Here is a 72,089-nt window from a genome sequence, read left to right on the forward strand (position 1 = left end):
TGCAAGTGCTCCCTATTGTAAATTGTTTTATTGAATTAGTGACTCCATGATTGGCTTATTTGATTTACTTGTCAGACCCTAGTACAGTGCACTATGTGTGCTCAGGGCCTGTAAATCAAATGCTGCTGGTGGGCTTGCAGCACTGGTTGTGCCACCCACAGAAGCAGCTTCTAAAATGTGGCTCAGGCCTGCCATTGCAGAGCCTGTGTGCAGGCTGGGGCTGCCATGTCGACTTTGCAAGTGCGCACACTTGCCAGTCCCTAAACCTTCCATTTTCTACACATTAGTCACCCCCAAGGTAGGCCCAAGGGCAGGGTGCATTGGATGTAAAAGGTAGGACATGCCCTGATGTGTGTGGCATGTCCTGATAGTGAATTACAGCCAATTTCGTTTTTCACTATTGCAAGGCTGTCTGTTCCCATAGGCTAGAATGGGCAGTTTGATTATAGCATCTTATAATCATAACTGACACAGGGAACAAGAAAGGTAAATACAGTTTAGTATGTCTGAACTCAGAATGTTAAAATACATCTTTTAGTGTGGGCGATTTTTATATTCTGTGTTTGAAAATACCACTTTTAGAAAGTAGGTATTTTCTTGCCTAACCATCCAGCAAGCCTATGCTAGATTTTTTTATTCCATGTCTGGTTTGTGAGTGACAGGGGGCTGGAGAAGGCTTTGGCTCCAGCAGTCTGATGGGTCAGGGCTGTGCTGAATAGGACCTGCATTGAATAGAGTGTAGGAGGAGGAGATTTCCTTTCACTGACCTGAGCACTCATAGAATAGAGGGTGGGGGGAGGAGTTTTCCTTTCAGCTACCTGGGCCAGGTCTGCTCTCAAAAAATGCTGTCTCCATCTCCTGCCAGGAAGCTGCACAGAACTGGTTGTGGCTGGTCACAGGCACCCTCTGCCTTCAGAGGACAAAGGATTTACTGGTATAAATATTGGGGCCCAGAACTTTAGATCACTTCTCGGAATCAAGACGAATCTTTGGCAAGGAGAAGAACCAAGAAAGCTGAAGGAGGAGACTGCCCCTGTGCTGTACCATTTCTGGGGTTGGCCTGCAGTGGTTACTTTATTTGCTAAGGAAAGGGGAAGAGGACTTTTGTGAACTTTTCATAATCTTGGGGAGGTGTGTGACACCATTCAGGCCATTACGGGCAAGCCCCTTGAATGTTCCCCACTAGTGATGCTGTTGGGTTATGTGGAGCAGCCCCTGCCTGAGGTCCGCCGTTTGACTGCAATGCTGCTGGTCCTTGCACGGCATCGGTTAGCTATACACTGAGGAGCCCCTAGTTGCCCAAGTGTTAGGACATGAATTCCTGGAGCCTTTCACGAACTGACTTAGGATGAGAGATACCTCTCTGGACGACGATACACCAACATTGCCATCTGCCAACCCTTCAGAAGTTGCTCAATAGGGGCCGGACACTTAACAATGGTTGGCCCCTTGGGATTGGACCGTGGGAAGCCATATTGCTGAATAGCTGCCTTAAATTTTGTTACACATTTATTAAGTTGAAATAACCTGCACTTGGCTCATTTTCTAACCCTGTGTGGAGTATTTGTATGGTGTTACCATGATGTTACTGTGTGTGTGTCTGTGTGTGTGTGTGTTGCACAAACAATACACTCATTGCCTCTTTAGATAAACCTAACTGCACTGTGCCAAGCTAGGGTGAACACAGGTTATTTTCTAGTGAGCATCTAGCTCACCCGTACTACAGTGGTGGTCCCTACTTGGACAAGGTGTATACATCTGCCAACTAGAGGCATATTTACAAGAGAATTGCAGAGCCTGGCGTTAAGCAAAAATTGCTAACGCTGCGCTCCACCATTCTGAAAATGCAGGGATGAGCTGTATTTACAAGAATGTGGCACCCCTGCTTTTCCCCTAGAGCTGATGCTAAATTTAGCTGCCTAATGCCAACGCAGGTACCCTTGCACCATAGTGCAAGGGTGCCGGCGTTGCAGGGAATGATTGTTCATGTGCAAGAAGGTGCCTCTTCCTGGTGTCACTTCCGGCACATAAACAATCAGTAATGGCGATTTCTAACTTTTATGTGTGCTGCGCAGCACACAGAGCAGTTGCAACTCAGCATTTTTTAATGATTGTTTATGTACAGGAAGGGATACACCTTCCTGCACATGAACAATCACTTGTGATGATTTTCTGTTTCTATGTGTGCTGCACAATGCAGAGCACATAGAAACAGCAAAACCTAGGAGATATTAATAATTTCTCCTTGTTTCGCAAGGTTTAGACCAGGTTTATTTGGTCTTATATTTGGTGCTGCCTCCTATTTACGCCACCCTTGTAAATTGGGAGCAGCCTAAAAAAGCAATGGGTGTTACGGTGGAACGCTCACCGCAACACCCATTGCCCGCCCCTTTCACGCTAAGTGCTGCGTGAGTGGGGGCCTTATTCACAAGGCGGCGTTAAGTGGCTCAAAGTCACCTTGTAAGTAAGACGAGGGCTTATCGCCACCGGAACCTCACAAAAAGTTATGTTACGTGGCGATAAGCTCTTGTAAATATGCCCCCCCATTTCTAACAAATTACATCTGCAGTAATTGCAGATTAAAAAAAATAATAATAATGCCCCCACACATACACAGGCATGTCGTCTCCTACCTCATTCCTACAACCTGAATCAACATGCCACTGCACATCAGAGCTGCCTCCTCAGTTCTTGAATTCTGCAAGAACCTGAAGACTTGGCACCTTACCGAGCCTGGACCATACAACTAACTCCTGCCTCAGCACCAGGATTTAAAAAAAAAATTATTTTGCAGATTTTAATATAGCGCGAACTTGACCCAAATCGGGTATCAGAGCGCTTTACATAGCACCAGTGGAGATGATGTAATTTGCCCAGAATCACAGGATGTTCAGCATCATTGCCGAGACTCGAACCCAAGACCCCAGATTCGATGTCAACCGCCCTAGCCAGTTAGGCCAACTCCTCTCCCAAGTGTGCGGATCGCTACACAAACACACACAACATAACAATGTCTTGACAGAGCAGTTAATTGATTTCTTCCCAGAAGCTCACGCCTAAGTGTGGAGGGTTTCTGGTTGTATATAAACCACAGTTAATTTTAAGGCGCTGCAGCTGTCAAATTAGCACTGATCATAACTTCCCGCATATTCAATCACATCCAAATATTACTGAGCATTCGCAGCTGTGGAATGTTCCTTGTTACAGGTGACTGGGAACGCTGCGACTGAACACTTCACTCTTTTGAAATGGAGATTTATGCGTTGGCTGAAAATGAGATGGCAGCTACCCCGAGCTGCAGCGCCATTCCAAACCTGTGCTTCGGGTTTATCTACTGACATCTCAATTTACCAATGAAATAAAAGTTCAACTCGGCGTACCTCCGTCCTGCTTGTTCGTGTGTGAGCTATCCGCCGCTGAAGTACTTTCCTGGATCACAAAATCAATGCTGTCGATGTTGTGAAGATGTCTAAACTATTTCTCCCTGAAGTTATTGATGTGGCGCTGCTACACCCAAAGAGAGTATTTTAACATTTTGTTGCAGTATAAAACATTCATAAATTCAATGCTCTGTACAGATGTACCCAGATAAAGCCCTTTATTCGGTAGATGTTCGAGTCGCGAATACTAATTGCAGGCTTGGGGGCTCCGAAGCTCCCATTTTTTTTTTTTTGCTTCCTAATTTATTTTTAATTAAATATAATCAGGCGCCCTGTTCCAGGTTCAGGCAAATTAAGAGCATAGTTTGACAGGCGCATGCTCAGGAACGCATTTGCCATGTTGCATGTTTTGCAGGGCTTGCCTGCTAAACATGCCCCGGTTAGGTCTGAAGGACCATTCCCCTCCATGACGTAGGGCACCCTAACTCTAGAGTTAATCCCTTTTCTGGCCGAGGCTGTGTGTCAATCCGCGAAGGCAAGGCCTACCTCCCAACCCGAGGAGGGATTTCACTCCGCCCTGTGAGGAGTTGGGAAAGAGAGTGCAGCTAATGCAGGAGAAGTGACCACTGTGCATGTCACAGGCGTCGTCATTAGGGAAGCCAAGTAGCCACTGATGTAATGAAACTTGAGTGTCCCCCCCTACAATGTAAGTGGAGAGGCCCCCTCGAGACTAAATCGGGACCTCTCTGGCCAGAGTTCTGTGCTGAGGGGGGCCCCTGGAGCTTGAGGGGGTGGCACACTGCGGGGGCTTCAGGGGAACAACCTTCACTACGCAGGGCAGATTTACAAGCCCCTTGCGCCTTATTTACGCCGCCGTTGCGTCACTTTTGTGACGCAGCGGCAGCGCAAATCCTGCGCCATGGTGCAGGGTACTTACAACGTGACGCATCCGGGAGATGCGTCACGTTATAAAGCCCTGCGCCACATGTAGGTGTTCCTGCACAGGGGGGGCGTACCGGCGCAGGAACGCCTCCTAAAAGTGGCTGAGTGAAATCTACAAGATTTCACTCAGTCACTTTTAGGCCCATGCTGCGTCAAAACCCTGCGCCTGCCTGAAGCAGGCGTAAGGATTGACGCAGCATTAACAAGATAGGGCCCCCCAGAGCATTGCTGGAGCTGCGTCATGCTTGCGATGCAACTCCAGCAATGCGCCACTTTTAAGGCACAGATGGGTCACGCATCTGTGCCGTTTTTGCCCCATGGTGCACCGCATTGTAAATGCGGCGCATCCATGGTGGCGGAGCTGTGGCACACAATAACTGGCGCATCCCTGCTGATATGCAGGGATGCGCCAGTTATTGTAAATATGCCCCGCGGTTTTTATACTGTAATACAACCACAACGCGGTCGTTACAACAACTGCGTTGTGACCACGCAAAACCATTACAACGCAAGTCATTACAATGACTTGCGCTAGATGGTGCTCTAGACTAAGGAATAGTATGATTTACTATTCCAACACCTTCCCTAGTGTTGCACACACTTATGTTGGAATAGTAAGTAAATCATACCATTCCTAAGTCCAGCACGCCATCTAGCACAAGTCATTGTAACGACTTGCGTTGTATTGGAACTGCATGGTCACAACATGGTCGTTGTAACAACCGCTTTGTGATTGTATTGCGGTGTAAAAACCGCGTTGTAAAAGTATATATTCGTGATGCATGCACAATGTATCTGATCATCAGCTCATTCCTGCCTTAGCGTGTTGGAGTTTATAATGTATTACTCAATTGTGAATATGCCCTCCACGAACCGCTCCTTCGGTGAGTTATGTACTAGCAATATTTATTGTGTATTGTAGTAATCAGATAGATTGCAACCCTTAATTTTTTGGGGAAGTCATAGAGTATTCTTGTGGAAATTCCCTGATACTTTTGAACATTTTGCATGGCTTGGGCCTGGTGCGGGGCTTGCAAAGAGACATCTGTGCAGTGACTGGTGCTCTAAACGGGCGCGTTATTGTCATACATGACAAAATGCAGTGTTCGAGGTTCCCAAGCTATCCCCAGAAAGTGCTAATATCTTATGTTTTTCTGGAAACTGAGCTCAGGCAGCATTAGGCTAAGTAGAAAATGTATGAGGAATGTTTTATAAGTAGTTGAGGGAGGACAGTGGCGTAAATCTACATTAACATAATTTCCTTTTTGTTATCTATCACTATATTAAACAGAGCCAATACAATTTAATCTAAAATAAATTAGAGTTACATTTAAAACCAAATGCACGTTGTCTCTGTCTGACTTGTTCAAGGCGCACATGAAATGTTTTGAATTAAGGCAGTTTTTGGAAAAGAGGCAATGTAATGATTGGGGAAAGGTTCTGAATCAACAGATTTAGGGGCTCATTTATGAGCCCCTGCGTCACTTTTGCGCCACCGGTGCGTCACTTTTTGTGACGCACCAGTGGCGTAAAACATGCGCCATGATGCGCCATATTTACAAAGTGACGCATCTACCTAGATGCGTCACTTTGTAAACCCCTGTGCTACATTATACCTGCGTCAGGTATAATGTATGCAGGGTGGGCGTTCCCACGTAAGTAAGCATCGTAGAAGTGACGCAGTGAAATCTACGAGATTTCACTGCGCCACTTCTAGGGCAAATGCGTCAATATCTTGCGCCTGCCTCACAGCAGGCGTAAGACTGATGCAGGCCCTTTCACATGGGGCTTGCCCCATGTGAAAGGACACATTCCTGGAGTTGCGTCACTTTTGTGACACACTCCAGCAATGCGTCACTTTGGCGCCTACAGATACGTCAGAAATACTGACGTATCTGTGACTCCTTGCGAGATGATGCGTCATACTGTAAATATGACGCATCATTGGAGTCGCAGGGAGGGCGCAGTGAAAAGTGACGCATCACTGTTTTCACGCAGTGATGCGTCACTTTTCATAAATGAGGCCCTTAGTCGTTAAAGGGAGAGAAGTGTCTAGGCAGGGCCTGGACCTTCTGTCTTCCCTTGAGTGGCCTATCCAAGAAGGTTATTGACAGTCAGGTGCCGCCCTTCCACAAAGCCTTGACTGCATTACAGAAGAAAGATACAATTGTGTCATGGAACCACCTGAAACTGGCTCCTGAGCAGTGTCGGATTTGTAAGGCAGGTTCTCAGGCAATGACAGAGGGGCCGGTATCCGAGATCCAGCTGTGGGCTGGGTTTTTGAGACAGCCTGTAGGTGATTTGGGCGATGTCTGTGTTGCTCGGATGCCACCAGCGGCCCAGTGGCTGCCTGAGTGGCCTTTCTGGAGGAAGATGGGCGTCCATTACCTCCCTTTCATCAATGGGCAGAGGTGTCACTCACTCAGATTCAGAAGATTCAGAAAATCTTTATTTTGGTTCCTTTAAATCATAAAAGATGCAAATAATACATACAACTCCTAATTCAAGTAGTGCATCAATGCCATACAGCTAATTGTGAATTAAAAACAAAAATGTAAAGGAAAGAGGCTTATAATAACCTATCGCCCTATGATTAAGAACATAAATACGATTTTAAATATGTTAAAAAGGCATGAAGAATTAAAAATGACGTTAACACAAATTAGCAAACCATAGTACATCGTCCGTTTGTTTGTTCTTCCATATATGAGATAAAAAGAAAAGAGACACAATTTAATAGTAATTTCTAATTAATAAATTATTGCAGTTAAAACTCCCTTATTCCCTTCGACATGCACAAACTAAATTAATTAATAATTTCTCTAGAGTGCTTGTTAATGAATTTAGTTTGTGCATGTTGAATGGAATAAGGGAGTCACTCACTCGTTTTCAGGTGTTTCTCACCAGTGTAAACTAATCAGTGGATTTTTTTTTACCACCCCCCCTTTTTTTTTTTTTTTAAATAAAATTTTGCCGAAGCAGTGTTTTGCGGAAAGGCAATATGCAAATGTCGGCCACATTTTTTAGCGTGCCCTAAGCCGATTTTTAATCCCAATCCAACCCTGTTCCTGAGTTGTAAACAGTGGACTCAAATCCCATCCCCTGTCTGCATACTCTCTTTAAAAGTAAGACACAAACTTTTCCAGATCTAAGCTGCTTCACTGACTAATGATGGGAGTACTCTGCAGCGTTCTTGAAGAGCTCCTGTGATCCAAGGCTGTTATAACTGATAGCTAGTCTTTCAAAGGTAAGTGGACATTGCAAGAAAGTTGCACATCTTGCTCAAGAAGTAGTGGCTCTGCCTGAGACCTGGAAACCTGCCTGTGTGATGATAAGAGAGGAGGAGCGTCAATGTCTGAACCTTAAATAAAATTAATTGGCGGGAACTTTCTTTGAGAGCATCGGTTATTCAGCTGAATTACATGGGTGCTCCAGGATCTCCAGAAAGATGTCTCACAAAAAACCCTCAAAGCACAGCTATTTATACTCTTGTCTAGCAATGGCTATTTAATCAGCTGTTTATTTCCCAGGCATAGCAGGCAGATAGGCATTCATTATTTGGGTAACATCTTCCTCCTGGTACATTGCTAACATTTTGTTAAACAGTGTGTTCTTTCCACTACAGCTGTAGCCTTGAGAGTTACTTGCAAATGTCGGAATCAGAACATCATTTCTTACTTCCTTATCTTTTAGAGCCATCCGGAAATGAGATCTGCATAATACCCTAATTCTTATTCACTGAAGCTCGTGCATATGTTAGTGAAATAGGAATGTATTCATGTGAGTCGAATAAGAGAGAGTTGGTTTAGTTTTTGCATTTGTGGGCCATGTGCCCACAGGAGAGAGCTCTATCGCCCTGGAACTATTGCCCAAAGGGGAGAAACCCCGCCATTGAGTAGCGTTGGGGTAGCCCAGAAGAAGTGATTTTAATAAGGGCATGGGTCTGGAGGCAACCTGTGTGAGCCCGAGAGTCTCCTGACTTCCCAAGTCGAATGAAGACAACGTTCATCTTTGATGAGTCACTAGAGCGCTCAGTGCTGTGACTTCCGTGGAAGAAGAGGGAGAATCTGTGCTGACTCTGCATTTGCCACGCACTGAAACCTCAATCCAATGACCCCACCATGAGAACTTGAGCCACATTGCCAGAGTGCCTTTGCTGAGCCAATAGAGCCTTGGACGGCTGACGTGGACAGAACGTCAGGCTGCTAAGTCATCACGTACTGAACGCGAGCACATCTGTTTACTTTGTGTGGATAACAGTTACACACCTGTGACCAACAGCAAGTTCAAATCAACACCTGAGAGACCTTGACTATGAGATTGGTAAACAGAGATTTTTGACCGGAGTTCGAGTGATAGCTGCAAACCATATCAGAAGTGCTACACCTGCACTATTTCTAAAACTTTCCGTTCTTCTGCGTAGTGCATGCAGTAGACCGCCTAGTGCTACTTGGGTGTGATTAAAATATTTTTCTAAAAGAAAAGCACTGGGCTGGGCCGTCACATATTTATTGTGTTACTGTCAGGTTCGGAGTCTCTACCGTCCTCAATATACCATCAAGACACTTTCAACTGCTCATCCTCGCTACCCTGAGGGTCAAGTGTGTTAGGGGGGTACTTTACACAATATGCAGTGCACTAATCGGATGGGCCCCTGGGCATGGGTAGAAAATGGCCACAACCACCACAGTTAAGAGTGAATAACCCCAGCAAAACTCATTTTGTTACAATTGTGCACTTGGTCTCTTAATGTGAGACTGTAAGCGGGAGGGGGCCTCACTGGTGTACCGAAGAGTGTAAAAAACACCCTAGAAATGCTGAGCATTTTGTGTTCTATGAAGGGATCTTTTAAGCAGGAGTTATTAGGATCCAAGAAATCTTCCAGTGACCACCAAGAAAACAGTCTACAGCTCTCTTCCTTGCAAATGGAAGGCGAAGATGCCTTGTAGAGATACCAATAGCTCAGCTTGAGGTTCATGATGATACGAGCTCTGGAACACGCTGGGCAGGCTTCAGGTTATGCAGAGGAACCTCGATATGGGGGACACTGGATTATACCCTATCCGATAGAGAAGTGTGGTCTACAAGCACAAACTAGAAAGACAATTAATAAACATACCCCTATCAGTGTACTTTAGGAGCAAGTGATCTAAGATAACTCTGAATCTGGTAGGACACATTTAATCTAGCGGTGCTTCCAATAGTACTCAGCTCCAATAGGACAGTTTAGCCTTCTGCTTGACAAAGGGTAATTACCAGCCCTATTCAAAAAGATTTGCTACAATAATGGGTCACTTACTGTAGTACTTCTGGGTTAGTCCTGAATTTAACAGTAAAACTCTGTGACTCCTGGCTTCCAACTGGAATTCTAGGTGAATTCTGAGAGTACTACAAGAGTAAGACGTAGCACAATCTTGTCAATCTGCCCTTATATTCACTTGTGTTTGTGAATTCTTAACAATTGTATTTCTAAATCCTGTGAGTGATTATTTCCTAGTTCATTTGTGCAATATTACTTGTAAAACCATTTTCTAATACAATGCATTTGCAAATATTTCAGTGCTAGCTAATGACAATAAATGTATGCTTTATCAGTTTTGTGCGCACAGGCTTGGAGGAGACAAGAAAGGCAAAATCAGAAACTCACATATGGAACACATACTAATATTGATGGTTACAAGTGAATAAAAGGATGTTGTTTGCTGAAGGGTTTTGAGTGATACGGAATAAACAATGAGAGTGAATTGTGAGTTGTCCATGATGTCACTCAGAACCTGAGGTGAAAACATCCCAGTTGGTCAGTTTTACAAATCTAAAATTACATATCTTTAAATATCTTTATTTCGACTACAAAGAGTCATAAAAGAAAGAACACAGAAATAAAGCATAAAATTACAGATATACAACATATAATAGAAATAGATCCTCAATACACATTATAGCCGGAAAATGAATGATTATCAAATTAACAGAACACAGAAGATGGCCTTGGGACCAATCGTCCAACATACATGGGAACATATAAAACAAAATGATCTCATTGTTACAAAGACTTTCTTCTGGTTTTCCACATTGCATCTAAAAATTTACTGACAGCAAAAACGGTTAGTGGTGATAAGTCTGTTTTTAGTATTCGATAAGCCTCCAAATGTTTCCTAAAGCCCCATTTTTTACATAGGGGAACAATCCACTTTTTCCTAGAGGCTGTATACAAAGGACAAAAGAAGATTACATGGAGATCATTTTCAGGCTGGTCAGTGCAAAGGGGACAATTAACAGTGGATGGTGGGTGCCATCTGCTCGTAAGAGCTCGAATTGGAAGCGAGTTGTATCTCCAATGGAGATATAATTTTCTAAGGGTAGTAGGATAAATATCATTCAGCACTATCTCAAACTTATAGTAATCTTTGATTAAGAGAAATGAACTTGTCATAGAACCCAGTTTATCAGAGACCAGCCAAACCGACAGGTTACTCTCATAATACATTCTAACCAAATCTTTACGGGATATAGTTTTGGATGCATCTTCTGGAGAGCTCCACAGAGAAGGGCAACCCAACCTATCAAACTCTTCCTTTATATATTTTAACCAGGGAAGTTTTTGTATAGTTTGATATTTCAATAAATCCAAAAGTTCTAATCTATAGATATTGAGTTCAGGGGTTGCCCAGAGACGCCGCCAAAAGGCTAGGGGCTTTAGGCCTGGTTCCTCTTTTATGGATCTTATTCCTAAATCTAGCCTAAGGGGGAGAAGGGGAGTACTACTAGGAAGGGATAAAAGTTGCCGAAGAAATTTATTTTCAATGGCCACAATTGCTTGAGGGCAGTTGTGACCCCACAATTCGGCCCCGTAGGTTACTGCCCCTCTGGCCTGCATTTTATAGATCTCTAGAGGCGGACCAATAGGTTTTGTAAAGGAATTGATCCAAAGTTTGATAATCCCCCCAGTTTTCTGCGTTAATTTTAGTTGGGATTTAGTCCGGTGTTGTGTCCAAAGAAAGTTTTCATTTATGGTCACTCCCAAGTACTCAAACATCTGTACTCTCTCCAAACTAACACCGCCGATGGTCGGGTTGGGGCGGGATTTTTTAGGGGGATTCAGAATCATGAACTTTGTTTTGGCCGTGTTGATTTCCAGCCCCCTGTCTTGGCAGAAAGAGACGAAACCATCCAAAACTCGCTAGATACCCATAGGGGACTTAGCAAGTAGCAAAGTATCGTCAGCGAACATAATCGCCGAGATCCCCACACCAGCAAGCTTTGGCGCGTCTCTGTTAGAAACCGCACTTAGGTGAGAGATGACTCCATTTACATAAAGACAGAAGAGGGTTGGTGCCAGGACACAACCCTGGTGAACCCCCCTGTTAACAGTGAAGCTAGATGATAAGCTACCCTCTCTCCCACATCTGACCTTAGCAAAATTATCAGTGTGGAGTCGTATAATAATGTCCAGAAGGGGAGGTGGAATTCCTAAATCACGGAGGACAGCCCATAACTTGGTACATGGCACTAGATCAAATGCTGATCGCAGATCTACAAAAACAGTGTATAGAGATCCGCCCTCAACCACGACCGTCTTCCAAAACAGCATATTAAACCTAAAGATCTGGTCGGTAGTAGATACACTTTTCCTAAAACCAGCCTGGTAATGGCTCAAAATCTCACACTCATCGATCCAATCCAAAAGGCGATCTAGAATCAGCCTGGCGAAGAGTTTTTGGGCTACATCGATAAGGCTAATAGGGCGATAATTGGCTGGGAGAAGAGGCGATCCCTTCTTAAAAATGGGGACCACCTCCGCACCCAGCCAAGTATGAGGAATCTTCATGCCCATAGCAATTCCATTGAATATGGTTAAAAGATAGGGTGCCCAGACTCTCGGTTCATGTTTATACAGATCACCGGGCACCCTATCAAGACCAGGGGCCTTTCCCGCAGGAAGTGCCAAAATGGCAGCCTGCACTTCCAGAAGAGTAAAGCCGATTGAATCATGCACAGAAACGTCACTTAGCAGCAAATCATCCAAGGGAGGTGCGGTACTGAGAGAGTGACTCTTATAAAAAAGACTAAAATGATCCTCCCAGACTTCTGGAGCAATATTCGGAATGATTGCAGAGTCCATGACGGCCGAACCAGTAGTCACGATCTGCCAAAATCTACAAGAGTCCCGATCCGCCAGGGCAGTTGTTAGAGTGGCCCAGTTCTCACTGCCCCACTCGAGCTTAGCATGGTGAGTTAAATAACGGTAGGCACGTCGTTTATACTTAATAAGGTCTCTACTATCGTTTGCCTTTAGTGCAATCATTAGTTCAGTCTTTGCCAGTCTACAGGCCCTATTATACCATGGATGCTTCCTAGGTAACCATTTCTTCGGGGGAGCTAAGGGATTCAAAATATTTGATAAGCTTGTATAAAGTGCATTATTAAGTGCAGCGATTTTTCTGTTGGTATCTGAGTTAGATTCATAATCAATGAGGTCAGCCAGTTCATCCAGAATTAGGCTAACACTCGCATAAACCCTAGATATATCCTCAGGGTTACTAACTAGTTTGGGCCATTTCACCCTGCGTCTGTTGTTAGAAAGGGCAAGAGTATTTGTTCTGTCCAAGTGCAACATAGGTTCAGTTGGACCCAAACCTGGTAATGCGAACTCCAAGATCAAAGGATTGTGGTCACTTTCACCCCTAGAGAGCACCACAAAGTCCTGGACTCGCTTCCATTCCTTACATTGGACAAAGATGTAATCAAGCTGTGCCTCTCTACCAGATGTATTAAAAGTAGGCTTCGGAGGGTTATCAGATTTAAATCGCCCGTTACATGCTCTAATAGAATGAGCCAGCGATAAGGAGGTGATTTGAAGAGCCAATGGGGTCCAAGATCTTACAGTAGGACCAACCACATGTGGAATTTCCCAAAAGTCATCCTCCTCCTGATTTATAGCGTCTAATAAACCCTCAAGAGGTTCAAAGTGGGAATTAAAGTCTCCACCCACCACTAAAAGGATATCCTCAGGTAATTCCGACAATACCATAGATAGCACTTCAACGGCCCTTGATTCTGCCGATAAACTGATCGGTCTAGAGTAAATATTAATCAGGGCCAATTGTGTCTTGGCCTGCCAATTCAATATTATGCCCTGGACATCGTCAGACCCTGTATCCAGGACAGTAGCAGTACAGCCCAAATGAGTTGCAACCCAGATTGAAAGACCACCGGAGGGTCGGCCCTTGCCACCCCATGTAGCCGGAAGAGAAAAGGAAGCAAACCCCACTCGATGATAGTCGACCCTGGCCCATGTTTCCTGGAAATAACATATGTCATGCAGGTCTATAAAAGAGCCCCATACTGGACAATTAAGCTTATTATGGAGGCCCGCAATATTCCAGGAAATAATTTTTAATGAAGAACGGGCAGGGGGTAAGTCGGGGGGGTCAGCACATATGATATCATTATCTGAAGTAACAATCGGGTCAGTATAAATGATGTCATGAGTCGAAACTGCCGCAATCTGTACTTGGGCAGGGGATTCGCAGTTATCGCCATTAGATGGGATTTCAACTCGCCGTCAATCCACCTCTTCTAGAGGACTGAACCTATTATAGCAGGGGAAGTCATACACTACAGGCTGGTTAAACCAGGAATTAGTGTACTTTCGAGTGCGAGAGGTTGAACCCACCCTTATCCAATCATCCACAATCTTAGTGTGTTCATGGTTATTAGATGGAGGATAGAAAGAGGAAAGTGCGAGGGGTTGAATAGATGACTCTCCCTGTTTCCCCTTCCAAGCAAGAATATATGACACAATCTTAGGATTTCTAAAATACACCACAACACAATCACCCTTATATTGCTTAGTGGTGTTGCCCAACCATTTAATTCTCCTAACCATCAAAATACCAGCAGTTACAAATGGTGGGAGTGGCCTATGGGTATTTAGCCAACTAGTGACTTTATTTTTTAGGGAGTCATAAGTTTCTGAGTCAGGATTAGTGCACTTAGGGACTCCAACCAAGACTATTACATAGGGAGCCGCCTCAGGAGGTAAGTTCACTACATCTTTCCAGCGTAACTTCCCCAAGTCATTTTTGTCGGTTTCCCCATTAGCACTAAGGGTATTCGGTTCAGGAACATTATCCATGGGCCTTAATTGGTCAGATGGATAATTCTGTGTTACTTGAAGCATATCAGCAGTGGGGTGAGGTGAATTCAAAGATCGTGAAATGTCATCTATGACAGTTACTTCCCCTGCTCCTGTAGGTTTAAAAGGGGCACCTGAATTGACAGTGGACAAAGGCAGAGGATCCGGGGGTTGCAGTTGTTGTGCATTAACAGTTTTGGAACTTAAGCTACCATTGTTCATTAAACAATTAGTGATAATCCCTGTAGCTTTTTCTATTCCTTTTAATGTATCATTAATAGAATCAAATCTAGCCATTAAAGGATCGAAAAAGGTCTTCAGCGCATTTACTAAAATGCTGATTGAAGAATCTAGCTCTCGGGCTGATCCCTCAACAGTGATAGGGGGGGAAGGGTAATAAGGTGTTTGTTCACTGATTGGAGTGGGTGTTCGAGTAAAGGTTTCAGTAAGGCCAGACGGTGCTATAGATGGAACCTCAGACGGTGATTCACAAATAACATCTGTTTTTGCCTTTTTCCCACCCTTCATCTTTCTTACACATTTCCTTTTAGGTACCGCCCCCTCCCGTGGACCATGAGCTGCTCTCGAAATGATTTCCCCCCCCCCGGTTTACAACAGCATCTAATGGAAGTACAGTAGAGCTCTCGGGAATAAATTGGAGGGAATCACACCGAGAAGCTGTACTAGTTCTTAAGTCCTGAAGAACTGAATCGATCATTTGATCGATACTATTCATTAGAGCAGTATGAGAGTTGTTCAAGATCTCCGGAGATCTGGCAGATGCGAGTAAACCAAGGGAAGATCTTCTAGTGTTTTCAATACCTTCCGAGAGTCGCTGTTCTAATATGTACAGCTCATTATTGACCACCAAATTAGCCCTAATTAGAAAGTTATCCAATGTACCTGGGAGCATCGGGGTTGATGGCAATGTTTTCTTTCGTGTAGCCATTAGTTAGCTCTGTAAGCACTAAGAGCCAAAGGGGGGGGGGGCCCGGTCCGGTCTTGTCCGTGCTTGAACGGGCTTAAACGGGCCCGCCCTTTGCCCGGGCTTCGCCCCGGTCTGCGCCCCGCACGCGTCCCGCTCACGCGTAGATGGGTCGTGTCTAATATAGGAAGAAGAGGAGGAGCCGGGAAGAGGAACCAGGTGCGGTGTCAAAAAATCAAGCAAGGCACACTGGTCCTCGCAGTCCCGGGAACGATGGGAGCCCCAGAAGTTGTTCAGCGCCGTTGAATCTTGTCAGCCAGCAGCTCCGTGGAAGGTAGGAGTTTAAATGAAGGTTTTTTAAAAGTGAAGTGATTTCCTCGCCTGCGAGCGGCTCTCGCGAAGCGGGGGCCGCGAGGCTTGCAGTAGTGCTGAGAGGAGGGGCCGGGAAGAGGAACCAGGTGCGGTGGCAAAAAATCAAGCAAGGCACACTGGTCCTCGCAGTCCCGGGAACGATGGGAGCCCCAGAAGTTGTTCAGCGCCGTTGAATCTTGTCAGCCAGCAGCTCCGTGGAAGGTAGGAGTTTAAATGAAGGTTTTTTAAAAGTGAAGTGATTTCCTCGCCTGCGAGCGGCTCCCGCGAAGCGGGGGCCGCGAGGCTTGAAGTAGTGCTGAGAGGAGTGGCCGGGAAGAGGAACCAGGTGCGGTGGCAAAAAATCAAGCAAGGCACACTGGTCCTCGCAGTCCCGGGAACGATGGGAGCCCTAGAAGTTGTTCAGCGCCGTTGAATCTTGTCAGCCAGCAGCTCCGTGGAAGGTAGGAGTTTAAAGGAAGGTTTTTTTAAAGTGAAGTGATTTCCTCGCCTGCGAGCGGCTCCCGCGAAGCGGGGGCCGCGAGGCTTGAAGTAGTGCTGAGAGGAGGGGCCGGGAAGAGCAACCAGGTGCGGTGGCAAAAAATCAAGCAAGGCACACTGGTCCTCACAGTCCCGGGAACGATGGGAGCCCCAGAAGTTGTTCAGCGCCGTTGAATCTTGTCAGCCAGCAGCTCCGTGGAAGGTAGGAGTTTAAATGAAGGTTTTTTAAAAGTGAAGTGATTTCCTCGCCTGCGAGCGGCTCCCGCGAAGCGGGGGCCGCAAGACTTGAAGTAGTGCTGAGAGGAGGGGCCGGGAAGAGGAACCAGGTGCAGTGGCAAAAAATCAAGCAAGGCACACTGGTCCTCGCAGTCCCGGAAACGATGGGAGCCCCAGAAGTTGTTCAGCGCCGTTGAATCTTGTCAGCCAGCAGCTCCGTGGAAGGTAGGAGTTTAAATGAAGGTTTTTTAAAAGTGAAGTGATTTCCTCGCCTGCGAGCGGCTCCCGCGAAGCGGGGGCCGCGATGCTTGAAGTAGTGCTGAGAGGAGGGGCCGGGAAGAGGAACCAGGTGCGGTGGCAAAAAATCAAGCAAGGCACACTGGTCCTCGCAGTCCCGGGAATGATGGGAGCCCCAGAAGTTGTTCAGCGCCGTTGAATCTTGTCAGCCAACTGAAGTACTGGCTCCATGGAAGGTAGGAGTTTAAATGAAGGTTTTTTAAAAGTGAAGTGATTTCCTCACCTGCGAGCGGCACCCATATCATATTTGCCCCACCAAATATCCTATTCCTACTTTCAGTAGCTGCACTGGGGTGGTATTCGGAAGATGGCCTTACTTTTCCTACCCCACTGTCCTGTAATATGCTACATTTTCTGCTACCCTCCCCTTCCACTCTCTGTCCATCCATTTACGCACACAAAATTAAGAAAATATTCCTTGTATTCTGCCACCCGCCCTCATCACCTTCATCATTAACCCTCTTTTTCTACTACTAAATATAAAAAACATCATTCCTACACTCCTCCTTTCTGCTTTTCCACCCTGAACATAAATCCCTCTCCCAAACTGGAAAATTCCTGGCCCCATACCACTCACCTAAAGTGACCCCTCTCCTTAACTTAGGCCATGATACCCACTCTCACACGAGCAAAGAGACAGCAACATGCTGACAGCGGCTCGTGAGAGAGCCGCTAGTCAAGGTTTCATGCTTTTCTCAGGCCTGCCAACTCACATGGTGTGACCGTGTGTCACGCGATTTCAGATCTCTGCACGCGGTCACCCAGTGAGAAGTCAGAATCACACGGCACTCGGTGGCAGGGAAGAGGAGCTGAAAAACACTGAAGAGTTTGGATTTCCAGATCATCACTTGAGGCTGTAAACAGCTGATGCCCATTAAGAGGTGTGATAACACCCCAGGACATCAACCTTTTTTTTTGTTTTTTGGACGGGGGGAAGGAGGTCAATGGGGCAAGGCACAGCGCAAATAGGACTCAAAGGCAGTTCAGCAAAAAGCCCCCGCAATCTTCAAGGCCACGCCACATTATCACACTACGGGTGAAATGGGTGTAGCAGGCATCGGGCGTTTGCCCAGGAGGCTGGAAGGGTGAGGGCCAATTTTGTTACTGGGGGACGGTTTTGCAGTGATGCTGAAATATTGGCCCCCAGTAACAAAAGAAACAGTGCTGGGGTCAGGTTTTGTTAAGCAGCAGTGCTCCTTGCTTGCTTCCGCTACTGACCCCCTCCCCCCCAACCGTGGGTGTTGGTTTGAATAAATTGCCAGGGCTGCTTCGGCTTCCCAGTCTGGCCATGCCCGCACTGACACAGCATTTTGCACAGATGGTGACCCATTTGTTGTCTCCTATATCCCTAGGGTCTGTGGACACCTAGGAGAGGTGTACGAAGGCATTGAGCCCGCTAACCACCATTCCAAAACCTCCCACGTAGCTCCAAAAACCCAGGCAAGATGGCGGAACACAATAGGAGTAGTTCAACTAGTGGAGTACAACACTGCAAAACAACTTTCAATGCCAACTGTTGTGTTCAAATCCAATGATTTGCATTAATGGCGCTCATTCAGAGCCAGTAGTGGCTCCTCGAGGGAGTGCTGTGGGGCGGTGAGGTGGGGCGTGGGAGGGGCAGGGTGGGAGGTAGTAAACTCTGGAATACAGCTGACTGGAGGTAAGTAAGTAAATAAATAAATAAAATGAATCACAGTGCGCTCACTGCATCACCATTTGACGTTGCCGCGCCCTGCAGCACTCTCCTCGAAGAGCCGCTACTGGTCAGAGCCACATATAACAAAATATTTGACACTCAACATTTGCTCCTTTGAGGGCAAGGCGGTAAGAAGTGTAGAGTGTGACAAAACATTTTTTCTACATATATTCAATCAATCAAGCATTTGTATAGCGCGCTACTCACCCGGAGGGTCTCAAGGCGCTTGGGGGAGGGGGGTCCGCTAGTGCTCGAACAGCCAGGTCTTGAGTTGCTTCCTGAAGGAGAGGTGGTCTTGGGTCAGGCGGAGGAGGATGGGGAGGGAGTTCCACGTCTTGGCAGCCAGGTAGGAGAAGGATCTTCCTCCTGTTGTGGCTCTTCGGATGCGGGGGACGGCGGCGAGGGCGTGGCTGGTTGATCGGAGCTGGCGGGTGGGAGTGTAGAAGGTCAAGCGGTCGTTGAGGTATCTTGGGCCTTGGTTGTGGAGAGCTTTGTGTGCGTGGGTGAGGAGTCGGAACGTGATTCTCTTGCTGACGGGGAGCCAGTGCAGGTTTCTCAGGTGTACGGAGATGTGGCTGTGTCGTGGAATGTCCAGGATGAGGCGTGCTGAGGCGTTCTGGATGCGCTGGAGTTGTTTCTGGAATTTGGCTGTGGTTCCGGCGTAGAGGGAGTTGCCGTAGTCCAGTCGGCTGGTGACGAGGGCCTGGGTGACCGTCTTCCTGGTTTCGGTGGGGATCCACCGGAAGATCTTACGTAGCATGCGTAGGCTGTTGAAGCATGATGCGGAGACGGCGTTGACTTGTCTGGTCATGGAGAGGGAGGAGTCCAGGACGAAGCCCAGGTTGCGTGCGTGGTCTGTTGGTTTGGGTGCGCTGCCAAGGGCAGGGGGCCACCAGGAGTCGTCCCAGGCGGAGGGTGATGATCCCAGGATGAGGACTTCCGTCTTGTCTGAGTTCAGTTTTAGGCGGCTGTTCGCCATCCACTCGGCTACGTCTTTCATCCCTTCGTGTAGGTTGGTTCTGGCGGTGGCGGGGTCGTTGGTGAGGGAGAGGATCAGCTGGGCGTCGTCGGCATAGGAGATGATGTTGAGGTTGTGTTGGCGTGCGATGGCTGCGAGGGGGCTCATGTAGACGTTGAAGAGTGTGGGGCTGAGTGATGATCCTTGTGGTACACCGCAGATGACTTCGGTGGCCTCGAATCTGAACGGGGGTAGGCGGACTCTCTGTGTTCTTCCGGCGAGGAAGGAGATGATCCATTCCAGTGCCTTCTCCTGGATACCGATGTTGTTGAGGCGCTGCACTAGGGTGCGGTGGCAGACCGTATCGAACGCCGCAGAGAGGTCCAGGAGGATGAGGGCCGCTGTTTCCCCGTTGTCGAGCAAAGCTCAGATGTCGTCGGTGGCTGCGATGAGGGCGGTCTCGGTGCTGTGGTTGGCCCGGAAACCGGACTGCGAGTGGTCGAGGGATCCGTTCGTCTTGAGGAAGGGGGCTAGTTGTCTGTTGACGGTCTTCTCGATGACTTTGGCCGGGAAAGGAAGGAGCGAGATGGGGCGGTAGTTTTTGAGGTCGGTGGGGTCCGCTGATGGTTTCTTCAGTAGGGCGCTGAGTTCTGCGTGCTTCCAGCTCTCTGGGAAGGTGGCGGTGTCGAAGGAGGCGTTGATGATGTCCCGCAGGTGGGGTGCGATGACGGAGTCGGCCTTGTTGAAGACGTGGTGAGGGCAGGGGTCGGTTGGAGATCCTGAGTGGATGGAGTTCATCGTGCGGATGGTGTCTTCAGTGTTGACCGGGGTCCAGGCGCGGAGGGTGGTGGTGGGGGGCGTTGTTCCGGTCGTAGGGTGCGTTGGCTGTGTGCTGAAGCTGTTGTGTATGTCTGCGATCTTGCTGTGGAAGAACGAGGCGAGCGAGTTGCAGAGGTCTTGCGAGGGCGTGATGTCGTTGTTTCCGGCGCTGGGGTTCGAGAGCTCTTTGACGATGTTGAAGAGTTCCTTGCTGTTGCGGGCGTTTTTGTCCAGTCGTTCCTTGAATGTGGATTTCTTGGTGGCGTGGATCAGCTGGTGATGTCTTCGAGTGGCGAGCTTGAGGGTGGACATGTTGTCTGTAGTTGGGTCTCTGCGCCAGGCTTTCTCGAGGGCCCGGCAGTTCTTCTTGGAGCTCTTGAGTTCGTCGGTAAACCAAGATGCTTTATTGGTGCCGGGTCTGGCGGGGGGGGGGGTCTTCAGTGGAGCGAGGTCGTCTGCGCAGTTGCTGATCCATCTCGTGAGGTTGTTGGCGGCCAGGTTGGGGTTCGCTGATCTGGCGGGGGGGTTCTGGCTCAGGGATGTGGTGAGCTGGTCGGCAGTGATCTTGTTCCAGCTTCTGCGGGGGACCAGTTGCGGGTGGTGGTGATTCGTGGTCCTTCTGAAGCTGAAGTGGACGCAGCTGTGGTCTGTCCAGTGGAGTCCGGTGGCGTGGCTGAAGGTGATGTCCTTGCTGGAGGTGAAGACGGGGTCAAGCGTGTGGCCGGCGTAGTGGGTGGGGGTGGTCACCAGTTGCTTGAGTCCGAGGTTGGCGAGGTTGTCCAGCAGGGTGGTGGTGTTGCGGTCGTTGTTGTTCTCCAGGTGGAAGTTGAGGTCCCCGAGGAGGATGTAGTCAGCGGAGGGGAGGGCGTGCGGGCTGATGAAGTTGGCGATGTCTTCGCTGAACTGTGTGCAAGGTCCCGGGGGTCTGTAGATGAGGGTGCCTCTGAGGGTGGTCTTGGGGTCGGTGTGGATCTGGAAGTGCAGGTGTTCGGCGGCTGTGAGGGTGTCTTCGGAGTTGGTCGTGACGCGGATGGTGTTCTTGTGGACGATGGCGATGCCTCCTCCATTCTGGTTGGCGCGGTCCCTGCGGGTGATCTTGTATCCGTCCGGGATGGCGATGGTGATGTCGGGTGCTGAGGAGGCGTTCATCCAGGTTTCCGTGAGGAAGGCGACGTCTGGGGATGTGGTGTCGAGCAGGTTCCAGAGTTCCACTGCGTGCCTGTGAACGGAGCGGGTGTTGAGCAGGATGCACTTCAGGTGCTTCAGGTGGTTGCTGTTGGTGCTAGGCTTGGCGGGTGCGGTACGGGTCCGGATGCAGGAGAACTTGCAGGATTGGCAGGTGAAGGGTCCGTGGGTGCGTCTTGGGGTGGCTCTGCAGCAGCCGGGGCTCCGGCCGGTGTTGAGTGCGATGAGAGTGTCGGTAAAGGTAAAGGTACCCCCACCGCTCATCAACAGCAATTATTTTGATAACTGCAAGATAAAGGTCATCTTTTAAATAGCCTTGATAGTTTTATTTTCTCAATCTTTTACAATTTCATAGTACGTCACACAAAGTTTCTTACCTCTTTTACCATGTCTAATTTGAACTACAACAGTTGCTAGTCTTCAATATTGCTCATTCAATACTCATCACGTGTATTGTGTATTTTGTTTTCATTGGCATAATTGCGTCACTTTTCCCATGTTAAAAGTGACGCAAATGTGGTGCAAGGGGCTTGTAAATCTGCCGCGAGATCTCTTGGAAAGACGCGTAAATATCTAGTTTGTGTCAAATGCTGGATTTATGTCATACATCATTAGATTACTTCAAAGCGGTTATGTCATTCCAAGCTGCTGAAGCGATATTAGAACTGAAGAAGATGCAAGAGGCTCGACCGCAGCAAATTGGCACAAACGATATATTCAATAAATCGTTCCTCCTCAGCAGTTTCAAAAGAATATTAAACTGGCTGGATTGCTTATTTTATGGCTTACAATTTTGACATTGATTATTTCTTGTACACGGTATATATTATATGTGCACTGCATTTTCCAAAATTATGTATTTCATATTTTTAAGTAATAAAAAAACATAATACTAAAGTACAAAATTTAGGCTGAAAATGGATTGGCTAATCAAAAACTGCAGGAGGGATCCAGGGCTTCTCAATATTTCTCTGCCAGGACAACGTCTACAGTTTCTGGTAATTCCCCTGGTTTTGTTTACATCCAAAAAGTCTGAGGTCTTACAATTGGCTCAGCCCAATTGAAATGTCTTTTCTTAGACTGAACAATAAGTGGATGCAAAATAATTTTATACAAATCTGTACTGCCTTCCTTTTCATTCTGTTTTGAGTCTGCTGAAGGCAACATGCTGTGTAGGAGTTTGATATGTGAAGTTTATGACAATTGGAATGCAACGGCCAGTTTGGTAACTGCAGCCCCTACCTCAAGCTGTCCACAGGAAGCAGACACTGTTTAATGTGAGGTTCTTAAGTAACTATTGCAATATGCAAGAATAACAACTAGAGAAAGACAATGCGTTTCTTCATTTTCAGCAGTCCAAAGAATTCTTTAAAGAGATTCCCTTTGGTTAGCTCAATGGAATGACCAACTGCAAAGGTAGGTGTGTATTCTTGTCAATTTCCAGTAACAAGTCCAAAAACTGAGTAGTCTCTTGGTGCCCATAAAAACAGTTAATCCTTCATTTCTCAGTGATTATCCTGCTACAGACTTCAGAAAAATGCAAGCCAGACTCTCTCATCCTTTCATATACACACACACATACATACCTGCAGCAAGTAATGAAGCAACTGCTTTTGGAACTAGTGACAGGTAGATTACATACAGAACTTTGTAACTGATGTAATATGCCTGGAAGGTACCTTAAAACAATTACAATCACCTGTGTGCAGCTTACACTCAGGCTTAGCTGCAGTAGTGGCGGTCCCTGTGTTAACTGCCTGCGACGGGGGCATGTAAGAGTGGGGGCGTACTGGCGGTAGCCAGCCTGCGATGGCCGCCGGTAAGAGCATGGGTGGGAGGGCACCACCCCCAAAACTTGTGCCGCCTGAGGAGGTCTGCCCCCCCTTTCTATGCCGCTGCTCTGCTGCAGGTATCTTGAAATGCTGCATTGTGTACATAAGATTGTAATTGTAACTAGGCCTGTGTGAAATTCGCCTAGTTTCCTTTAAGAACATTTTGTGAATTTCCCCCAAAATTATGTGAAATTATGTTCTATCATCTAAAATGGCAGCTCGACACATTGAGTTGTGTAAGGCCACATTTTGTATTAACAAAAAGCCTAAAATCACTGATGATGTGAACAACAGACATTTGCATTGTTCGCATGCTTCCACAATAGAATTTTTATAGAACAAAATCTCAATTGCATGACGTTGTATAAAGGTGTTCCCAGTCATTTTGCGTAAAAAGTGTGAAGCAAAGTGCAGGAAATATGCAAGATTATACAAGGGTAAACAACATTTTGCCCAGGCCTAATTGTAACCTGTGAGCTGTAGAATATCTAAAAATTCTCAAGTTGTTCAAGATCAAGCACGCATGGTACGTTGAATCTAGTTTTCTAATTGCTGTATCAATTGTTAGCCTAAAATTTTAATATGAACAGGCATATAGCTTCAGGGGGTGTGTTTGGGGTGTTACACCCCGCTGATACATATATAATTTAATAAATAGTTGGGTGCAGGAGCTTTCAGTCAGGTATGGTAAGATGTCTCTTCAATTTCACATGGGATTTTGAAATACTCACTCAAACAAAAACACACACTCTCGTGTCTGTTTTGAAGGTCTTAAAATAGTTAGTTTAAAAAATAGTATGTTCTAACTTCCCCTCTCAATTCACACTCCTTTCTTTTTCCACTTACCCATATGCCCCCCTCATGTGCTGCTTCCCATATAATGAGTATCATTAACATCTAATACCTTAACTCTGGGAGTTTGTGTTACATACAGATGTCATGCTTCCCCCAAGCCTTCAATGTACACATTGTCTCTGTTTCCATGTCAATTAAACTTCCTCTTTGCCTATATGTTGTTGTTTTGGTTCTTAGTTCAAATATGAACTTGATTGTGCTTTTTTATTGTTATCTAGCAATTGTAGTATGCCTGATGTAGAAACCAGAGATGGGTGGTTCACGTTTGGAGTGGATTTTGTCCAAGTCTGCTGGACACCAGGCACTCAACTTCCATTGGTTAAAAGGTGATGGAGCATAATCAGGGTCTTGAGAACACCGGTCTTGCCATAAAATCAGGGTCTTGAGAACACCACACTCGTTGTGTGTCTTAGCCCAGGCTGCTTCAGCCTCCAGGTTGCACACAGATCTTTAGCTGATGTGTTCTTAGCTGGGATGAAGATTGGCCCTCAGTGACAGCTTCTTTCAAAGTATTTTGCAGTCCATTCAGAGATTGAAGTGTTTAAAGAATGTATGGGAACTGTGATTCTGACCTTAAGGGGATTGGATCAGGGAGTTTGGAGCAGACCCGCGACGTGGCTAAAAAGAACAAAATATTCAGTGACTAGTTTGTTGGTCTTTCACCTTCAGGTAAATGCACATAAAATGTACTGCACACACCTGAATGAAAAAAAAAGGGTAAGTTAAAATAATAGGTTGTAAATGCATTATTTTATGCTATGAAAGCTCAAATTGTTAATATGATCAAATCAGATGTCTGTGTGTGCAACCAGACAGTCACAGAACTGAAACCTGATTGATGCACTGGGGAATAGTGAAGAGTGTATAGTGCTATGAGACCCCAGGCTCCGACTGAAAGCACTGTAAATATGCAAGTCATTTGTATTACACATAGGGGAATATCAACAAGGTCTTTATCTCTGCTTTTTTGGCTTTAAAAGCCAAAAAAGCAGAGATAAAACTAGCGCCCTATCAACAACAGGGTGCTAACACGCAAATGTGCATGTTAGCACCCTTTTACTCTACGCTTCCCCTTGCATCTCTAATGAGATGCAAAGGGGGCATTCCAGAGTAAAATAATAGGAGAAATGTCGCTAAGCGACATTTCTCCTATTATCAATATTCACGCTAACCCTGTTAGAGACAAAAAAAGCAGCGCTAACCGCGGTTAACGCTGCTTTTTTACGTCTGCTAATTTTCAGACTTAGCCATGATATCCTATGGAAGGAGGATATCATGGCTAAGTTTGCCTGTCCCTATCAACAAGGTAACGTGTGATTATCGCTGGGTTTCCAGCGAAAATCTCCGTTAGCCTGTTAGCGTGTAGATTTTTATCGCTATTGAGATAAGCGTTGCTAATAGCACGCTATCTCAGCGATAAAAATTCACGCTAGCCGGCGATAATTATCCTAGCGCTAAGTGCGCTTAGAGATAATTATCGCCGGTTGTTGTTGATATGCCCCATAGTAAGTAGAAGTTGCCGCAAAATGTGCAGAGTGATTAAGGGCTTTGTTTACTGTTTGGCAGTTGGGACACTCCGTCATACATGGGGTGCATTTCCCATCCACTGTGTTACAAGTGCACTTTAGCCTACGGCACTTGAAATGTGAAAGACAGGACATTCATTATGTTTTGATGGATTATCCTGTCTACCAGACTCTAAAAAAGGCCCTTAATTTTCAAGACAAAACTAGTGCATACTAAATGTATATAGTTTTAGTAACACAAAATAAGACTGAAGTAAACCTTTTTTAAATAAGTTTTGCATTAGCAAGACACAGTCTAGAACTCAGCTGATAAGATTCTTACATTACCTCCCAATAGGTCCTGGTCACTTAGGTAATCAAAAAGCTATTCACAGGTAGAGGAGGCTTTGTATTTTTTTTCATTGCTTTTAGAGTCTCATGGCGTTAGGCTCTCTCGCCTTAATCAGCCCACATGCAAGGTGCCCATAAAGACATTGGCCCCAATAGGGAACTATTTAGAGCAGAATTTCCATGTGAGTCTGCACAAATATAAGGGGCCCGTTCATCTGCACCTGGATTTACTAGGTGTGGGAACTACCAACCTGATTTTACCAGTCAGAAAAGCGAGCAGATAAAATCAGTGCAGAAGAAGGCTACATTGTAGCTTGGACACCTTCTACAAACCCTGCCTAAACCTCAGGCAAGGCAAAGGGGGAGCATTACAAGCAAGATTTCATCAGAATGTAACAATGAGACACCGTAATATGGTATTGTATTGTCAGGTGTATAGCACTTTCCTAGCCCTTAAGAGACCCAAAGTGCAGAAACATTGATTTGGTTTTTTCCCCTTAATGCTTCAAACCCATTCATAATAACAGACACTATTTATACTTAAACTGAATGAGGTTTTATTTTCTATCATCAGGTTTCATCAATGATTCTAACTAGTGCCCCAGCCCTCCAAAAGCCTGTCTGCATTCCTTATCCTAGACATTTGTAGCCGTAATCAAAGTGTACTGTGAGTGCCCCAGGTTCTGTTGAATTGTAAAGGTAATATGGCTTTTTCCTTCCACAGAGTCTGTTTTGGAGTTGGTTGAGTGCAGTCTCGAGCTTTGTAACTGTCAGAATGCCTAAGTTTGCACCTACCAAGGGTTGCTCCCTTAATCTCTGTGCACTTTCTTATTGCCGTATTCTATGTGGTTTGAACTGTATATACACAGACCACTCCATAGACTGCAGGTTTTGGCTTGTGCAAACGCATCTGCCCTCACACATCTCTCCTACATCCCTGAGTAAGTGCAACTATATGTGTATTCATGATAGTTCAGCAGTCTCAGTCATATGCACGCAACAAACCACTTCTACACAGCCCAGTCTGCAGTTGCATACTTTTGTCCTTCCATTAGAATCTTGTCATGTTCCACTGCTACTCCTCCGGTCCTGAGTGATGCACAAAGGGTTCCACCTCCAGATGTCCCCGACTCTGGATTTAAACCAACTCAGAGAACTAGGGCTATCAGGTGAGGGAAAGGAATTAGGAAGTGAACAGCGGGGAGAGGGATACCTGTAACAAAAGATTACATAAATAACGATAGTTAACCAATAACACAAAACACAGCGCTACTCTCGTTAGGTCTCACTAGACGCGCTTAATACATGTGTCTCTGTAAACCATAGCACAACACAGCGCTACTCTCATTAGGTCTCACTATATGTGTATAATAAGTGTGTTTCAACACACACAGAACAAACACCAAATCTCCTCAAGAATGCCCTTTTTCCTGGAAGGATTCTGAGAGCCATGTACCATCATTCAAACACCACACCTCCATACATTTCCTCCCCTGGTCATGCCCCAAAATGATAATAGATTATTGCTGATTCTTTCAGCTACTCCCAAGGTGTATTTCCACAATGATTACGGCAGTCCCGAATGAGCCACACTAGCAGCTACTCCCTGCCTTTACTCGTAACCTCTCCAAGTCAATTACCAAAGAATACTGCACGAACTCGGTCGTGTCCCAATGTCTCCAGCAGGATTGCTGCCACACGTCTTGCACAGGATTGGCTCCCCCTATATTGTTCGTACCTGTTGGGCTGTTGAGCTGCACACCCCTTTTGTTATCGTAGGGAAATCGCCTGTCTTACTGAGGCGTGCCAATTCCCCCCGGGTCCTGGAAGTGCATCAAAATATCCAGAAGTTGCGACGGCGCTTACCGCAGCGCCCCGCTGTGGTCTCCCTCCTTGCGGGAACCACGAAGGTAGCTTTGCGTACGCCGAACGTACCTCGGACGGCTTCGTTGATGACGTTGGGGATTGACGCGATGGCGCTTCTCTCAGCGCTCTGCTGCGGTCTCCCGAGTCTTGGGAACCGCCAAGGACTTCTCCTGTTGACCGGTGACTTCCGACCACTGCGTTGTCTCCTCGCTATCGGAACGAAAATGGCAGGATAACGCGCGCCTCTCGGCTCGCGACCCCGTGATTTAAGGCATCAGCCACGCCTTCCTACCGCCAGGTGTTCTGGGCGTTGTAGTCCCGGGTCTTGGCACCTTGCAGGTAGGCGCCCATGCTCAGCGCCTGACAAATCTAATGCTTATGCAACTTTATCTCTCACTTATTTTCTCTTCAAATTCACACATAGGCAAAGCAATGAAACGTTTTAAGACAGTAATTCTGGTCCTTATGAACGACATCCAAAAACTAGAAGTGGGTAAGCCTTTAAAGTCTGTAGCCAGGTGCTTGACTCTACATCAGCTCTAGGTCCACATAGAGTCTCCACCCCAATCCAAGCCAAACTTCCATGTGGCTTCTACATGTCATGCAGACTGTAGTATCATGCACCAAGACTGAAAGATAAAGCATTAATCTTTGATGTAAAACAAGAGAACAAGTTCGCCACCTAGTGGCTCAATTGCACAATGTGAAACTAGAAAACCTAGGATCAATCCCAGCTTCCCTCCTTGAGAACAGTGTATGATACTAGATGATTATTTTCTTTCACTGAGCCCCCTATTTTATTATGACATGGCACACTTTCAAATACTTGAGTTTAGGATGCATGCTGTATAAAAGCCTATTGTGTTTGGTTTAATGGACTATAATGTTGCTCCATCTATATTAAGTGTCTATGGCACATATAGTAGAGCAGCAGAGCAGCAGAGCATCCAACTCCTACTCAGGGGAGATGGAGTAAGTTAGTAATCCCAATTCGCTGATACACAACAAGAACACTCAATAAATAATTCCCCAGTCAGGGTTTATTCTTTGAAAATTACACACACACTAAATACTACACATTCATTTCCAATTACTTACATTAGGTAGGTGGAAAAACCTTTGGTGACACTCTGAAATCATATTTATCCCATAGAAAGTCATGAAACCTAAAATTCACAATATCCCCCCCCCGTTACCAGATAGAACATCACAATATCATCGAATCGTATCATAGTATGTCACTTTAAGTGAACTAAGCCTATTGGTTTTTGTCAGGGGGGTCATCACTCCCATATAAAAGGCAAGCCTATTGGCTTCCTCAAGGGATCACCACATTTTGGGCCCAATTCATTAAGGTAAGCTTAGCTCTGAAGTCTAAGTTTAAAACTAATGTCTAAGGGCCCAATTCACAAAGGTATATTCAGGTTACTGAGTGCAGAGTTGCGAGAAGTAGTTGCTCTAAATGCTGACGTGCTGACGTGCATGCTGATGCATCAGAATTAGGAGGCCTGGGCTCGTAATGGGTGAAGCTGCAGCCACAGCTGCGGTGCTACAGGAAGGATGTCAGCAGGAAAGTCTTGCTGATGCCCACAGTTCTGGCCATACTTTTACAACGGTTGAGCAGCAGCTGCGACTGTGGTGTTGCAAGAGGCAGAAGAGGCAATTGAGGGGGCCTGGGAGGGGAAGCCAGCCTACCACCTGCATTGTCTGTCCATATTCTGTACTTCTTTACGCTCTGCTCAGCTTGGAGTGACTTGGAGCAGTGAGCAGCGGCCACGACCGCAGTGCAGCAGGAGGCAAAAGAGGCCAAGCTAAGTGGGGGGGGGAGCTAGCCAGCTGCCCGCCCGCTTTGCCGCCCATATCTTATACATTGTTAGACCTGTTAGCCCTAGGGTGGTCTTACCCGTTTTTTTTTCCCTTTTCGACTCATTTTTGCCACCAACATTTTGTTGGATCTAGGTCTCTGGGCGCCTTACCACTGCCAAATAGTGCTGAGGTGCAGGTGCTCTCTCCTAATAAGATGGCTGCCATAGGCCCCTGCTACTGCGGAGTGGCCATAGTACACACATGCACCAGTAGTTAGGATCAGGCTGGGACACACTGTTACTGTATCTTTGCCATCCCGCCTTTTTGGTCTCATAGACAGACATGGTAGAAGCCCCTGGAAACTTCAAGCCCAGGGAGGAGTTATGCTTTGCCGCCTTTCAGGAGGGTCACCTGACCTAGGGGTATAAGAGGAAAGGAGGGAAACCTAACTAGTCAGTTGGGGCACCACTAGACCTGGGGGAACCTCTGCTGGAGTATAGGCTGTTGGGCCTGGCGGGGAACCTACACTACTGAGACTGACTGAGCTTAGGCCCTGCTGTACCCAAGATAGCTGAGGGACTCTGCCAGCCTGCTGACCTTGCCAAGTGAGGGGGGAACCCAGGAGACCAACTCCAGTATGCCGCAGGGAACCATCCTGCCTCTGGTGCCTGCCAACTCAACCCCCCACCCCTGCAACTTCCTACCACGAATGCCTGCAACTGACCACCAGCGCTGAGAGAAGAAGCGCTGACAGCCTACTATCTAAATCTCCCCATCTGGTGCCGGGGACCCGTTGGGCGCTGCTGCTGCCGAAGACACCCCAAGGTAAAGCGCTGTGTCCCTCCAAGCGCTAGACTGCAAAAGTCTGTTGCCACCCGCTAGCTCTGTACCACCCCAGCGCTTTGCTAAAAGAACTTGCCCCATGAGGAGCGCTGTGCTGGCGCGCTCATGCTGTGCCCCCCTGCGCTGGGACACGGTGTACGGAAGGCCCAGGATCACCGCCGCTGCTCTGAGCACCCGTGAACGTATGCTGTGGGGCTGCACTCACCGCCGTGGGCTTAGCGCCGCTTGAGGAGGAGTATCACTGGCCTGAAGTCACCACCGCTGCCCCGGCACCACTGTGAGGGAGGACGATCTCACCCCATCCCTGTCGCAGCCCCCGAAGCTTTGGGGTGGGGTCAGAGAAGGCCGCACTAGGCCCGGGCTGCGCAAGCGCGCGTTGCCCGGCAAATGGGGTGCCAGCCGCGTCATTGACCACGCCCCCTATAAGCCGCATTCTGATTGGCTCCTGGACCCCGGGCATAGGAGGAAGCCCGGAGCCCTCCGAGAAGAGACGGGCAGCGGAGCCGGAGCCCCAGGAAGATCTCTGCCAGGCCGGAGAGTGCTCTGCCCCCCCCAGGCGAGACCTCGGGCGAGAAGAGGAGCGGGCCAGCTGGGGTTAGGGGCGCTCGGCGCTCGCTAGCACCGGTGTGCTGCCGAACGGCTGACAGGCCTGAGGACTAACTGGTGAGTGCGGGGAAGCTGGGGCCTGAGCATACGCCCCTAGACATCTGACACACGCGACCACTGTCGAGGGAGGGGACATCGCCTCCTGACTGAAACCCTGCCTGCATTGCCCTCGGCACAGGGACTGAGACCGGCCATAGCGTTGTTGCCTGAATGCTCTGGTAGTGTCAGGATGCTTATTAACTGCTTACATTGAACACGACCCATGTATAATCAACGTTGCCGGTATGATCCCCCTGCATAGGGAATGTTACTGAAGTTGAATCCCTCCACTCAGAGTGTTGCCTTTCATGACTGGGGGCCTAAACGATGTTTCCCCGGTTGAATGTATATTGGTAATAAGGCTCTAGTTGATGGAAAGTACCTAAATTAAGTTAAGCCTATGTTTTTAACCTGTAATCCCTTACCTACAGTGATACCTGCTCTTAGCCAGGTTTTTGCGACTGCCTTCTTTCCGACCTGCAGTTTTCATGCCCTGGTGCACTTGAATGAATTTGCACATGTTTTGTACTTGAATGAATTTACTGTTGCCCTGAGATTATCTGCTCTATTTACTGCAATGAATTTACTGTTGCCCTGAGATTATCGGCTCTATTACTGAATTGAATTTATTTGCCATGATCTGAATGAGATAAAGGGTCTTGCTTTACCAATCAGCCTGGTGTGGTGTCCCTTCATTGTGTGCGCATTACTGAGTCCGTGTGAGTATGTGCTGCACAACTGCTTTACACATTGCCTTTGGGTGCCTTCCTGCGTCGCGCCAAGCTACCGTGTCGGAATTGGTGGCCCCGGTTCAAACATACATCTTTACGCTATTCCTAACCCATGATGCTTGGAGGAAGCTGTACCTGAGCAAATGACATAGCCGGGCTAAAGCGGGTTGTGTAGCAGAGGCAGGAGCCACAAGAGGAGCCACTGAAGGTCCTGTTGAAGGTCTACTAAAGGGCCACAAGAGGGGTGCAGAAGGATGCAGGCACCTAAATAGTCACTAAAGCTCATAGAGGGTAAGTGCATAGGCACTAGGTGGCAATCTGTGGGGGGAGGAAGTGGTCAGCATTAGGCGAGTGCGGTTTGCTCACTAGAGGGATATCTTTGAAATCTATCACCTCACATGCTTTTCCTCTATAGACCTTCTCTGGTACCACTCTCTGGTGCTGCCCAATGCCCTTCACTTTACTCCTCCTCTTTTCCATAGTAACTCCTTGCACCTGATCTGAATTTGCACTGCTATTACATGGAATAGTATAATCCTCTGCTTGTATTCTGAGAATGACAGCTAGGAGACTGTGGGCACCAGTAGGAGATCGCTCCACGTAATGTAGTCAAGAGCTGGGAGCACACGGATGCGGCCCTTCTAGTTTAAGGTGTGACCCATTGGTCCCAGTGAGTTCTGACCCCTTCCGCTCCCATTTTCTGTCGCCTTTGTAATCTCTTATTCTTCTGTCCACTTCGAGGCAAATTTTGACAGCGAATAAATTTAGATCAGGAAAAATACTCTCCTTCAGAAAATACCAAAATATAAAATCATATCTTTAAGGAACAAAGGGGCATATGTACAAGGGAAGTGGCAGAGTGTGGCATGAGCCTTCCTGGCTTAACGACTCACTCCCCTACTTCAGAAACGCAGGGCTGCACCATATTTACAAAACTAGGTGCAGCCCTGCATTTGCCCCTGCCATGGTGCTACACTTAGCAGCCTAGCGCCAACGCAGGTACTCTTGCACCATAGTGCGAGGGTGGCTGCGTGCAGAGGAAGATTGTTTATGTGCAGGAAGGTCCCCCTTCCTGCATATAAACAATCTTTAAATGCTGTTTTGTAACTTCTATGTGTGCTGCTTATTGCAGCACACATAGAAATTGCAAAATAGCACTTAAAAAAATTATTGTTTATGTGCAGGAAGGGGCACATAAACAATCATTGCCCTTTTTTTGTTTTCATATGTGCTGCACAATGCAGCACACATGTAAACAGCAAAAATGAGGATAAATGAAACATTTCTCCCTGTTGCGCCAGGGTAAGACCAGATTTTGTCTGGTCTTAATTCTGGTGCTGGCTCTTATTTACGTCTCACTTGTAAATAGGGGGCAGCGTCAGAATCAATGGGTGTTGCGGTGGAACACCCACCGCAACACCCATTGCCCTCCCCTTTCACGCTAAGCATAGCGTAAAAGGGGGCCTTATTTACAAGGCATTGTTAAGCCAAGTTAAGTGGCTTAACGCTGCCTTGTAAATAAGGCAAAGCACCTATCGCCACAGGAACATCCTAAAAAGTGACGTTCCTGTGGCTATAGGGCTTTTAAATATACCCCAAAGTGCCCCATTTGGAAATTATTAAAGGGAATAGGACAATTCCTGCATATTTCTTAAAATCATCTCAAGAAAATATCACTCTTATACTAGCAATACATTAGGGGTGGGCGGAATTAGCGAAAGTGCCTTTCGCAAAATATCGCGAAACGGAACAAAATCTCCGCAATCTCGCGATATTTCGTGTGATCGCGGAGATTAGTGCTTCCGGTTGGGGTTTAATTTTTGTGACAGGAGCATCGTGCCAGAATGAATCCTGCCCTGCATATTTACCCAAGAAGATGCCACCGTTTTGTGCAATACCTCTACTCAACTCGAGTACTTTCTACTGGCTAATCAGTAAGTGCTATCTCGTTGGGTAAATGTATAGTGCTTTTCCTACACTACAGCTGCGTAAAGGGCCAGAAGAGTTGTCTCCAGTGGCAATGTGTGTCTGTAACGTTGCTACGGCGCCGACGGCCCTGGGGTCCCTCGAGTCAGCTGTCCATCATAGTGGGGGGAAAGGGCGGGAAGACGTTGGTGTGTGTGGCGGGGCTTCCATGCAGTTCACATGCCGCTTGTTTATAAAGGGCCAGAGACCGATCAGAGCAGCAGACGAGGAGACAGAACCTCCTGGTGTCAGGAACTACAAGGGGATTGCGCTCGAGAAAGTCATGGCTGCACAGAGCTCCATCAAAGATCACAGCTAATTTTTGACTGTAGATATGGGGAGAAAAGCACACCTGCCCAGCCTGGACCTAGCTCCCTAATGTTTTGTGCTGATTAATGCGTTACTGAATTTGAGCTTCAACTCGGGCCCCTGCTTTATTTATATCTGTAAGTGCTTCCTATTGAGGTTTAATTTTTGAGGATCGCGGAAATTTCAACATTTTCGCGTTCTGCGCGGAACGCGAAAATGTCGAAGTGTCGCAATTTCCGCAAGCGGAACGGAAATTGTCACCCACCCCTACAATACATGTAGGGTTGGAAATGAACTTAGAGGTGGAGGATCTCCCACAGGTAGTGTTCACTGAGGGCCATATGGGGAAAATAGCCTGTCTCTACAGCAACACCAATTAGCCCCTGACAGTGGAAATTAAAAAAAGATCTTCTGTGGAGTTCAAATCTAGCTCAAACCCCACTAGAAATCATGGGGAGTCTAAAGAGATGACACAGGTTCCACAGTCATCAAACATGTTGGAGTATACCCCAATGGTTATCTCACCTTTAAAATTGGTGTATTGGGGCTCCAATGAGTTAGTAGCATCTCCAATACCAAAGCTTCAGAAAAAGTCAATGGAACTATTGTGTAGCACCCCTAGCAATAATACATCTGAAACGTCCATTTATATTTTGCAAACTGACCTATGTATTAATAGTTTGGTTCTCAAAAGACTGGTACATAGTGGGTTACAATTGAACATACCTCATTACTTCGCATAAGGTAGGTCGCAAATTGCGACCCACTATGATTTGTTAAAATGACACGCATGGTGGCTTGCTGGGGTCGGCGACTGTTTTTAAACCAAGCAAACTTTTCTAATGCAGCCAATGGATATTTTTAAACAAAAAAAAGAAAAAATACACATGCCTTTGTTATGAGCAGGCAATGGTCTCATAGACCACTGCCTGCTCATGAGAAACGTTTTTGAGAACATTTACATAGGGGAAGGGGACCCTTTTTTGAATAGCTTACCAGCTGCTTTGAGGAAGTGGTAGGTAATTTTTATTTTTTTTACAAAAGTTCAGTCTCAAAACATTAATGCATAATTTACAATTTACAATAATTTACAATTTACAATAATTTACAAATCAGAGCCTTGCCGGCTGTAAAATTGCTTGATATATGAGGGCCCTAGTGTCTAATAAATATCCACCTCTGTCTTTGGCCTGACAGTATAATTGCATGTTATCAGCAGAGCAAGGCAGTGTGGTGTGGATATATGAGTATGTGTTTATTCTGTCCATTTTCCTGCCACTTCATGCTCTGTGGTTACTCTTGCACTATGATAACATCATAGAGCATTGCCTAATAGTTCATCAAGATCATGAACACATAGGCATGATAAACACAGACTGCTGTGCTAAGGTGCATCAAATTGAAATAGGAGCAATGCACCATATCCATTAGGATATAGTACAGGACTGCTCTCTCGTAGCCCTGGCGCACTTCTAGCTGCCTAGTGCCAATTTAGGCACACTTGCTCCACATTTCAAGGGTGCCCGTGTTGTGGTCAGAATAGTTATATCTCCTGATTACTTCCTCTTTACATGTTTGCTACATTCTGTTGCACACAAAGAGCAAAGCGCCTTTACGCATAGTTTTGCCCTTTTTGTGCTACAGAATGCAGCAAAGAGGAAGTCATGAGGAGAAATAAAGATATTTCTTCTTGTGATGCCAATCTCGGGTCAGAACCAAATTCTAGCACAAATCCATTAAGGTAAATGTGGGTTTTCGTTAGAATGTGTAGGTGGATGTATAGGAACGCTCATGCTTCACCCATGTACTGCCTCTCCGACACAAGGTATCACAATCTATGTGCGACGTTGTCTTTTTTTTCTTTTTTTTCACTAAGGCACACAAAGTGGGCTTTACGTGGCTTAGTAAACACCAAAATAGATTTTGTTCCTGGGCTGCTTCAAAAAAGTGACGCAACCTTGATACAAAATGTTAGTAAATCTGAACACTTGTACTCTTCATTTGAAGAATCCTAAAGTGGTAGAGTGTTAACTAGACATAAAGAGCAATGTAAATAAATAAATGCATGTATAAATAATTCAATAATTAATTAAATACATAAATAAATGAATAATCGATCAGTTCATGACTCAAAGTTCATTAATTCTACTTCTATAGCAGTCTAATAACTTTAATGCTTTTCTATTTACTAAAATCATAATTAACTAAAAATATAGGTTTGGGTATTTGCCTCATAAATCCACGTGAAGCCAGCTTTTTGCTTAAAAGTAACCTTGGCTGGTTGATATTATTTAAAAAGACCAACTCACAAAGAAGTCCATTGGAAATTGACACTTGACGGCGGATTTAGAGAGTTTAAAAGGCATCACAATCGATCCGAGAGAATGGAAGGACCCACAGGGGTTACTTGACCCCTGCCCTCTGCGTATCATTGTTGTATGAGGCATCGCATGACCTGTCATCACCTCAGCAGACCCAGCTGTTGAAAGCACCTAATAAGCTTTACCCCACTTGGGAGGTGCACGTGCGATTCGTGCATTCTGGATGTGTGTGCCTGTCTGGTGTGTGTGAATGTGAGTGGAGCATACTAAGTACACTAGGAATACAAATAGTCAGGTTCGCTGTATATAGTGATTAATGCCTTCGTGCCGAAATGTGTTTTTTCCAAACAATACCTGGCTCTGAGATTCTTCTTAGTAATTACAATTCGGTTTCCTACCAGTCACAACTGCATTTACATGGTGTAAAAGAAACGACATACAAACTTAAATCGGCCTCTTGTACACCTATAAACACACCATGCATAATTCAGAAGGAGTCGCGTTATTAAAACTACAAATCACTGATACTCTTTTAATACCAAAGACCTGATTGGGCGGGAATTCGACTGTGGGAATAGAAGGTCACATTCTCTTCATTGTGAAGACACCTGACTGAATTATTGACAACAGCCATTACCTATTCAAGAACATATATCTTGTTGAAGTTCTGGTTTCGCTGCTTCTTGACAGGCGCCATTGTGTTGTACACAAAGCCTTGTGAGAAATGTGACCTCTTCAACTTATATCTGCCATTTAATATTTATTATTCTGTTTCAGACCCTAGGTCGCAGGTAGCTTGAACGCCATTTTTGTTGTTCTTTCCCCTCAAATGGAAGTTTGAAAATCCTACATTCCAGACTGCATATGTTTCCCAACTGAACTGCTAGCATTTGCGCTATTGTCTGTTACCTCTTTCAAAACAGGCATGCGCTATTCCGTGAAAAAAGAAAATCTTTTTTAAGTCGAAATTGTCATAATGGATAATTTTTATAAGCTGGTGGTATTATTTTCTTGCTAAGTGATAATTATCTGTTCTGATGTATAGTTAGGTTCTACCGACTTATTCATATATATTCTACTGTTCTTTTCTTTCTGCAACTCATTTTTTATCTGAGAAACTCACACCCACCCCACACCCTTCCCTGCACTAGATTAGTTTCCCTTTGCTGGCACCCAAGCTATCTAACCTGTTGCCTATAGCTGTCTATTTTGTCCATACACTATCCATTTTTGTGTCACTTTGAAAACCTTTCAGAAGTCTTACCTGACAGCTTTCCAAGTATTGTTTCAACATTACTGTACTGCATTGCTGTTTCTGTTCAATATGTATGCAAACTCCGTTCAGAAGGCTTAAGAACAGACAGGAGTTAGTGAGCCCCAAACGTGGTGGTTGAGGTGATTTGTAGTAGGTGTCCAGGGGCCCATCCTTCTATGGTGCTGCAAACTAGGCTAAGTACAACATTTTCCACACTTGACTCTAAGGGGCTGATTAGGAGTCTGTGGGGCGCAGCGGTGGCGGACTCCCCACCTCCCTATTATGAGATGGGCAGTGGAATTGCCACAGCCCCGCCGCAGCCACCAGGGAACCGCAATTTCCTGGGGGTGTTGCATCAGTCAGGAGGCATCCATATGCTTGGTGGACCACTGCAGTCCCACCAAGCTTATTAGGAGTTTCCACTCTGCCAGGGTTTACGTGGCGGTTCCTCCTCCATGTAAACCCTTGTGGAGAGGAAACAAAGGTGGCCCTACAGGCCCCCCTGGTGCCTCTGTGCTCTGTGGATGCACACAGGGAGGTACAACATGTCTCCCCTGTGTGATGCACACCAGTTCCTGCACAGCATGGACTTTACAGTCTATGCCGTGCAGGAATTGTTTTTGGCGTTCCCCTTTGCAGTGCCTGTTTTTAAAGGCGCCACCTTGGGAATGCCAAAAAAAAGCCTGCCAGACAGGAGCAAACTCCTAATCTGGTGGGCGGGCTAACCATGGGTTTGGGGGAGGGGCAGCGGGGTGGACCCGGCGCCGCGCTGCCACACTTGTAATCTGGCCCTCAGTGTCCCGAGGGTGAGCAGCAGCAGCTTCTCAGATTGGTAGTAGAGGGTAAGAGCTCAGAACTCAACAGCTAACAGGCATAGTAACTACATTTTCAGACCAGTGTCCGTCTTTATGTCAAATAAAGGTACTTCTAATCACATATCAGGAGTAAATACCACACAATGTAGTTTGATGAATAAGTTGATAGAGTAGTGTTCCCGATTACATTCTCTTTTGGACATTACACTCCCCCCTCAAGTATTCTGTTCAACCATGTGACCCTATCAATTATAACTCCCAGTTTTATGGGGCAGAGAAGTGAATTAGGCAGAGGTACACATTACTTTAAGCTTATGTTCAGATGTGCAATCAGTTCTTAACCCCATTATTAATGGAGTAAGCAAGTCTCAGTTCCTCGAGCATGAGTCTACAGCTTGCTTTCCAAACTCTCTGTTCCAACTGCAGGCAGAGGCCCACGTTACCTGCTTCTGGATTCTGCAGCAGTTATGGGTGAAGGTCGGTGGCACACCTTATATTTGGTGTGTGCAGCAGCCTCCCTTCAGAACAGGATTTGTCAGATGACTGAAGCAGAGCAGGTTCTGTTGTAGCAGTCAAGGCTTTTTCTGAAATGTTAGCATTTCACTGGTCAAATGCAGGGGAGCCTTACAGCAAGGGAGGCAAGGCAACCTCCAGGCTGATTGGGAAGCAACAAGGATGTGTCCTTGACAGTTGCAGTCTTCCCAAGCTGACTGGCTCTGTGTCAGTAGCTACACAGGGTGGCAGCAACAGATCATAGAAGTGACTATCAGGTAAACACCGCAGTTGGAGAGTTTGTGCAGTCTTTTGGATGTAGTTGTGAGACAGACCTATGGAAAGAGACAAAGAGACCCACTCACAGCACAGGTTGCTCCTGGCTTAGTATACTGAAGTAGTCCGCTTTCTCTGACTGATTCTCATAACCGGAAAATGTTGGACTTCTCCTTTCGGGACAGTCCCCCCACCTGCATAACCAGGCAGACTCCTTTATTAGTTCTCGCCTAGCGTTGCAGTGCGCATGCGCTGCATGCTCTGCGACATCTATTGGGGATGATGGTTTTCAGAAGGGGACTTGAAGCCCCGCCCCTCAATTTCATTGGCTGGCGTCATCATTTATTTAAAACACTGGCCTCTGATTGGAACTGAGCCTTTTTTGTTGCCGCCCTTTCCCCTTTTCGTCCGGCTCATTCAGACTGGATCGTCTGCTTTGCAATTTCTTACCTTTAGTCGAGGCCATCTGTTTCTAATTAGCATGGCCTTAGCACGCTCACTTTCGCAGCTGCGCAGCCACGCTTGTTGACCATATGGTCCTGGCCAAGACGAGCATGTGCCCATGAACTTTATTTATCGTCTGATCGTCCCTTCTCGTCACGGTACTACGCAAGTGATGTAGGGTACAGAGCCGCTGACGATTTATTGGCTGACCGACCCTGAGCTTTAGGATAGCGGACGATTCGACATACGTGCGAGCCACAGTACTGGTAGGTAACGGTCACTGAGTCCTCGATGGTGGATGGAAGCCACTTTGCTGCACAGTCTGTCTCAAGCACCGCAAACGAGAGCCACCCGGCCTCTACTTGGATTTCGTGCGCGTCACTTCCTTCTGTTCTTTTCCCTTCTTTTTCTGCCCGAGAGCTTTCACAGCCGGCGTCTGTGACTCTGCGCACCGTGTTTCTTCGGTGTGTGGGTATGGGGCTAGACCTCCCACTCTTGCCTACCTACACGGCTCCAGTTCCCTACTCCAACTGCCACCTCGGGCCTGCACTGAGAGCGCTGCCAACTTGAGAACTCGAGAACCAAGTTCGAGTCTCGGCATCGGCTCAACATCCTGTGATTCTGGGCAAATCACATAAACACCCCATGTCTCGTTCTGTAATGTGAATGGCGCTCATGTAAAGCGCTATATAAAATTGCAAAAAAAGCAACTACTGCAGACTTTTCGGAGTCTGTGATACTGATGGGCTTCTAAATGTGGTTACCGTTCATGCCAAAAGCGGCCCGGGTCATCGTGCCCGGTGCACTTGCATGTCTGGCACAGTAATGGTCGGTGTCCAACCAGCGATTGGGGAGAGCCTTCTTTAAATCTAGAGAGACGGCCATTCTAATCTACTGCCAGGCTTTTTTGCTGATTTTATCATGCCCAATGTAGTCAACACGGAGCAGAGTCCCCTAGCCAGAGTGGTCGGTGTGAGGTGGTCTGAAGTTTTTAGGCACTGAGTACCGCGATCCTAATGCACTCAAGATTGAAAAACAGCGGATGTAAGAATAAGATTATGGTATGGTCCGTACTCCGTATGGATGTCATTTCAAGGTTTCTCCATTAAAGTGCACACGTTATCCGTTGTCGTACATCTCTTAACAATGCAAAATATCACCCGCGAAGCTATCGCCGTACAGTCGCATGCTGTCGTCTGGCCAGTTCAATGCATTGTTTTGTCCATGAACTGACAAGGGGCAATTCAAAGACAGCACTTCAGCTCTTAAGCCCTGCCTCTTTTTCCCCTTTTTTAATACACCCTCGAATAAGTAAGCCTGGGCAAAGCACTACGCTACGCTCGCGTAGTTTGCGAAGTTTGCGCTACTTCGCACTACGCGAATTGTAAGTAGCACAGTGCAAACATGCGTAGTGCAGCGGTCATTTGCAGTCAAGTGCAGCACTTACCATCAGCATCCCCAGGCTCACAATGGAAGTGCATCGGGTCAAGGTCTCCGGTATATGTGTTCTTGACACAAAATTAGCTCAAGAGGTTGAGCATGTGTTGCAGACCTGTGTAATTTCTCAGTTTCAACTTTATAATGTCACGCCAGTCTTCCACTCCTCTTGACTTTTACAGTGAGCACCTTGAGCTTGATAATTAAAACATCCCTCTCAGCATGTGTTTTCCTCTACTCAGTGTGACAGTGTCTGGTGTGTCGGCTAGTCTGCCAGACCCAAAGCTTCAGTGTGCCTGTGACTCAGTGTGCCTGCGTGTGTGATCACATGCTTCGGTGCACCCGTGTGCCTCTATGTATTAGTGTGTCAGTCTCACGGGGTGCGTGTGTTTCTCAGCGTGTGCATGCATGTGTGCCCATTTGCAGTGCGGTTTCTATGTATGTCTGTATGCGGGGGTCAATAGGGGGTAAAAGACATTGTCATTTGCAACGTCATTACTTGATTAATGCTTCACGAAGGGAAAAAAAGACAATAATATTTTCAATGCCAATCGCTCAAAACTATGTCATTGCGGGACCTATTGCATTGTAAATGCTTGTTATCTCAGCACGTAGTACAGCAGGTTTATAGGCACTAGGCAGACTTTCAGCTACTTCACCAGAAAGTAAAGCTTCAGGTGACATCCCCTCACCACTAACAAACAGCTATCAAAACGACACCAGCCCTAGTAACACAACACTCCTTTGAGCACTCTGCATAGCACTCTCTTTTTTGGTCATGGAAAACTTGGAACTGGAAGGTAGAAAGGGGTTCGGCTCCCTCTTTTGAAGACATTTTCCTGAAATGGTATGCAAATCCACTGTCATGTGCTTTAAAACAGGTTTGGGTTGCTTCCTTTTCAAATTCAATTTCCAGGCGGATCTCAGACAACGTCTTTGTGTAAGGTGATACTTCTCACATCAGGCAGAAACAGATCTAGCTCCAAGCAAGGTGTACCTAAATATAACAGAGGTGGAGCAAAGTGAAGCTCTGCACCTGGCGATCAGCTGCCTCCATGAAGCAATAATCTGTGATAAAAAAAAGGGCAGGGTTGGCCTAGAAAGTTACTTACTTTGAAAAACATAATCAAATCAAATCAAATGCCAAATGGCACTGCTCTCACCAGAACTAATCAGCAGCCACTTTCTAACACAAACTTCACAGAATTTCTAGAGGCAGACTTGTCTCCATCCTACTGCCTTTATTGTCTGTATTTTAGTAATTTTTTGAGGGCATTTATTGCGCGCTCGAATCAGCCCCGAAGGGATATCTCGGCGCATGACCAGGGCAGAAGGGCAGGCTGGAATATAAACCTAAAATAGGTAGGTCTTAAGCGCGTTCCTCAAAAGGAAATTATTTTCACAAAGACGAAATTGCTTATGCAGATTATACCAGAGATGGGGCAAGGAAAGAGAAGGATCTGCAGCCTGCCCTAGCCTTTTTCAACCAGGGGACAAAAAGCAGGGCTTTATCACGAGATCTAAGTAATCTCAATGGAGTGTAGGGCAGAAGCTTAGCTGCTAGGAAAGAAGGCCCTTGGTTGTGAAGAGCACTGCGGATTGGACAGCATAATTTAAAAATAATTCTCTTTCTCACCGGAAGCCAGTGAAGAGACTGCAAATGTGGGGATGTGGCTGAGCATGAGGGAAGGTTGCAAAAAAGGCATGCTGCAGTGTTTTGGACAACCTGAAATTTAGAGAGTAAATCCTCATTGATGGATGCCAGAAGTGAGTTGCTGTAATGAAGGCAACTGATCACCAAGGCTGTAACCAAGGTTTTCCTTGATGAAAGTGGTAAGAGAGGGAAGACTCTTCTCAGCAGATGTAGCATGTGGAAGCAGGACCAGGTGGTGGCCGAAATGTGTTCTTTCGTAGAAAGAGATTGGTCTAAGCAGACTCCAAGATGTTTTACTACAAATTTGGGTGAAGGGCCAGAGCCAAGCTCATCTGGCCACCAATCTGGAGCCCAAAGAAGTTGAGCTTGTCCAAATAGCATAATTTCTGTTTTTGTAGGATTGAGCTGCAATCGATATACCAGCATCCAGGTGTCGATGGCCTTCATCCCAGAGGAGAATAAGGCTTTAGATTTGGACAGGTTGGATCCAAAGGAGAAAAGTAAGCTGTGTGTCGTCAGCGTATGAAATAATCTCAAACCCGAAACCTCTGACGATCTTAGCAAGAGGGGCCATATAAATATTATAGAGTGTAGGGCTCAGACAGGAGCCCTGGGGTACTGCATAGTCCAGTGGCATTGTTCTAGCCTTGTAGGCACCAAGGATGATCATTTGGGATCTCTGTGACAGGAAATCCACTAACCATTTAAGGGTCATTCCTTGGATCCCCAGATCACGGCGTCTGTGAAGAAGTCGGGGGTGATACACCGTATCAAATGCCGCTTACAAGTCTAACAAAATCAGTACTGTAGGGACATTAGTGAGCATTTAATATGGTCTGTGACTGCAAGCAAGGCTGTCTCTGTACTGTGGAGAGGTCTAAAGCCAGACTGAGAGCTGTCTATTAGCCTGTTAGCCTTGAGGTAAGTTGTCAGTTGATGATTGATATGTTTTTCCAGTAACTTAGCTAACAAATGTATCTCCACCATCCTGCCACACACATGCAGAGAAATATCCCTCCTCTCTTTGGGGAAGCTGTACTTAGTCTCCATGATGTGCTATGTGAATCCATCAGCATCCAAAATGCATCCCAAGGGCTTCAGTACTCAGACTTACATTGAGTCATACCATAAGCCCACTATACACAAACACACACACTAGACATGCACACAGAATCTCAGCACAAGGTTCTAGGTTTCATATAACAGCAGACCTTTAAGCAAGAAGGGTCAGTAGACCACCCTATTGCTGACACGGAAAAAAATATATTTTCAAACTACGAATCACAAAACACATTATGCTGCCACCACCGCCTTACATGATGCACACTGGACAAGTATATTAGTTAAAATTCTCAATGAGGGCATGCTTGATGCACCCCCACCAAGTCTCAGGAGAGGTATAGGACATTATTATGGACAGGCCGAAGCCTTTGTTCACACTCTAGATTACCTTGATGCAAGGGCCATAATTATAGTCAGGATATCAGCCACCATGCAGTCAGGAGTTCAGGGCAGGTTTGTACATGCCAATTCAAGAAGCAGGCAACATTCCCATCCCAACAATGTACCTTCCTGTCTACATTTAAAACATGGAAGGATCCCATGCTTTGTGTTTTGTTAAATGCACTTAACACAACCAATAAATACATAAATAAATACATAGACATAAGATGTGCTTGGGCACAACAGTCAAATCCAGCCAACGTTGAAATCTCAGCTGAAAACCTTTGAGGCATTTGCATGTGTTTTTCTTGAGCAACAACCAAGATAATATATGTCATCTCTTCTATGCACCATTACCAAACTTCAGCTACAGAAAGAATGTCCACAACATCCCCTGCTGCAGCCACATAACACAACACCTCTGAAAACTCTACCAGCTCCCAATCAACAAGAGAATCACCTTCAAGCTCCCCACATATGCCCACAAAGCTATCCATGATGCAGGACCACAATATCTGATTATGTCATACAACTCCGCTCCACCCTACTCGCCCTTGTCTCCGTCAAATGGATCCACAAGACCAGAAGCGGAGGAAGATCCCTCTCCTACCTCACTCAAAGACCTGTAGACCCTGCCCCTCCACCTCAGGCAATCTGCCTTGTTGACCCAATTCAGGAAGGACTTCAAGACCTGGCTCTTCGACTGAACCTCCACACCCAGACGGATCAGCAGCCCACCCTCCAGTGCCTTGAGACCCTCATGGGTGAGTAGCAGAGCTAGACAAACTCCTGATTTATTGATTGAAGAATCCTTTACACTAAACATTTCATTTTCTTTGAAATAGTTCATACTTCTAGAGCGATTTTTATTTCTGAAAGAAATGCATCAACACCATTTATATCTAAGTATTTTCCACATGCCAGATGTGTGGTTTTATTGTTGCTTTGGGAGTCGCCAATGGTGATAAATTGGCTGCCAATGTAATTTTTTAATGAAATCTATATTTTATTTCCTCCCACTACACTGATGGTATGATTATTATCATGCTATAAGGTTAGACACTGAATCACACTTCTTCAAGAATGAATGCCTGTTTCGTATCCATTAGGATTGTTTATGAACAATTTACTGGCAATAATCCGCTTGCATATTTTTAGTGGCCTGTAGATCAGAGCATTTCAAGACAAGAACCCTGAACTAAGTCATCTGATCTTGTTAGCAACACTGCTTTCAAATTGGAAGGCATATGGGACATATCATTACTCCGTGCACTGTGGTAGAACTGACTGAAAAATATCTCTAATGTGTGCATAGGAGGCTCATAATGGAAATATAGTTGCACTTACAATTGTTGCATGAACATTTATGGACAAATGCTGCCAATGTTATACACTCTCTAACTGATACATAATCAAGGAACTATCAATCACCAAAATCAGGGAGCACAGAAATGTACGTCAGCCTCAACAAGTTGATCAAGATGACACACACACAAACACACTTCAAGGTCAGTTTATAGGCTAAAACAAGGCTCCATTTGTAATTATATTTATGAAGATTAAACCCTTCATAGTTTCTATTTTCTTGCTTGGCTCAGGTATGAGATTGTCCCAAAAATGTAAAAAACATATGGCTAACCTCTCAGTGACTGGTATACTTCACAAAGTTGAGTCAAAACTTCTATAAAGGATGCTTTTCTCATGCTTGGTATCACAGTCCAATACTGATAAATGTTTAAGCCACTGGGGGTCATTTCATGACATTAGGGCAAACACTTTAGACTTACACTTAAATGTTTTAGGTAGCTTACTACTCCCCAAGAGAGGCTGTCTGAAAAGGTGTATATAGCTTGTGTTCCAAGGACTAGAAATGCAATTGTTAGACCTGGCATCCTTGGTGTGGTCCCCCCCTAACACATTGCCTTACCTCTCTACTTTTTTGCTGACTTCATTTTTGCTGGCCTTAGGATTTTTACACTTTTCCACTACTAACCAGTGCTAAAGTGCTTGTGCTCTTTCCCTAAAACGTGGTAACATAGGCTTTTCCCTAATTGACCTATTTAATTTACTTATAAGGCCCTAGTAATATGCACTATCTGTGCCCAAGACCTACAAATTAAATGCTACTAGTGGGCTCTTAGCACAGATTGAGCCACCCAATTAAGTAGTCCTTTAAATATGTCTCAGGCCTGCCATTGCAGAGCCTGTGTGTGTAGTTTTAAACTGCACTGAAATAAACCTCTTGCAAGGCCTAAACCTTCCTTTTTAATACATGTATTTCACCTACGTTAACACTGGGATCACCTTATTTCATGTTATAAGTGGAATTTCCAAATGTGAAGATAAAACCGGCTCATATTTGGTGTCTCTGGAATCCTGATTAAAAATCCTAACTTATGGTTAAGTCAGATTTTAAATTACAATTCTGAAAATGCCACTTTTAAAAAGTTGCCAACAATGAGGGTTCTGGCTCCAACGCAGTAAGGCTGCGCCAATATAAGATTCAACAAAAAAATGCCAGTACTGCACTATGATTCACTTGTTTTCTATGATTGAGTAGCAATCCTCAATTCAAGACCAATCTTATAGTCTGACTTCTTTTGAAAAAATCCTTTTATTTTAATTATTAGTCATATAATTATTTGGATTTTTCAATTTCTTTAGACAAAAGTTAAGATGACAACAAGAATAGAGACTTGAACAAAATATATACAACAACGTATAATATGTACAAAGACATAGGCAATGTCACAACTTTCATGTAATGTATAATACTTAACACACTATTCAGTAGACGTATTCAACATTTAAAAGACAACATTAAGTGCACTTAGGGACATAAACATCAAGACCTAACAAATTGACGAAACATTGACAAATATTCCTGTTCATGGACAGGTGAAAACGCCCTGTGTTGATTAAAGTTTTTTTGAAAACAGGTGCGGATTCTGGTGATTAATAAAGAATTTATTTATTCTTATTATCATATAATAGACCATCCAATAATTTGATTTTTAAGTCTGTAATCCTGGGGAGATTGGTCTATTTGAAAGGACGGAGATAAAGGGAACAGGGGTCGACGCGTTTCGAATCCCCTAAGTAACAGGGATTCTCATCAGGACCGTGAAGATTCAATCTTTGTCATATGATTCAGTAGTCGTTCTCCCAATGTAGTTATTTGGAATATATATGGAGATGCGGTGTATCCGCGTGATCAGTTCCTTCTTGTCGATTAAATCAACCGATTCGGTGTTAGTTTATCAAGTCTCCTTCATACGCATCCATGTCCGTGACTAAGGCGCATCTTCTTGCCATTTAGTGCCTGCACCCTGTCTCTGATCACATGACTGAGTGTAGTTAGCAGCTGCGCTTTGTGCAATCCTCCTATACAACCACACACAAGGGAGGTGTGACTTGATGGGCCTTCCTGGCATGATGGGAGGGAGTGCCTAGGCACAGCCTCACTCACACATGAATAGGTTGTGTCCTGACCCCACACAAATAACTGCATAACCTGTAGTTAGTCTGGAGCCAGGGCTGGCAGGGCATCTGTGCACTTCAAAGGCATGGCTCTGGAACCTTCTCCCCACTTCAAAGACACCATTGGTTATAAAAGAAGGACCTCAGACACCACCCCCTCAGTACACTTCTGAACCTCTGGATACTCTGCCAAAAAGTAGTGTGGCTACCATCAGTGTTAGAAATGTGTTTACTGGTTGACTGGGGTGTGAGCCCTGGTCAAGCTACAACCACAATCCTGCTAGGGTAAGATACAAGCAAACCCCAAATTAAACTATGTTAAACCCCCTGGTAACTTGGCACAAAGCAGTCAGCCTTAACTTAAAGGCAATCCAATTCTTCAAACAGTAAAACTGTGAAAACATTACACAAAATGTAATACATAAAACAAGATCAAAATGACAAACATCGAATCAGAAGAACTGGAGTTACGCATTTAAAAAAAATAAACTGCAATATAGTGTCTAAAACCATAGACCCCAAACAGGGATATCTGTTCACGCTAGACTGGATCAAATCCAAAATTTCAAGCTAACCACGTTGCAGAGCGAGTTAAATAAAGTCCAAGATAAGAATCTGATTGGCCGCACTCTGCTAGTCCTATCAGCGTGTTGCCCCAAAGAATTGTGGTCCATGAAGTAGCGTTGGCGGGTACGCCTATGCCAAAAGTTTAAAATGAAAGTGAGTGCTGCGTTAGCCATCCCTGGACACGTGTTTCGAGGTAGTTGCCTCTCGTCAGCAGGGAGTAGGTATGTGTGTGGGGTTGCTGCGTAGGCTGCCAAAAAATATTCTCAGGTAAAGTACCACTCAAGGCGCGCAGGTGCGTAGCCATGGGCTCGTCAGCCCCACCGGCTCAAGGGAGCCTGAATATAAACAAAAATCTGATTGGCCGCACTCTGCTAGTCCTATCAGCGTGTTGCCCCAAAGAATTGTGGTCCATGAAGTAGCGTCGGCGGGTAAGCCTATGCCAAAAGTTTAAAATGAAAGTGAGTGTCGCGTTAGCCATCCCTGGACACGTGTTTCGAGGTAGTTGCCGCTCGTCAGCAGGGAGTAGGTATGTGTGTGGGGTTGCTGCGTAGGCTGCCAAAAAATATTCTCAGGTAAAGTACCACTCAAGGCGCGCAGGTGCGTAGCCATGGGCTCGTCAGCCCCACCGGCTCAAGGGAGCCTGAATATAAACAATAATCCGATTGGCCGCACTCTGCTAGTCCTATCAGCGTGTTGCCCCAAACAATTGTGGTCCATGAAGTAGCGTCGGCGGGTACGCCTATGCCAAAAGTTTAAAATGAAAGTGAGTGTTGCGTTAGCCATCCCTGGACACGTGTTTCGAGGTAGTGGCCTCTCGTCAGCAGGGAGTAGGTATGTGTGTGGGGTTGCTGCGTAGGCTGCCAAAAAATATTCTCAGGTAAAGTACCACTCAAGGCGCGCAGGTGCGTAGCCATGGGCTCCTCAGCCTCACCGGCTCAAGGGAGCCTGAATATAAACAAAAATCTGATTGGCCGCACTCTGCTAGTCCTATCAGCGTGTTGCCCCAAAGAATTGTGGTCCATAAAGTAGCGTCGGCGGGTACGCCTATGCCAAAAGTTTAAAATGAAAGTGAGTGTCGCGTTAGCCATCCCTGGACACGTGTTTCGAGGTAGTTGCCTCTCATCAGCAGGGAGTAGGTATGTGTGTGGGGTTGCTGCGTAGGCTGCCAAAAAATATTCTCAGGTAAAGTACCACTCAAGGCACGCAGGTGCGTAGCCATGGGCTCGTCAGCCCCACCGGCTCAAGGGAGCCTGAATATAAACAAAAATCCGATTGGCCGCACTCTGCTAGTCCTATCAGCATGTTGCCCCAAAGAATTGTGGTCCATGAAGTAGCGTTGGCGGGTACGCCTATGCCAAAAGTTTAAAATGAAAGTGAGTGTCGCGTTAGCCATCCCTGGTCACGTGTTTAGAGTTAGTTGCCTCTCGCCAGCAGGGAGTAGGTATGTGTGTGGGGTTGATGCGTAGGCTGCCAAAAAATATTCTCAGGTAAAGTACCACTCAAGGTGCGCAGGTGCGTAGCCATGGGCGCGTCAGCCCCACCGGCTCAAGGGAGCCTGAATATAAACAAAAATCCGATTGGCCGCACTCTGCTAGTCCTATCAGCGTGTTGCCCCAAAGAATTGTGGTCTATGTAGTAGCGTTGGCGGGTACGCCTATGCCAAAAGTTTAAAATTAAAGTGAGTGTTGCGTTAGCCATCCCTGGACACGTGTTTCGAGGTAGTTGCCTCTCGTCAGCAGGGAGTAGGTATGTGTGTGGGGTTGCTGCGTAGGCTGCCAAAAAATATTCTCAGGTAAAGTACCACTCAAGGCACGCAGGTGCATAGCCATGGGCTCGTCAGCCCCACCGGCTCAAGGGAGCCTGAATATAAACAAAAATCCGATTGGCCGCACTCTGCTAGTCCTATCAGCGTGTTGCCCCAAAGAATTGTGGTCCATGAAGTAGCGTTGGCGGGTACGCCTATGCCAAAAGTTTAAAATGAAAGTGAGTGTCGCGTTAGCCATCCCTGGACACGTGTTTAGAGGTAGTTGCCTCTCGTCAGCAGGGAGTAGGTATGTGTGTGGGGTTGCTGCATAGGCTGCCAAAAAATATTCTCAGGTAAAGTACCACTCAAGGTGAGCAGGTGCGTAGCCATGGGCGCGTCAGCCCCACCGGCTCAAGGGAGCCTGAATATAAACAAAAATCCGATTGGCCGCACTCTGCTAGTCCTATCAGCGTGTTGCCCCAAAGAATTGTGGTCCATGAAGTAGCGTCGGCGGGTACGCCTATGCCAAAAGTTTAAAATGAAAGTGAGTGTCGCGTTAGCCATCCCTGGACACGTGTTTCGAGGTAGTTGCCTCTCGTCAGCAGGGAGTAGGTATGTGTGTGGGGTTGCTGCGTAGGCTGCCAAAAAATATTCTCCGGTAAAGTACCACTCAAGGCACGCAGGTGCGTAGCCATGGGCTTGTCAGCCCCACCGGCTCAAAGGAGCCTGAATATAAACAAAAATCCAATTGGCCGCACTCTGCTAGTCCTATCAGCGTGTTGCCCCAAAGAATTGTGGTCCATGAAGTAGCGTCGGCGGGTACGCCTATGCCAAAAGCTTAAAATGAAAGTGAGTGTCGCGTTAGCCATCCCTGGACTTGTGTTTCGAGGTAGTTGCCTCTCGTCAGCAGGGAGTAGGTATGTGTGTGGGGTTGCTGCCTAGGCTGCCAAAAAATATTCTCAGGTAAAGTACCACTCAAGGCGCGCAGGTGCGTAGCCATGGGCTCGTCAGCCCCACCGGCTCAAGGGAGCCTGAATATAAACAAAAATCCGATTGGCCGCACTCTGCTAGTCCTATCAGCGTGTTGCCCCAAAGAATTGTGGTCCATGAAGTAGCGTCGGCAGAGTGCGGCCAATTAGACTTTTGTTAAAGTCCAAGATAAGTCCTGCGTAAGGCTTACCTTCTCACGGTTTTGTGCTAAGAGTCCCGTTCACATTGACTAAGCTTGCTGGGGGTAAGGAGAGCATCTCTGGCAGTGGTGGGCTTGGACGTTTGGATTTGACCTGGTCTAGCGCGAACAGATTATTCAAAGTACCCTAAGTATAACTCCCCAAGTTTTTGTTAAAACAGTTGTAAGAAGAAAAGAATCTTCAAAATTAGGGAATTTTAGGACAATGCCAAGCTCTTAATATTTAAAAATTGCTGACCAAATTCAAACAAAACATTATTTACAGCCATCTCAGAAAATATCCACACTACTTCCTGGTCTACCAATTTTGCAAGAAACTGTCCTTCCCTTCTGCCAAATATAGATAAACCAAGCTCTTGACTCAAATCAAAGTCAACCATCCTCTAGATGACCATTTATTAGTTTCCTCCCGAGACAAGCTGTATATCCAATTCAAAATATGGGCTGATGTACTTAATTCCACTGGTCATTATCTTTCCAAAAGAAAATATAGAAAAGGACCAACCAGTGCAGCAAATCTGCCTCTCTTACACAATCTATTTTTCTCATACCCCAACCAGCTCTATGGTTACCTGACAAAGTATACCAAGGAGGACTTATTAAAAAAGGCTTTGCTGGCAGTAAAAGGAAGCTGGTGGTACAATCAAACATGTTATTCTTTTGTCTAAAAATTTCAAAATACTGGACAGATGTGTCAAAACTATCTTTGACATGTGGTCCCCGACTTGGATCTCCACTTAAGAGAACTGCTCCTCCAAACTCCAGAAAGCCTCCTACCCTCATGCTATTTTAAAAATTAGACTACTTGGTTTACTAGCACCATCTACTATACACAAAACACAGTTAATTAGAAACCCTGTAAGCACTGACATACTAAAGTCAAAGATAATTCCCCTTCTGTGCCAATCAAAATTTATTTTATACACACATTCACAACTCTTACTCAATCATTCACCAGGGTAAGGCACCAAAAAAAATTCCTAAACAAAGCTGCATATTAAGAATTCGGTATATTTTATTAAAACTGATTTAGATTATATGTCTCTCCTTTTGATAAGAAAACATTAATTTTTCTTACTTAGTCTCCCATTGTTTTGTATTATTGTGTATGTTTTGCTTTTTTGTATATTTGCTTCATCATTCTTTGGAATTTTTTAATGGTTTGAATCCTGTGGATTGTGATCTTTTTATTGTGGAAAACCAGTTGATCAATCATTTTTAATAAAATATACCGAATTATTAATATGCAGCTTTGTTTGGGAATTTTTTTTGGAGCCTTACCCTGGTGAATGATTGAGTAAGAGTTGTGAATGTGTGTATAAAATAAATTTTGATTGGCACAGAAGGGGAATTATCTTTGACTTTTGTCTAATTGGTGCTCCACCCCTTTTGTGGCACGGGGCCCCTCTCTCTTTGTTTGAATAAGCACTGACATACTACCATTGGTAGACCTCCATATCTCAAACTTCCGGAGTGGAATTCAAAATTACAAAGTGTGATCTAATAATATTTATACTGAAAACCGCCTGGAGAACCCAGGTCACCTACTTCAAGTCCACCATCTCAACTTAGATGCCCATACCAGTGCACAGTGGCCATATCATAAAAGTAAAGCAAAACCTTCGACAAGAAGTCCCTTCACTGATTTATCATCTTTTGAAATTGCACCTAGTTCTACTATCTACCTCTCTCATATAATGCCCCCTGTACATAATCTCCTCCTCACATAAATGTTCTCACTCTAATTCCGTATCCTAATCACATATTAATTGACTTTCCATGCACACCACCCTTTACCAGGACAACATTATCATGGTTAACCACAGAGCTCTCCAAACATGAACCCACTCTCTCTTCTCCTAGCCAACAGATCACCAGACACATAATTTCTACCCCATGCCTATTACTTACCTATGTGCTGACAAATGGATATTAGAATATTATAAGCAAACGTATTGTCTGACAGAAATATTGTGTCATAAGTATTGTTTACAAAATGTTTGTCTCATTGGGTGTAGATTTTCTATTATCAACTCCAATGGATCAATGTTTTTCTAAATTATATTTAGGACATAATATTTCTATTAGACACTATATTTGTTACAATATTCTCGTATTATGCCATGCTGACTTATCTTTCTTTTTTTCTCCAGAACTCATATTGCCTTTCATACTGTCTTATTTCATCTTGTTCTTGGAAACCTAACAAAAATAATTATACGTATAAAAAACAGGCTTTAGTGTACCAGAAAATATATTAGCATAAGTCATATGCACATGTAAGTTCTAGTTTTGCTACAAAGTAATGTTATTTTTGCATAACACATAAAACCGTATAGTTTCTCCACTTCATGGTACATCCTGTACATCATTTCAACTTAAAATTATTAATTATTGCTGATTAATTATATAAGTTGCAAGTCATTAGCTTCTGTTTGTAAAATTAAAAGTAGTATCATCTTGAGTGCCAAACTATGCAAAGGCCTCTTTTGTAGAAACAGATTAGCATACATGATACAATAAAGCATGATTAGTGCTTATTACTCTAAAAATAAAATCACACATTGTAAATCGCATGTTGACTTTGCCTTGAAAAGGGGATTTATTAATAGTTTTGGATTGATATATGTTTTCTCAGTTGATGTACATGCTTAAAAATAACATTGTACATGAATGCTTGCTGTTCAGTACATATTTTGAAAATCAGCTAATATAAAATGTGATATGTTAAACCAAACCATACTTATCGATGCTGGTGCTAGTCCAAACAAATATATTCATCCAGTGATGTAATTCAAGTTGTCCTATTACAACTAGCTTCTTTGTTTTAGAATAAATGTAGAATTATGCCAGTATCTGTCACAATGTTTTCTTTAGTAGCCGTTCCTTGTCTCATCAATAATAGGGAGTTGCATTTTTTGATCACCTAGTTTGAGGACATCTTATCTGTTGCCCTTTCCCGGTGTTCCCAGTTAGAGGTAGGTACTTTCTATTAGAATAAATAATTAGATTCATGATTGCAATCCAGTAGAAAATGAAAATCTAAATCTCTCATGCTGAGGCTATAATTGTGCTATGCAGCTTCAATCCACCAGAGAGCAACACTTCTTCATGCTACCACCCGTTCTTGAAATGTTAATTCAATTGGTCTCACTGTACGGTCCACATTTCGCTCTCATGGGGAAAAATGTAACAGAGCATAAATCAGTAGAAAGATTGATTTGAAAAAAACCTGCAAGATTGGATTGACAAGTTGTACACAATTTTTGCCAGCAATACCTAAAGTAATATTTCCTAACATAAATTAAAACGTGACAGTTAAAAATATGTCAGCCTTAAACAGCAACGATATTTTAGGTCATTCTTTTTTGTGTGTGGTTTTGCAACTTATCTGTGATTTTAATAATAAGAAAATATGTTGTTCTGTATATATTAGAGTTCTTGCAGCGGAGCAGAAAAAAATGCATTGCCTTACTAACAAAATCATTCACACAGTTAGAGTCTAGAACCCAGAAGACTTGTATTCACTAAACCCGAATTCGCACTGACAGATTGATTTACTCACACAACATTTTGATTTTATGAGGTGCGCCAATTACCCAAGGGCATCAAGGCGCTGTAACCGGCCGTCCAGATCTAGACCCCATCTATAGGCCCACAAGAGAAAAGAAATGCTGTCTATTGAGTATATACCAATGTTTTGAATGCTTTTCTGAAAGGCAACAACTCTGGGAAAGCCCTCAGGCTTTGCACAAGAGAGTTCCTGAGTCCACAATTGAGAAAGCTCTATCTACCCATTTCTTCATTCGGGGCGATCGAAAGCTTCTACCTGGAGTATGCAAGTGAATCTTATTTTTAAACCCCGCCTGACTGATGAAGAATAGGGCCTTATAAACCATACATAATGCATTGAACATAATGCGCTTTCTGATGGGAAGCCAGTGTAAGGCCCCCAACCCTACCGCCGCCTATTGGCGTCTGGTAATATCCAGCATTGTTCTAGCCAGCGCATTCTGTACTACTTGCAGTTTGTGCTGAGTGTAGGTATTGGAGACCAGATAGAGGGAGTTACAATAGTCTAATATGGACTTGGCCAGGGATAGTGCCGCCTGCTTTCGTGTTGGCTGGTGGATATTAAGAAAAAATTTCCTAAGCATCCTTACCAGCCAGAAGCAGGTTGCCCCAGTGATATTACCTGGTCATTAAGTGTAAGTTCGGTATCTAGGATTACTCCGAGATTAGCAAGATATTATGTAGGAAAGTAGTTTACTGTTTGAGGGGGGTGAAACCCTACTCACGCAGCAACTGCAATCTCTGTTAGGATGAAACACAAGCAAACCCCAAAGTACCCTGTGCTTAACCCTGTGGTAGCTCGACACAAAAGCAGTTAGAATTAATTTAGAGGCAATGTGTAATGTATTTATGCAGCACTTCACACATTAATGAAGTGAGAACACCACAAAGGAAAAAATCCCATGCCAATTTGGAAAATGTAATAAACCATTTGAGACTAAAACTAACCCTGGGCAATGAACTCTACTCAGTTCACGAACGTCAAGTTGCCAAGCGTGAGGGAGGAAAATCCACCTCCCTGAGAGATTGTTTCCTTGCTCACTCTTGCCAAGGTCTAGTTGACAAGCACAAGCAAGGAAAATCAACCTCCTGGTGAGATTTCTCAACGCGGTTGGTCGGATTTCTCAATGCGAGTGGTGGCAGAGGGTGGTGACCACTCGCGTTGAGAAACCTTCTATTCGCGTTGAGAAAGCTGCTGCTCGAGTAGAAAATCTACTCGAGCATGAGAAAGGAAGCTGCGCTCTCTTGCGCTGCGCATGGTGCCATTCACAATGGTTTTACAGTGTGGGTAAAAACACCCGGCGCGCAAAATCACTGCGAACGGCATGACCCAAAAACACTCCGCTTCTCGCAGAACTGCACGTAGCGCAGCAGAGTTTTGTGTGACTTTTCCATGAACTTCGCCCAGGCTTAAACAAAACTACAACATCCAATCAGTAGAATCGGAGATATGAAATTTAGAAAATGTAAGTGAAAATAGTGCCTAGAAGTCTAAAGCACCAAATGTGGTTATCGGGTCACACTGGACAGGGACCTATGGAGTGCAGGTCAAATAGAGGGACAAAGTTAGGCCCACTGAGCAAAGTACCTTAATCCCTGGTAAGAGGTCTGCATTTGCATCATCCGACATTGGTTCTGATGAAGCTGTGTAGTGAGGCTTTTGGGAGATTTGCTCGCTTTGTGACAGTTTCGGTGAGCTGTGCGGCGAAGCTTACTTTAGTTGTGTTGGGGAGTACAGCTGGGTTGATAGAGCAACTTCAGGCCCACTTCCAAAGCTCAAGGACTGGGTGGCACCACTTGGGGCAGGACTCACAGCAGACAGAGTCCGGGTGCTGCTTTCAAGGTAGTTGGAGCCCGTTCTTTCCCTGAGGCTCTGATCAGAAGGCCAGATAACTGGCCCTTGGAGGCACTCTGGTAGTACCTGGATCGAGATGCTGGTCTAGTCCTTCTGCCTCGGGCAGGAGGGCAGCAGGGCAGCACAGTAGGATGGCAGAGTGGCAGTGCTCTTGTAGCAAACAAAGCACAGCAGTCCTTCCTTTGAGACTTCCACAGGTTCAGATGTGTACTGAAGAAATGTGGTCTGAGGTCAAATATTTATACCTGCTGCCCACTTTGAAGTAGGACATTTTTCTTAAGGCCTCCAACCCCCTGGGGTGTCAATCTTCCCCTTTCTCCCTGCCCTGGCCTCAGCTTGTCTGGGGACACAGACAACTACTTATGAACTCTTTATGAGAGTACTCATGCAGAGCCTTTGTAATGCGCAATCGTGGTAAGTGTCAGATCCTCCCTGTGGTTAAGTCAGAGTGGCCCATCCGGCTAACACCTAGCTTCCTTTTGTCTAACTGTCGGGGAGCAATACACAAAGACCAACTGCTAGCTGCACCTAATCATGTGACCCAAAGCCAGACTGCAGGCACCAAAATGTTACGGCAAGAAAATCACAACTCTCTAACAGTGGTGTTTTCATAATTGTGACTTAAAATATGTCTTTGTCATTAAAAAGGGATTTAAATTCCAATTCTTTAGGCACCAAACCCGACCTGTCCACCTTCACCCAATGGAAAACTATCACTTATTAAATGTAATAAGATAACCCAATGTTATCCTATAGGAAAGGTAGACCTTGCATTTGTAAAAAGTGAATTTAGGAGTTTTTTATTACCAGTGCATGTAAAACTTAACAGTACATATCCAACTCTTTAAATACACTACACCTTGCCCTCTGGGCTGTTCAGTGCCTACCCATGGGGTGACTTATATGTATTAAAAAGGAAGGTTTGGCCGTGGCAAAAGGTTTATTTTGCCAGGTCGAAATGGCAGAATTAAGACTGCACAACTAGGCTGCAATGACAGGCCAGAGGCATGTTTCAAATCCCTGCTTATGTGCTGCAGGCCCACTAGTAGCATTCAAATTACAGGCAGGCCCTGGGTGCATATAGTACCAACTTACTAGGGACGTACAATTAAATTAATTATGCCAATTGGAAGTAAGACAGCTCTACCATGTTTAACACACAGAGTACAAACACTTTAGCAATGATTAGCAGTGGTAGAGTGCTCAGAGTTTTAAAGCCCCAAAAAACGGCTTCATAAAACAGGAAAGTGAAGGCAAAATGTTTGACAAAGTGTTAGAAATGGGGGTCTTTAGTTGGCAGAGGTAGGTACCTTTGTCCAAATAGGGACCCTTGCTTCTAGTCAGGGTATGGGGGATACACAATTTAGATAACCCCTCCTCACCCCCTTGGTAGCTTGGGATGAGCAGACAGGTTTATCCCAAAGGCAATGGGTAAAGTATTTGTACCAACACTTACAGTAAAACAGTGAAAACACTACAAATGGACACCATACCAGTTTAGAAAAATAAAATATCTTTAACTAAACCAAGGCCAAAACGACAATAATCCAACATACATGGTTAAAAATATGACTTTATAAAGGTTTCCAGAATGTGTACCATGGAAAACTATGGATGTGTGACTTTTACACAAAGTACCTGTAGTTGCGTCAAAATTCACAAGGCCAAACAGCCGCAGAGTTGGAAACAAAGAGATACGTTAACTCCTGAGACCTTGGGGAGGCAATGTGACAGTCCCGCTGCAGGCAGAGAAAGGTTTGCATCGAATCCAGTCTGTATGGGGAATGATGCGTTGATTCTTTGTGGTGGTTCTGGTCCGCAGGTGATGCATCGCGAAAACTTGCTGCACAGGTGCGATGCGTGGAAATCCGGAATGCGTAGGTGATCGATGTGGCGGCGTTGAGCAGCACTTCGTCAGTTTTCTTCAGCCGTGATCCCTCAATGTGTCAATTCTTGCAGTGACGACAGGCGCGGCGTTGGTTTCGCAGTGGCACGGTGATGCCTGGAAATTCTTCTCACTCCGTGGAGATGCGTCGGAAAAACAGCCGCAAGAAGAGCGATGCATAGATTTTTGCAGTTCTTCAAGTTTCTTCTTTCTTCCAGCTCCTAAACAGTAGCAGCAACCTCCAGAGGTCCAAAACTGGCACAGACACCTCTTGGCAGGTCAGAACTCACAGCAGCAGAGCTGAGGCCTCAGAACAGGAGGCCAGCACACACAGGCCCTTGGAGATCTCCTTCAAGCAGGGGACACAGCACACAGCAAAGTCCTTCTCCTCTCCCAGGCAGAAACAGCACCTGCAGCCCAATCCCACACAGCACACAGCAAAGGGGCAGTACTTCTCAGTCTCTCCAGCTCTTCTCCTTGGGAAAGAGTCCTCTTGAATTCCAGGGATGATCTAAAGTTTTAGGGGTTCGGCCCCAATATTTATACAGCAAAATCAATTGTTCTCTGGAGGCAGAGAAGCCCTGTGCTCAGTCTAAACCAGTTCTGTCCTCTCAAGTGTAGCTTACTGGCAGGAGGTGGAGACAGCATTGTGGAAGGCAGACCAGGCCCATTCAGGTGAAGGAAATCCCCTCCCCTTACACTAAATGCAGCCCAGGTCTATTCAGCCCAGCCCTGACTCATCTAGACTCTCTGGAGCCAGCGCACATCTCCGACCCCTGTCACTCCAAAGCCAGGCGTCAATACACATCCAGACAGAGACACACTATATGGCTAAGCAAGAAAATACCTACTTTTTAAAAGTGGTATTTTCAAACACAGAATGTAAAAATCACCTTACTAAAAGATGCATTTTAACATTCTTAGTTCATGCATATTCATCTTTGTTTTCCTACCTTGTTTCCAGGAGCAGTTATGCTTATAAGATGTTATAAACTCCCTATTCTATCCTATGGGAATACATAGCTGTGCAATAGTGAAAACCGAAATTGGCAGTATTTCACTATCAGGACATGCCACACACATCAGGGCATGTCCTAGCTTTTACATACACTGCACCCTGGCCACAGGGGTACCTTGGGCCTACCTTAGGGGTGACTAACATGTAAGAAAAGGGAAGGTTAGGGCCTGGCAAGTGACTGCACTTGCCAGGTTGACATGACAGTTCATAACTGCGTGCAGACACTGCAGTGGCAGGCCTGAGATACCTTTTCAGGGCTAATCATGCGGGTGGCACAATCAGTGCTGCAGGTCACTAGTAGCATTTGACTTACAGGCCCTGGTACACATTCTGCAAGTATGCCAATCAAGGAGGACCAATCATAATAACAGTTTCCATAGGGAGCACTTGCACTTTGACACTGATCAGCAGTAACAAAGTGCCCAAAGCATCTAAGCCAGCAAAAACGAAATCCAGCATAGCATCAAAAAATAAAGGTGGTAGAGGCAAAACGTCAGGGGAAACCACTCCAAGGATGCCAGGTCTAACACATAGACCCTGCAGAAAGTGCCAAGTCCAACATATCACATTCTACAAAATCTTGCAAGACACATTCACACAATGGATACCATCAGACATTTACTGCTGTAGATAGAAATACATCTCTATTGAGAGCGAGAATGAGTTGAGAACACCCAAAAACTGTTTGAAGATAGGAAAGAAAAAGAAGATAGAAGTTATGTCTCCGGAAAGATACACTAATGCTATATACTATATATTGTCACTGGTTTTCATAAACCCTCTTGATCCTCTAAAAATAAAAAGTAAACTCTTAAAAGGTACTCTAAACAAAGGAGTACACCTTCGACGGCATAGTGCTAGAGCGGTAGAAGGTTCAGGGGGGTATCAGAGCTGGGTACAAGAGAAGGTTCTAGTCAAGGTAAGGTCAACAGTGCTTTAGGATGTCCAAGGGAGAGAAGCCCAGGGTCAAGTGGAGAGCATTACAGAGTCTTAAAGGCTAGGAGGCAGTGCAGGTTATAGGGGATGAGGGCAGTGCAGAGTAAAACGAGTGGGAATCAGCACATGGGGCAGCACAGGGTCTAATGACAGCCAGAGGATAGTACAGGAGCCCCTTGGTGGAACAGTGTAGGGTTCAGTGTGATGCTGAAGAAGTACAGAGTTGAGGATGCTGTTGGCAGAACAGAATCCAAGCAGCAGGAAGCACGCATCTTCTAAGGGATGGAGAGCAACATATAGTACAGAGAGATGGTAAGAGCTCAAAGTCCTGCAGAGAGAGCAGTGAAGGATCCAGGGAGAGAAACATCACAGGGTACCGGGGATCCATTCAGTGTCCAGACTAGAATAGCATCAAGTACGGGAGGTAGAGGTCTGCCAGGATGTGGATTCCTCTAAAAAAAAAAAAGCAGTAGTTCTCTGCTTCTTTCTCGCAAAATAGGTATAGACTACAGCCGCAATGCAAGCTCTGCTTCCTTACAACAAAAGAAGTGCTTGACATGCAGCATGTAAACAACACTTTCTTTAATGTCCATTAAAAACCTTTATTTATAACATGGCTGTGTCACACCATAAATTCAAGATCATGATGTGTCTAGACGACACCGCCTCCCCAAAACAGGTGGTGGGGCCTATCGAGAAAGTACTGATAGCTATTAGACACCATTTAACTTGATCGTCTTCCACCAAGGAGCGTCCATCGATGTGGTGCTTTGACAGTAATTGCTCCAAGGCACTAGCAAACCTACGCAAAGCTCTGAATAAATCCCTAAGAAACATTCAGCTTGTATGAACTCTCAATTTCAGTTATAAAGAAGCTATTGATAAAAGGCAGACACATTTAAGAGAGGAAGCATGGCAAAATGTAAAGCAAGCCTCTGAGAATAATGATAGCATGGGGTTTTGGAAGGTGGTAAATGCCCCATTTTTAAAAGCTTCCGGGGAGCCGTTGTTAGATGTTCATATCAAGGAGGATGGGTGGGTTAGCTATTTTTAAAATAATGAACGGTTAGAAAGCCACGCAGATACTACTGGGATGGTAAATTATTGTACTGAAATAGAACAAGCCCTCCTGCAGTCATCTCCCTGAAGGCCCCTGGTCCTGACGGGTTTCTTGTAAATATTTTCTTAACCTATCAGCTATTGTGGGGTCCGTTATTGGCAAACATTTCTAATTTTATAGCAAAAACATGTCCGCTGACTACTTGGATCCATTCAACAATCATTCTCATTTTTAAAAATGAGGACAGGACTAATTTAAAAAAAACATAGGACTATCTCCTTAATTGATTGTACAGCCAAATTATTGGGTCATCTTTTACTGAATAGTCTAGAAGAATTGGCAGAGGAAAAGCAGATCCTTTTTGAAGCCCAATAAGGCTTCAGGTAAGGCAAAGGCACAATTGATCAATGCTTGAACTCAATGATGGTGGCTGCCAAATACACATCGATAAAAAAGTCCACTTTGTCTGGCCCTTATGGACCTTTCCCCCATGATTAATTGTGTGGTCCATAGCAAGTTATGGGCCACAATACAAAGCATGAGGGCAGGTACATCAGTAATCTTTTTTATAAGGCTGCTCTATGCGGGAGCGACAGCAAGTGTTTGGCATTGGAAACAAGGGGAGTGTAAACGGTCTTTTACCATTGAAAAAATAGTGAGACAAGGTTGTGTCCTTGCCCCGTTCTTATCTGCCATCTATACTAATAAACTGTAATCAGTTTTGGTACAGAGCACAAAGTACACCCCTAATGATGAGGCTGTCCCCTTCCAATACTCCTCTATGCAGTTGACGCAGTGCTTTTAGCTAGAACTACATTGGCACTGCAAAGTCTCATAGAGGAGTACAAACGTTTTATGGCTAGCCTGGATTTACATGTTAATGAATCCAAAGCATTTGTATTAACTGCAGGGCCTGGCCTCAAGAAACACCGGAGATTGTCCATGGGGAATAGACCCATAGAAGTGGTGAATAAATGTACCTATTTAGGAGTACTATTTGATTGTAAATTAAATTGGAAGCACATGGTGATTAATAAAGCCAATTTCATTGAAAAAAATGATTGCAGCAATTTTTAGATTCTCCAAAAACTAGGCTCAAAACCTATCCCGCAAATGTTAAAGATCTATTTAGCTAAAGCTAACTCCATTGCCGCTATTCTTCTGCACTTTATATATCTGAGAGAGAGAGAAGTACATAATTCCCCTTTTATGTAAATATTCTTTTAGACGGTGTTTACCAGTTTTTTTATTTTATCCAGCAATTTGCAGATCCTTATGTGTGCTATACTATCGCTTCCTTTCTCTGGCCAATTTTAAAACGCTGCCAAGTGTTACAGGTGCTGTGACTGTGATTAGGGTTGAGTTTCTTCTTAATTTCTGTTATTATAGTAAGATCATATTTTAAAGGCTGGCTTATAATGACACTTTTAGGGGATCTGTGTGGCATAGATCATTTGGCTTATTATTAGTCCTGACTTTCCTTATGTGTTTTTATATAGATGAACCAGAGTGAGGGTATAAATATAGGTTGTCTGGTACTTCCAAATGTAATATTGTTTGTAGTCATGGATTTTATATGTATCCTAGTAATTAATATGGCATGAAATATGTCTGTTTTTCAGAAATGCTTTTGAGTGTCAAACATGTATTTGTAGTTATTGTACTTTTATGCATTTTAATTGATGGGAATTAAAGTTTTGTGACTGATTGAAACATGGCTTGGCCTCTTTGCTTAATTTGAGCTGGTGCTTTCCTTTGCTAAGCACCATCACTTAATTGGTTTCTGGTGCTCGGCACCGGCACCTAATTGTCAACACCAAACATAGAACAGTCTACCACATGGTGGCGCTGCTCATCTTATTTGTCCAGAATGCATTGCAGCAGTTACCCTACCTGGCTTCCTCTTTTTCCCTTTCCTCTTTATACACCCACTGAGTTAACTGCCCCCAACAGAAGTAGTTTTATTCATCCCTAATTTGGGTAGTGCTTTTCAAAAAAATTGAAACGGATATGTTAGTCTGAAAGGTGTTAAGATCTAAGGCCTACAGGAGGCTCAAAGGGGTAAAGGGGTCAAGGTTAAAATACCTTTCCCAAGGTCACGCCATCCAGACCTCAATGTCAAACACTGAGAAATTCACCAAAGAGCAGAGATTGGTTGCAAGTAAAATGCTGTCTAAAAATCTATCATTGGTAAGGAAGAAAGCAATCTCAACTGTAAACAGCCTGACCATGAACCGACAGACTCAATCGATGTTTCTATCATAAATGCCACTATCCTTGGATTCGGTATGCCTCTAGAATTTCTGTAGGTTACTCCCTAAATTTTGTCATGACAGGATGGAGGCAAATGATCCAGAAGGGAAAAATAACAGACAGATATAGTGCGAAGTAAACTGAGGAAAGCAGCTACTCGATGGAAACATTACAAGGGCGGTGCTCCTCTCTGATAGGATCATGGATATATGGTTCAAATGTTTGTGAAAGGTGTGTACAGAATTAGGTAACGCTGGGCACCAGCCGGGGTTCTGATATGCATTGAGGTGTCTCTTAGGATCATATTGCTTAGAGGGCCGGACTGACCTTTTTGGCACTCTAGAATTGCCTCCATAGGATGCAGGCTACAGGGTTGTTTTCAGAACTGAATGGCTCCCATGACCCAACCATGGCCCCGTTTCAGTCACGGCCTTATACTTGCTGTGTGAAGCTTGTAGGGACATTTTTGCTAGGCTGATTTTGGTTTCCAAAGAAACAGAGCTTAAGTAATTTTTCAAATAAATACTATGATGCCAAATAGCTTCTCGATTCAATTTAGAACAACCAAGGCAGTTTGTGAAATCCTTCCCAGGCCTTCCTGACAGAATCTAGTCATAGATGGAACATTAGATGAAAATTGCAGTTACTCAGATTCATAAAAAACCCAATAAAAAACGTGTCCCTACAAAAACACAGCCCAAATATAATATCATAAAATTAGAAAAGGCAGACAGCTGAGAGGTAATCACCACATTACATATTACCTGTCTTCGGGTCTCTCGAGGGAAGATTTCTTTTCGAACCATCATTTGAAAAGGGATGATTCTGCGCACATTTTTCGCCCAAAAACATTTTTCCTGTCCTTTCTGCAGGACGTAAGACCGATCACAGAAAATAAATCAGCTTTTTATTTTACCAACAATAAATTATGTACCTGCTATGCCAGCTTTCAGCTGAGTACATTAAAAAATGCAAGCGTTACTATCAAAATTGATAACACTCCAAGTTTCTGTAAGCACCATTTCACTCGCCCCAATGTGCACATGACTGGCTCGCCAGTGCATCTGCAATGGCGCGTGAAATTTGAAGTCAGTAGAAAGAAAGTAAACAGTGAAATATATTGCAGAAGAATCAACGCAGCTGCACAGAACTTCAAAATTACTCTGCAACATTAAACCTAAAGCAGAAATAAATTGTTCTCCTTCCTCATAAACAAGCGAAACTGGAATGAAATGTTGTTCAAAACAAGTGAGACACCAGACACGGTTACCAGAAAATATGTTGTTTTTTAACAAGAAAGTACTTTGGGAGCAGTTAATGTTCACTGAATTATAACACTACATAACCCACGAAGTATTTATCTTAGCACAATAAACACGAACACATTGTAGCTGCTAGCCTTATTTCTTTTTGACTTCAGGTTAATATTTTACAAGTTTCTTAGCCTAGAATCAGTTTTTCAAAAACGGTAATGCGTTTTTTCTCGTATCGTCACCTTATGTTGTTTTTCATTAAGTAAAAATCTATAATTCAATGCGAGTTCTCTTTTGCAGTGCAGAAGTCTCAAAGTATAAACCCATGGGGGCAGATTTATGTTTCCTGGCGCATCCCTGAAAATCAGCAAGGATGCGCCAGGAATGATGCGTCACGCAAGTTTACCCTTGCGCCACACATGATGCGCCGCATTTATAATGCGGCGCATCATGGCGCAGGAATAAACAGATGCGTGACACATCCAATGGCGTAAGGTTGGCGCAGTGCTTCAGTTCCAGCACTGTTCCAACCTACCCTATCCCTAACATGGTGCGTCAAGCCTTACGCCTGCTTCAAGCAGGCGCAGGGTTTTGGCGCATCAGCGTTGGGAAAGTGACTCAGTCAAATCTTATAGATTTGACTGAGTCACTTTTCAGGGGCGTTCCTGCGACGGAACGCCCCCCCCCCTCTGTCGACACGCCCACGTGAAACCTGACGCAGGTTTTACGTGGCGCAGGGCTTTACATCGTGACGCATCTCCATAGATGCGTCACGATGTAAATATGGCGCAACGTGGCGCAGGGTTTACACCGCCGCTGCATCACAAAAGTGACGCAACGGCGGCGTAGAAGTGGCGCATCTCCAATATAGATCTGCCCCATGGTATATAGGACATTAGTTCTCACTTGCTGGAATTGGAGCAACAACCAAGTCCCAGGGCCTTGTCAAAAGGGTTTCCATAGTAGGTCATCCCACAAAGGCATCAAGAAAGGCATGCTTGTCACACCTTTCTGGCAAAATCACCAATGCACACAAATGCCAATCTTGTGTGTGGATGCAGTAGTATGGATTCAATTTCCAGTCCTTAAATAATTTTTGGGTGCTGTTTGACCTTGAAATGCAAGTACTGCTGCACTTTCTACGTGAATACTCACTGAATTCACCTTGTTAGCCCACTTTAACTTTTTACACCTCAGGGCTGTGTTGGTATGTTGAGTCTTTGTACTACACTCCTTACTCTTGTCTCTCGGCATGGCGATTATATTTCAACAAAAAGCGGAGACCTTGAGGTAAGCTCAGAGACCCCCTACTGAAACTGTCAGTCAGTCGGTCCAGAACTGGGGATTCTCCTTAATTACAGGACTTAAAAAAGGTCATAGCATGATATACTTTTTAATTTTCTTTTCTTTAAGATACATTTTGTGCTTGAACACACCTATCCCTAAATGCATGTATATAATTCTTATATAACCCAAACCAGTAGAGCACCAATGCACTATATAGTGGGCGAAGCGGAGGAATTCTATTCGGTATTACAAGAGGCTTTAAGAATATGTGGAACTTTATGGTCACTAGTTGTGTTACAACACCATAACTATGAAATATATTATTTTCTCTATCCAAACTGGTGTTTATACAGCTGGTTTTTAGATGCTTTAAGACATGGTTTGTTGTGGATTATGTTTTTAATCACATATGCACCTGCCACTGCTATTGGCAGGCACTCTACATTACCCATTGCAGCTTAGTCAGACTGCGATGCTGCCTCTAGGCTAAAAGATACACAATAGGGTAATGTGTGAGCCCTACCTCTAGAAGACCTATTCTAGTTAATACAACAGCAACACAAAGTCAGTGTCAGCACAGGGTGACGGGGTGGGGGGAGCGGACTAGGACAAAAGAAAGATGAAAAAAAGATAAGAACCTGCCCTCAGCCACATCACGCTCTTCTGCAGACAGACTCCCAGAATCCCCTGTGGCCAATTCTGACACTGCTCTCACAGCCTGAGAGCAGTGCCAGGATTGGTCGGAGCACCCTCCATTTGCGCTCCGAGTGAGACTGGGAAACTGTACCTGCTGTCTCCAACCTGTAAGTGGAGCTGGGGTTGGAAACAGCTTAAATGCGCATGTGGGTTTGGCTGTCCTGAGACGGCCGGCCAAACCCACATGCGCACTGAAGGCAGTGCACCTACTACTCCCCCTCAGAGCCTCTAATCCCCTGATCCCACCCCAGGACTCAGCACACTTAAAAGAAAAAGAAAACAATAATAAAATGGTTTAACCTCTTCAGTGCCCATGACGAGATAGTCTCGTCATGGAGCACGGTTGCGCTGTGCCCATGACGAGACTATCTCGTCATGAACCCCACCCACTAATGTAACGCCCGGCACGCCCGGCACGCCCTGGGACCACTGCCTGCCCTTAAAAAAGTAATCTTGCATGCATTTGGAAAGGGGAAGGGATCCCCTGGGGACCCCTTCCCATTTGTGAATGCATTACCACCTACTTGAAGTAGGTGGTAATTTGCAAGTGTTTTGCGACCGCAATTGTGGTCGCAAAACATTAGTACATGGCTATGGAGTTGCTATTTGGAAGGGAACGCCCCTTCCAAATACCAAGTCACAAAACAGTATTTTGCGAGTCGCAATTTGTACATGGGTCCATGGTTTTAAGCATGCGCAAACGGGTCGTACATATGGCCCCTGATGTGCTATTTGCATTGGCTAAGCAGGGATGTGAAATGTGCACACTGACTGGACTGCGAATGGCAGTGCAGTTTGCAGTGTCATAGGTCTCTTGTGAACTGTACATTCACAGAGTGTTGGAAAGGTTCCTACCTAATGAATATTAATTAGGCAGGACTCAATTTGCGATGTCATGTGATTAACTGTAGGGTTGGAGGCCTGCTTGGAATAGTTGCATTTGCACTCCCAAACAAGAAAAAGTAAAAAAAAAAAAAAACTGCCAGTGTTCATGAAACAGACCAGTGCTACTTTAAAAAAAAAGAGGTCTGCTGCCCCTGACATTGCCTGATAAGATTCCCAAAGGGGAAGGGAGTCCCAAAGAGAGGCATGTCCCCTTTAACAATCAGTTATCACCTCCTTTGAGATTTCTGTGAGTGATCAATGTTTTGTGACCACTATTGTGGGTGCAAACCATTTTTTAACATGTTACCGATTAACAATTAGGAAATGCATTATATGTTTTCATATGGGTCACCAAACCCAATTTGTGAATAGGAAATTATTTCCAGCTTGCAAAATGGATTTTTACAGTTACAAACTGTGAGATTTTTCAAATCACAGACTTTGCAATTGTAAAATAACTTGGTACATCAGGCCCATTGCGACTAATGGAATTAGCCATCATAAATTCAAGACAGGTATGAGAAAGCGTCTGTATGTTGACCAAAGTTTACAAAGACCAAAGTTTACAAATTTACCCGAAAGTGTTTAATATAACTATGATCCTTAGGATATGAAACTACCTTCTGTAGGTTTTGAGAAAAGTGGCTAATGGGTGTAGGTTACTGATATCCCCTGATAATAGCCTTTCAATGTAACAAAGCAGTTACTGTATTAGTATGTCCAAATCTTTCTCTACACCTAAAACCCCAGAATTCATATTCTCAAGTTTATAAGCAGAAGATTGACACATAAGTAATAAGTTATGCGTAAATATTTCCAGAAAGGTTAATTACACATCATTTTCCAAAACATTATTTATTATGTTGGATTCCATAATTCTTTCCTCAAGAAACAACATATTCATAGCTATTCCTTGTTTAGGTAGAGTTCAATTCATGTTTTTCTTTTTTTCTTTTTAATGTATCCCTATGTTACCACAGCATGATGGCTATTTCACAAAATACTTCTTGTAGACAGTTCACTGCTTGTTTTATCATTTTGTTACAAAAGCCAACATATATTTCACTCCTGTGGTGGGCTCTTTTGAGGATTTTTTAAGGATGAAATTCACACTAACGTCAACTATTTCGTACACTCAGGATCAGGCACAATGGGTCTGATATATTAAAGTGTTTTTCGAGTTTTGTTTCTGTGGGTAAATATGTTGGTATGTATTGGTCGATATCCTTGTATTCATCAAGAACCCCAATAAGGTATTTTACCTTTACTACGCGGTCATTACTTCGTATTACAATTACTACGCATATTTTAGTTAGCAGATGCCATTACTTAGCATGCATTTACTTAGCCTGCATTTACTACGCATGTTCCATTACTTAGCATGCACTTACTACGCATAATGGAGTTACTGTGCAAATTAAAGTTTTGGGGTACCGGTGTGTTTTTAGGGGTCAGGGTGGGTTAGGGTTTTGGGGTGTAGGGGGTATTTTTAGGATTCAGGGTGCATTTAAGGTTTTTGGGTGCTGGGGTATTTTTGGGGTTCAGGGTGCGTTTAGGTTTTGGTGTGCAGGGGTAATTTTAGGGGTCGGGTTGGTTAGGGTTTTGAGGTGTGGGGGCAATTTTAGGGTTCAGGGTGCATTTAGGTTTTGGGGTAGTGGGGTATTTTTAAGGGTCAGGTTGGGTTAGGGTTTTGGGGTACATGGGGTATTTTGAGGATTCAGGGTGCATTTACGATTTTGGGGTGCTGGGGTATTTTCAGGGTTCAAGGTGTGTTTAGGTTTTGGGGTACAGGGGGATTTTTAGGGGTAAGGGTGGGTTAGAGTTTGGGGTGTAGGGGGTATTTTTAGGGTTCATGGTGCATTTAAGGTTTTGGGGTGCTGGGGTATTTTTGGGGTTCAGGGTTCATTAAGGTTTTGGGGTGCTGGGGTAATTTTAGGGGTCAGGGTTGGTTAGGGGTTTGGGGTGTAGGGGGTATTTTTAGGGTTCAAGGTGCATTTAAGGTTTTGGGGTGCTGGGGAATTTTTGAGGTTCAGGGTGGGTTTATGTTTTGGGGTGCTGGGGTAATTTAGGTGTCAGTGTGGGTTAGGGTATTGGGGTGTAGGGTGTAATTTAGGGTTCAGGGTGCGTTTAATGTTTTGGGGTGCTGGGGTATTTTGGGGCTCAGGGTGCATTTATGGTTTTGGGGTGCTCGGGTATTTTGGGGCTCAGGGTGCGTTTATGGTTTTGGGGTGCTGGGGTATTTTTGGAGTTCAGGGTGCATTTAGGTGTTAGGGTGGGTTAGGGTTTTGGGGTGTAGTGGGTATTTTAGGGTTCAGGGTGCATTTAAGGTTTTGGGGTGCTGGGGTATTTTTGGGCTTCAGGGTGCATTTAGGTTTTGATATTAATAGGGTAATTTTAGGGGTCAGGGTTGGTTAGGGTTTTGGGGTGCAGGGGTATTTTTAGGGTTCAGGGTGCATTTAATTTTTGGGGTGCTGGGGTATTTTTGGGGTTCAGGGTGGGTTTAGGTTTTGGGGTGCTGGGGTAATTTTAGGTGTCAGGGTGGGTTATGGTTTTGGGTGTTGGGGTAATTTTAGGGTTCAGGGTGCATTTAGGTTTTGGGGTGCTGGGGTAATTTTAGGTGTCAGGGTGGGTTAGGGTTTTGTTGTGCATGGGGTATCATGGGGTATTTTGAGGGATGAGGGTTCAGGGTGCGTTTAAGGTTTTGGGGTGCTGGGGTATTTTTGGGGTTCAGGGTGCATTTAGATTTTGGGGTGCTGGGGTAATTTTAGGGGTTAGGGTTCCTTAGGGTTTGGGGGTGCATGGGGTATTGTGAGGGTTCAGGGTGTATTTAAGGTTTTGGGGTGCTTGGGTATTTTTGGGGTTCAGGGTGCGTTTAGATTTTGAGGTGCTGGGGTAATTTTAGGTGTTAGGGTGGGTTAGGGTTTTGGGGTGTAAGGGGTAATTTTAGGGTTCAGGGTGCGTTTAGGTTTTGGGATATTGAATTATTTTTAGGGGTCAGGGTGAGATAGGGTTTTGGGGTGTAGTGGGTATTTTTAGGGTTCAGGATGCATGCCAGGGGATAGATTACTATTACGATAAATTTTTTGTTTCAAAGTACCAATAACACGTTGTAACGGTATGCGTAATAATTAGCTGCAAAGTAAATGCATTTTTTAATGTATTTGTATATATTTGCGAAGTAGAAGCATGCACACTAAAATCATGTGTAGTAACGGTATTTGCAAAGTAAAAACTTTGAGGTAAATATCTGCAGAGTAACGGTATGCTAAGTAACATCATATTTTCCCCCCGAAAACCATTCTCCATTTTAAGAAAGAGTTGATAACACACCTCTGTAAAGAACACTACTTCATAATGCATTAACACTACACTTTTACTTCTAGAAACAAACTATCTCTGCATTGGCTCATTGATGTATCCTTGCCTTTAGCACTCTACACCACTACGGTGACTCAGGCCTGATTCATACTATGCACATAACACATATATAACTGCATATATGCATGAATACATACATACATGCAAACATACATACGTCATCTGAATAGTTAGATGTATTGCAATCATTATAAAATTTGTGAAAACATGAATATACAATTATTACCTGTTTTCACATCATTGGCTAGACACATCAATTGAATATGCGATACATTGCACAACTCGCCAGCAAATGAAAACATGCACGAGTCATATGGGAAAATATGCATTATCAGCAGAAGTGCCACAGACAATTCTCGTATATCCAGGACCGGTGTACAGAATTCCACATTTCATTTCTGTTGGCAAGTAATCTCTTCTGATAAAAGTGAACTTGTTATGGTAATACAATTCGAATGAAAATCCCAAGACTAAGCCAAAATCCGAGGCATGTAAAGAGAATGGCATTATGTCCTAAAAACTCACCCATCACCACTATAACTTTACACAGTTGGTAGTCTTTCTAGAAGGAATGAATGCTTTTGCAACATTTAAACAAGGACTATAAAAATAATTTAAAGGTTTCAATGTTTTTAGGCAGTGAGCAAATATAGCCAACCTTAATACAAACTGCTAATAAAATATATATTAGTTAGGCTTGATGTTACAAAGTCATAAAATTATTTGCAACATATGAAAAGCCTATTTTTGCAAGAAAAACACAAACAATTTCACAAACAA

This window comes from Triturus cristatus, chromosome 3_2 (assembly GCF_964204655.1).
Source record: "Triturus cristatus chromosome 3_2, aTriCri1.1, whole genome shotgun sequence".
NCBI lineage: Eukaryota > Metazoa > Chordata > Amphibia > Caudata > Salamandridae > Triturus > Triturus cristatus.